We start from the raw sequence: 72,089 nt of genomic DNA on the forward strand, positions 1-72,089 counted from the left end.
GGGTCTTTTTAAAATTAAATTAAATATCTTATTACTTCCCAACACACATTTCCATCACAATTAATCTCATCCATGAACATAATTGTGTGTATTTAGTCAATATGTAAATTGGTATGTGGTCGAATTGTTTTGGGGCCAAACTTACATGTGCTTGAATTGGTAAATGTTGCCGAATTGGCATGGGGCCGCACCGCATTGGCACGGGACCGAATGGATAGGGGGCCAAATAGAATTGGGTCCAAACCGAATGGCATCCAGAAGTTTTACGAATAAGGGCAGCAGTCTACTTTCTGCATCGGAAAACAGGTCTGTCGGAAAACTAGCAAACAGGCAGAACTCTAGTCAAACGATTTCTATTGTTATACACTCAGTCATTTAAAGGAGTATTTCGTGATCCTAGTAGGCCTATCCTCTTTTTATGACACTTTTCAGTAGATATCCACGAAAAAAGCTTATTCCCAAAATTTCAATTGATTTGCGTTGCGAGTTATGCATGGTTATGTGTATTACACTGCTCCATAGACAATGTGTTGTAATTTCGTTCTGGTATACCAGAACGAAATTCAAATTTCAATATCTTTGCTAAATGAATTAAAGGAGTATTTCGTGATCCTAATATCCTCTTTTTTTCAGTAGATATCCACGCAAAAAGCTTATTCCCAAAATTTCAATTGATTCCTATTTTGCGTTTGCAAGTTATGCATGATTATGTGTATTACACTGCTCCATAGACAATACGTTGTAATTTCGTTCTGGTATAGGCCTACCAGAACGAAATTCAAATTTCACAATATCTTTGCTAAACGAATTAATATTCTGCAAGAAATATTTTGCACATAAACATTATGTAGCCAGAGGTTTCCAGTGGTATAAAAATCTCAACTTTTTTTTATAGAAAAGTGGGGGATGAGGCTGTGGATCACGAAATGCCCTTTTAATCTGCGAGAAATATTTTGCACAAAAACATTATGATCCAGTGGAAATGCCCTTTTAATGAGGCAATACAAACTATCGAATTTAGTGTTGAAATGAGCAAAATTTTGAGTTGCACTTTTCAATGTTAAATCGATTTTTTGGCCAAATAAAAAAGCAACAATTTGAATTTTTTTCAGTAAATGTCATGAAAAACTATAATGCTTGATACTATATTTTTTTCCAAATACTAGTGTTAAACTTAGGCGTGAAATTCAGTCATTTAGTATAAGATTTTCGCTTTGATAGGCTTCAACTTGGCACGCGAGATTTTTTTTTTTTTTCAACCTTTTACCTTTTCAAAGTAATATAGTTCGCTAATGAAGGATTTTCTCCAACTTTCTAACGCACTTCACCGTGATCTATAGCCTATCATAGTTTTGTCAGAATTTCGGGTTTGATTGCACCATTTTTCAATTCCGATTACCAATTTTGTCAAAATCTGAAATCAACTCGCGAATTATATACCCATGGATGGATGATTTTGCAAGCCACAATAGAAATGAAGATCTGAGTTGGACATTTTGGCAGTCGCAAGTGAAAAAAGGTGAAATCAAAACGGATATTCTGACTAAACTATAGTATATAGACCCACACGATGTGCCTTACAGAGATCAGAAATATCTTTCATTAGCGAATTATATTAGTTTGAAACGCTAAAACATGAATTCCGAGAAAAGCTTGCGGGCGAAGTTAAGGGATCTAGGAATGAGCGTTTATGGCGTTAATTCGACAGTATTTTTGTGGGACATGAGAGCACCTCAGACGTATCGAATTGCATTCTGAATACGAAGCATGTCTTTCTGATATCAAATAATTTTCATTTTTGAAATTCACAAATACAAATTTTATGACAAATTATTAAAATTTGATATTTTTCAAATTTTTGATATATAACAGTCCTCGAAATAAATTTTATAAATCTAATGATATATTCTTAAAGTGTATGTAGCTGGGAGGAAAAGCCGACGATCAATTGAAAATTTTGACCTTTTATATTGAAGATATGGAATTTTTTCCCAAAAGACCTTTTTTTTTGGTGTTTTGGGGAAAAAATCCATATCTTCAATACGAAAGGTCAAAATGTTCAATTGATTGTCGACTTTTCATCCCACCTACATACATTTTAAGTATAAATCATCAGATTTATAAAGTTTACTTCAAGTACTGTTAAATATCAAAATATCAATTTTTAATGATTTGCCATAAAATGTGTATTACATTGCGAATTTCAAAAATCAAAATTATTTGATATCATCAGGACATTCTTCGTATTCAGAATGCAATTCGATATGTCTGATGTGCTCTAATGTCTCACAATAGGCCTAAATACTGTCCAAACGTTCGTACCCCTTCCCTTAAGGCCTATGAAAATAATAAAAAACATATAGACCCACACGATGTGCCTTACAGAGGTGGGAAATATCGTTCTTTAGCAAACTATATTAGTTTGAAATGCTTACACAAAAATCTTACACTAAAAGACACGAATTCATGCCTGATTTTAACACCATGATTTTTTTAAATGTATATCCAAGCACTATGTTTTTAACTGACAAAAATGGACATCTCTGAATTGTGCTGTTTTCAACATATCGTTCGACTTTAGAAGCTGGTGACTAAAGTTTTTGACATTGGGGTGGGTTGGAAAATTTTCTTGAAGTCTAGTGAATTCAGCACCTTTTAGCGATATAATAAGTTTATGGTACAAATGTGCGCGAAGCGCGCAGAAATGTTTGAAACGCTAACACATGAATTCCGGAAAAAGCTCGCGGGCGAAGTTAAGGCCTATAGAAATCAAAAATCTTACACTAAAAGACACAATTTTATGCCTAATTTTAACACCATGATTAAAAAATAAAAAATGTACATCCAAGCACTTTGTTTTTAACTCCTTTATATTTGTCCGAGAAAATTAATTTCATAGCAAAAAGGTGTATCTCTAAATTGTGCTGATTTCAACATGTATCTATCGACTTTTAGCGCGACTATGCATAACAAAAGAAGCTGATGAACACCGTTCTGAGTGAATATGTAACATGGGAATAAGTGGTTCCGGATTTCTTTTGTGACTCAGGCACCAGCGATATGTTTTTTCAAAGAAAGTCTACTTATTTGATATGAAATGAAATTTTGCAATAGCAATTTCAAAATTAGGACTTGCTGTCAATAATATGAAGGAAATACGTGACAGAGGCAAGGTATGAAATACAAGTAGGGCCTAGTATTTGAAGTTACAATAACCTTTGATACCCGACCTGACCTTCCATCATGGAGCCTTGTGATAAGTCTTTATTTTCCACATCATCTACATTAACAACAACATTTAACAACACGCAAGAATATTATAAAAAACACGAAAATTGTCATTTGTATTATTGATTATTTATCTTTGTTAATTAATATATCTTTTAAATGCTGATAAATCGTGGTTGGCTGCCCATATATCTGTTAAATTCACTGTTTTATTAATATAATTCTACCACCCAGAGGGGATCACATACACAGCATAATTTCACACCACACGACTTAGGCTCGTTTTATCTTTTTCAGTTTCCGCAAGTCTATTGTTCAGATACGAGAACGCAAGGGATTCAGTAAGTTTACTGTAATCTAACTTCATTGTTAACTTTGATTGGTACAATCAGTTTATTTCAATGGAAGTAGATGCCTGTGTCAATAAAGGCTGGAGAGACAAGATTATGGAACACCGCTGTTAACACCGGTGTTTTTAATGGTCAAGCGCTCTCTTTAACTGTTAAATGGATTCACATTATTATGATAAAATGCCACTTGATCCGAATGAAAAACTCCACTTTTTCTGTAAAAACGTTGAAAATAAGCCCTTAAATCACAAAAGGTCCGCTTATGAGCATGTCGCACCCCAATGCACCTGTGCGAGGTCGCAGTGTCGCCCTTCCCTCGTATCAATGTCTATCTCCCTATTTTGCTTCCTCCTCTCGCCTAGGCGTAAGTGCATATACACCAAACACAAGTCAATTGAAGCCGTACAATTTACCGCGAATTTAGGACCGTAAAATTTAGACTCTTCTTTTGTCTAGATTAGCACCCAACCTCTCATCTCAAGGTTTTATGTCAAAAATTAACATAACTGACCAAAACGAAAACTGAAATTCACGAGCTTCAAATTATTAGTAACTAACAAAAGGCTAGAATAAAAGATTGGTCACACCTGGAAGGCTACCACTTCAGAATAACAATGACTTACAAAAACGGATACGGAAACAGAAACTGAAAAGATAAAACGACGGTTAGCTAGATTTCGGAGCTCTGCACTTCAAATTCACATAAATTTCAAAGTTTATACACTCAATATATTTAATATAATAGAATACTCATTTTTGTTATAACAAACTGGTACACGAAATATACTAGCTTATTACCTATACAAAAAGGGGATTTATACACATTCACTCAGCAATTTGACATGCCTGGTTTATCGAGCCATTCCCTGTCTGCATAACATGACTACCGCCCTCTATAAGTCAGGGCGCAAATTTGAATAACAATACGCTATTTACATATCAATGCGCCTCATGCTAATTTTTATTGCCGCTTCCAGGAGTTGTTCTATGGCTGCATGATATTAACTGAATGGAAGTTATCTCTTTGGGATCGTGGCAAATAACATAATCGCATAACAATTACTAATCCGTTGTTTATTCCTCTAGTATCACAATTCATAACATTGATCATTTGTTATGTATCACATGTTTTAAAAAGAGTTCAAATACCCCAGGCGTTATCTGTTGTTATGGTGGTCGTCAAGGACTGGCGTTATAATTAGCTAATTAAGCACAGCGCCGCCACTTTTCCTATGGGGATTTTGTACAGGTTTTTCATGAGATCATAAGAAAGTTTGTTTCGTTATTTTCCAGCAATGTTTTGATGTTGAAAAGTTGATTAAAACTGATTAAAGGTATTATAGATGATATTGAAGTAAATAAATAGGTTTCAAGTTAGTATTATTTACTAAAAATTCAACAATATTGTTACTGCGGAAAGACATTTCGTCGGGAAAGTATGTTAATGGCCGGCAATAATGATACTAAAAATGATGTTACTTTCACCATTCACTCCTTGCTCTTCAGGAACTTCTTCATTGTGTTCCACTTGACAGACTTTAGTAGCTTATTTAATCAGTTCTCGGGTTGACGACAAAGACCAAAATAAATCCTTCTTTAGTGATAAATGCGCACTTTTGCGTAATCCAGAGTTTAATTAGTCCAGTGGCCGAATGTATAGCACGTTCGCTATAACTGTATACTATTGAAATTGGACATTGTTCATTGAAATGAAGCTAGTATATGGACAATATAAGTGTGCTCTTTCTTTTATTTTCCACTAGTCACCAGCTAGAAGTTCACACAGCTCTTATGATACTATGCACTCAACCGTGTAGTGTAATCAAAGACTGCGTAGAGTCAATTTATTGCTTGCTTGGAAGCTCTTGGATGAAATTGTGTGCTCAGGTGTATCGAGGTGGAAACTGCATAGATGGGTAATAAGAGAATCGTTAGCCAAAGCTTTCCATTATGTTTGATTCGGAGAGGCAGGTGAGATCTTATTGGACCAGAAATCTAGTCAAATCGACTAGATGTTTTAAGAGTGCAATTTGGCTGATTTCAATTAGTGTTCAACTTTGTGAACACGTTGATGTGCTTTAATTCATAGATCACAGATCATTTCATGTCAGGAGTGTTAACACCGTAACCTTTTATACCAAATCCCAATAGGAGATTTACACTTTATCATGCAACAACTTTGATTATTATTTATCTCTTGATCTAATTTTAAATCTCCTCATACTCATACCAGGGGATTCCCTTCAAGGTTGAAGGTTTGTCCCGATGATGTCATACACTGATTTATAATAGATCTGGAAATTTCCCAGTATAAGAATAAACTTGTCTTATGTGAGTCATGTCTTTGTAAATAATTAAGGCAGTTGCCCTCTTGTATGATGATGTGATTCGTTCGGGTTTCACAAGGTGCTCATCATATGCTCTTGAAAAAGTATTCTAAGGGACGTGGATTTGGCAGTCCTTCACAGAAAATCACATGTTCGTGGGATGTTTAGCCAAAATTGAGTTTGTCTATACTTTTCTATATAGCTAGAATATCCTACCTTTAAAAAAAAAAAAATTTTGATGTCATAGCGACATTGCGAGGGGAATGCTCCCGGGGAATGCTCGTACATGACTGAATAGACGACACCCATAGCTATACATTTGTACCACATAAAGCAGTATGTGACTTTTAATATAGACAAATATAAGGTAATATTAAGTGAAAAAAAGACCAAATCTGAAAAGGGGTATCTTTGAAAGGACCTCGAACATAATATATTTATATATCCAAATATGGCAAATTAATGACCGTTTCTGCTGTTTTATGATAGTAAGCACGACCAAAATATATGTTAAAGGTGTTATGGAAGCCCCGGAAAAATATTTGTTTAGGGCCCATTTTGAAAATTCTTATATGAGTATGATATCCAGCGGTTATACACGTGCTCCCTGGAATATAAGGAATAAACATGGATTTTGTTTCATCTCCTTCGTATATAAATTCCATGGTGTTAGAGCATGCTGACCAGAGCATAATGTGGTGGATCCTGCATCTAATACTCAATGCAGTTGTCTAGCTGAATCTCAGCTGATTCTATGACTGGAAATTTACCATGTGCATAAACCTCATGTACTCGTACATCACGGTCCAAAAGTTTGACACGTTTTATGTTTGGTAAGGTTATTAACACATCGTAAACTGCGTGTAGCCACTGCTGGCTGGTTTCATCTGCATAGCATCTGCCAACTACGAGTGTTTGTAAGGACTGGTGATGACATAGTGACTTCAAACTTTCACCAGAATATGACCCACCTGTCAATACTAATGACGTCACCTTCTTTACATGCTTGCCGATAAGGGTTACTACAGAAGATGTTACCGATGGACTGTGTAATTCAAGGGACTCCACATTAACTAATCTTGGTATGATCTCTCCGAATGCTGCGACCTCAACGTCTACTAATCTCAAGGACAAAATTTTCAGGTTCTCCCATTTCGCAACGGAACTTGATAGAGTAAGCTCGCGGTTACCAAATTCATCAAATGGTCGATCAATTTTTAAACAAGTCAAATTAGCTAAAATTTCAAATGATTCAGTCAGGATATCGTCACCCGCACAAAAATGTGGTAAAAAACATGAATTCAATTCAATTTCTTTCAACTTGGTCATTTTAATCAACTGTTGCATACATGACGATGTTAGTTGAAATCTGCAAAGACATATTTTTTGTAAATTAGAACACTTATCAGCTATATAAGAAAATATTCTTTCATTACGCTGTCCAACGATCTCGGCCCGTTTGAAACCTTGGTGTGCCTTCTTCAGAGTCATCGACACGCCCATCATGCCCGGAGACACTAGGCCCAATCGTTTTAGTTTGGGCGGGAGATATATCTTTCTACCTATGTCATCATCAAGGGTAGTGTTAAACCATTCAACTTTGGAATTACTGAAGTCAAATGTTACTACATTCGGACAGATTTTCGGAAAGTATCGTCGCAGGCATTCCATGATTTCATCGTTTATTACATTGAGATAAATCTCCTGCAACGCCATTCTAGCAAATTGACATATGAATGTTAATACATCACTTGTTTTATTTGGGAATTGCCATCTATTGTGATCATCACACTCACGAAATGTAAACAAATCTTGGCCATGTTTTGCAACAAATCTTCTCAAGTGCCTCCTTTCTGAGTTTGCTTTCACGGGGCCTTTATCTTGGAAATCGATGACTGTCCAAGCGTGAGTATCTCTGATGATGTAGTACCATTTTCTGCATACCCTGCATAATGTTATGGATGAGATTTATATTCACGGATAAAATCTATTACAATAATCAGCAAATGAAAACATATTAAAAACTGATAATCGAAAGTAATGTGTAAAATGTTAAAAGCCAGATGTATCAGTTAAAGTGTTTGCCTAAGAGTATTCGCATTTGAATTTGTTGGAAAAACACTGTATTAAACTCGGCAAATATGCTTATATTTGAAACCTAAAATCAATTTGTATAAGAATGCAAAAATACCCCACATATTTAGTGAATAATTTAAAAAATACAAAAAATACATCCATGTGAACTTTATTTCTCAAAATGACAATTTTTGAAATACAGTGTTTTGCCAAAAAAGGGTCGCGGGCTTGTGGCACTGCCTTCATGTTTTTAGGCCCTGATGGGCTGGGGGACTGGGGGTCCATTACAAAAACATCAAGGCCGCAATCCAGGTAGGGCCGAGGCCAGAAACTCCAATACATAATAGTATCCAATATATAATGGCCCCGCAGGGCAAGAAAGCAAGGTGAATGCATAACCTTGAGTTATCGACAGCCTATTTAATCATTTAAACGTCCATTTACTTTTAGGGACAACCCTTGACCCTATTTTTGTATTTTTAGCCCTTAATTTCCTTAATTCTTCAGGTACTGCCCTCTATCGGCGGCTAATTAATATTTTAAGCTTGATCACTATTGTTTTGAGCGCTAACTGTTTCTTTGTAGCCCACCAGCGGGGCAACATTGAACAGTATTGTTTTTGAGCTGATAGCTTTTTACGGCCCCAAATTTTAAGTTACTAATTTTTATATTCTATAGTGTCAAAAATAAACTGATTATATACGGCAGTTTAGTTGGGAGACGGGAGTCCTGGTTGGTGGGATATTAAGGTAATGATTTCCATCGGGGTGTATGGATTTCAACAGGAATAACCTTTTGTTTAATATAAATGTACCTCATTGCCATAAGCCTGTCATAGAGTGACAAGAAATTGAAAATAATCAGCAACTCGTCGATGTTAAGAACATCAATTTCTGCCATTGTGATGACAAGATGACGATGCAAATCTGAAACAACTAAAGGCAAAGAAGAGATAAAGTTATAATCAAAAACACATGTACGTGTTCCACTCATATTACCATGAATATAAGTGTCAATTATTGGGCTGTAAATGTGGTCCAGGAAGCTGTTCCATGTCAGTTCATTTTGCTTTTGTGTCAGTTGGACAACTGCTTGGTTACTGATATGAGTATTGAGGCAATCATGTGCGCAATTTTGGTTAATTTTGATGGAAATGATTTTAAGATATGACCTTGTGAGAAAGTATAAGTTTCTTTTTTGGCTTAGTGTACATGTAGCTAATTTCTAGAAGTAGATAAATTATATTCTCATATCAAAGTTCTTATTTTGTCTTAAATACATGACCTTTGGTTTAACCACTAGCAGGTTATGTTAGCACATCTATGCTACTAATAAAGGTGCAGAAAAACCGAATTTTGATTTTCTTTCTTCCAATTTTCCGAATGAGCAAAGCACTGAATAAGCTACGAGCAAATTATAAACTCTTGAATGTAAATAGATAAATCCAAGGTGGTTGAAATCATCCAAAGGTAAAGTGCTCAACCAAAAAATGGGAGCTAAATAATTAATTAATTGGACTTGATACCGCTACATTGCTTTACAGAACTGTTTCGTAAGGCCACACGGCCTCACTCCTCAGAAGCACATAACCATAACTCTTGAATGTATGAATGTTTTGCTATGTTACTAGGCCTAAAGCGATCGAATTTGCTATAAAGAAGGACGGATTTTAGTATGGGCTGTAATAAATGCACACCCAAATGAAACCTCCACACTATGACAAACCTACCTACCAAAGCAGTATCTAAATTTGACACTTTCTACCAGTGTAGCAGTATCAGGTTCAAATGACGAGCCCATATATTTTGCAGTGAATGTGTTGAGGCAACGTACAATTTCCTTTTTACAATTGACAATAAAACAACATGGTACTTGCATTTGAAATGCGAGTTATAAATTATTGTTTTGTGCAATCCCTTTATATTTAACTTTACCCACCCGAATACATGCACTTCCTCTTTTAGTCGTCACTAAACATTCGCAAATATAAATTCCATTTTGTTGAGCTCATAAAACTTACCAACAAAACTTGATGAACAACTTGACCGATATATGACATGAATTCTAACACAACTACAGACGCAGAATGTAAAGACTGTAATTTTTGACAGACACTGGTCTTGGTTTACACTACTACATATAATTATTCGCCAGGAAGTGAATGATCTACGTACGTACATGCATCATTGAACCTGAAACAGAATCTGTTATTGGTATTGGTTTTACTTTGTTATGCATGGTTAGTATTCAATGGTAACTTTGAAGTTCAAGGGTTACACTTCCTGATGTGCCAATTTTCCAACATGAATCCCTTGGCAATATTAAACTTCAGGTTGATAATGTGCTCGACATTCTGAAAAATCTAGATGTTACTAACGCCGTAGGACCTGATGGCTTATCTCCGCCTGTCCTAAAGGAATGTGCTAACCAGATTCCATCTCCCCATTGTTATATTTTTAATATGTCAATTGATTCAGGTAATTTACCCAGTGATTGGTTGAAGGCCAACGTAATTCCAGTCTATAAAAATCTGATAAGCAAAAAGTTCGTCCAGCTAGTTCACTTTTATGTATATGCGGCAAGGTAATGGAAAGGGCCATTTATAATGTTATCTTCCCTGAAATAAAGTCCAAGTTATATCATCTTCAGCATGGTTTTATTAAGGGACGGTCAACTACTACTCAACTCCTTTCCGATTTTCATGAGGTCAGTGCTGCTATGGACAATGCTGGGCAAGTCGATATGAGTTATCTTGATTTTTCAAAAGCTTTCGACAGCGTCTCCCACAAACTTCTTTTACACAAAATACAATCATTTGGTATGCATTCCAACCTCCTAAACTGGTTTCGTGCTTACCTTACTGGACGGGAGCAGAGAATGGTTGTTGATGGGGTAAACTCTGACTGGCTCCCTGTCATTTCAGGTGTCCCACAAGGTTCGATCTTGGGACCTTTGCTTTTTGTTCTTTTTATTAATGACTTGCCCAGCGTTGCCAAACATGCAAATGTTGCTCTTTTTGCGGAATGATGATTCCAAGTGTTACAAAAACATTAGCAGTACTTCCGATTGTAAGCTACTGCAATCAGACTTGGATGCCTTGTATAATTGGAGTTTGATGTGGGACCTCAACTTTCATCCCTCAAAATGTCAGGTTATTACCATGTCCAGGCACTTAAATCAAGTTCAATTTGCTTATAAGATGAATGGTATTAACCTTGAGAAAATTGATGCCATTAAAGATCTTGGTGTTAATGTTTCATGCGAACAGTTGGCTTTAATGCACCAGTTAAAGTGACTAAGACTCTTTATGCTGCCCTTGGCATGAGTGACCCTTCAGTATGGTAGCTGTGTTTGGAGTGGGACTTCAAAACAAAATGTCCAGCTTATTGAAAGTGTCCAAAGACGGGCTACCAAATTCATTATGCGCTATCCTGACATGGACTATAAAGAGCGGTTAACCAGTCTTGATCTTCTTCCACTATCATCCAGAAGGGAACTCGGTGATCTTGGCTTTTTTCATAGATGCAAGTTGGGGCAATATGATTTAGATGTAGATAAGTTTGTTGTTTTTAAAAGTAAAAACCAACAGAACTATCCCACCACTAGGCTCTCTGCAGATCCTCTTATGTTATCTTTTCAGAGGTGTAAGACTGAATCCCACAAACAATCATACTTCAACGGCATTGCTCCCTTGTGGAACCAGCTGCCTCTGGAAACCAGATTATCCAATTCCATTTCTTCTTTCAAATATCAGGCTCTGGATTTTTTGAAGTCTCAATTTTATTCCAAATTTGTTCCTTCTGATACCTGCACTTGGGTTTCTACTTACCGATGCCCTAATTGTAGTCCCATTTGAGTAATAAATAAATAAATAAAATAATACATTATTGTATTGTGTCCTCAACCCGAATTGTTTTGTATTTACCTATAGATCAAATAAATGAATAAATAAATAAATAAATAAATAAATAAATAAATAAATAAAGTGTTGACTTATTTGAAAGATTTGTCGAAAACACAGGTAGTTGCAGATATAATTGAAGTCAATGTAAATAAAATGGCACGAAGAGGAAGTAATATCATACACCTTTAATATTATTCATAAATACCCCATGAGGCAATGTTCTAGTACGTTGTCTAATAATGATAATATAAAAATAGCTCAAATAATCTCAGATACTCTCCCTTGTGAGTTGTGTTTGTTCTGAAATGACCATCTTCACAAGGAGTACCTATGAACTGTATATTGTGTAACGTAGAGGGCGTATACAATCACGTCACATTTTTGTTTCAAGGTAAACTATAAAAAAAATCGCAATGGCATCATGGGTTCCCAAGACGTACGGGGAGGGGACACTCAACACAAATGACGATACGGGTACATGGGTATGCTCACCTAGAAAGTTTTTTGGACCACGCAACTCCGAAAGACCCCTGAATTTTACCTAAATAGAGGTCTGAAATACCCTTGATTTTGATCATTTCAGCTCCAAAAGACCCCTAATTTGCTCCTCCATCACATTTCTGGTTTTTTAAAAATAGAAAGCCAATAAAGACCCTTCATTTGGACTGTTCGCAGCTCCAAAAGACACTTTTGCCTGTTCCCTGGTCCTAAAAATACCCCCTGTTACTGGTACGCCGTCAGCTCCCAAACACCCACCACCCGCCATACCCACCAAAAAATCCTCACATAATTATTTGCTATTTCTTACTGTATAAGAGCTCTGTTGCAAAAGCCCTTATATACACCTCTGGCTGAAATTGAGTCATTGGCATAACATTATAGTGTAGGTAAAAATACATAATTTGGTGGTTGCTTGACCTTCATACAATCTTCCCTTCCTTTCAGGTTTGGGAAATCTTTAGGGAATTTCCGGAGATCTGAACTTAAACTTAAAATGAATATATGATTTTAGGAAAGTAATTTTTTGATGTATAATAGTAGCCTTGAATGTTCTTAATCTATTAAAAACAAAAGGACTTGGGGTCACTATGTTTGAAAAAAATCATTGTAATACGCAAAAGTTGTAGCTTCTGACATGCTCAAAAATGGCATTTTGCCGGATTTAATTAAAAATTCACAATTAAAAAAGTAAATAAGATATTTCAATTGTTCTTTCTGATTTTGAAAGTATTAACCAAGTTACATAAAGTAGTGCAAACAAATGGCCTCAAATTTGATTGCAAAGGTGGTCTCTAAAAATGGGGTAACTATATTGTATTGCAAAAACCCTTACATCCACAAAAGGCGCGATATAAAAGAAATAATATTGTACCAAACCTATTCTTTTAGTTTCTATTCATTAACACTTTATCCAAACTCATATTGAATGAAATCGAACAAGCAATACTTGCACAATTAAAAAAGCTGTTTTTTTTCTGAAAAGTCGAAAAGTGGATGTAAGGGCTTTTTCAACAAAGCTCTTCATATAGAGAAATCAGCACAGTAGCAACGACCTGTGAACAGTTGACATTCAGATGACATCATAGCCAATATTAAATATTCTGGTTAGTCTGTCTGGAACCTCCAGAACATCACACAATTATAAGCAGTCTCGAATTACTTACCCTTATTTTAGGCTAAAGACAGGTATGTAGTTAAAATATGGATGGCATTTGAATCGCTTAATAAGGGTTAGGGTTAGCATTATGGAGTATTTCCTCAGTTCTACAGTAAAATTTCACAATTTTGGTCTTGTTTCATAGATAGGGTAGCCGTGTTTTGACCAGAGGTCAAAAGGTCACATGGCCTTGAAAATTACTGCACATCAGATGTCACATGACCTTCTAACCCCTGGTCAAGTCAGAGCTGCTCTAAAATCGTATCTCATATATATTTTTGCTGTTCATATTTATGCAAAAATACCAAAACGATGGCAATTGTCAGGGGTAAAATTGGGTTGATCATGTTGATGCTCCTACCTTAATTGAGCAACTCTTAATACCATAGATATTTACCTACATACCTGTCTATAGAGAACAAAAATGGTAACAAAGTTGAGATTATTTACTACCTGGTGCAGTTTTGGTGGGTTTAAACAAACTACCCAAAGTGTTTAATATTGGCTATGATGTCATCTGAATGTCTATTTATACAGTAAGAAATAGCAAAGAGGTAAGAATTATATAGACCTGGGAATTTCTAGTACAAGAATACATGTCTTATGTCTTTGCAAACAATTACGAGAGTTTCCCTTTTGTGTGATCGAGATGTAGACTTCTTGGTAGTTATGTTAATATAATCAATTAGTCATCTCCTTTTTTTCAACACCAGATGTTCGTGGCATTTTTAGCCAAAATCCAATTTGTTTATATGTTCTTACTCTATCCTGCATCTAATACTCAATGCAGTTATCAAACTGAATCTCAGCTGATTTTATGACTGGAAATTTACCACGTGCATAAATCTCATGTAAATCACGGTCCAAAAGTTTGACACGTTTTATGTTTGGTAAGGTTACTAACACATCGTAAACTGCGTGTAGCCACTGCTGGCTGGTTTCAACTACACTTCTGCTTCTTGCAACTACGAGTGTTTGTAAGGACTCGTGATGACATAGTGACTTCAAACTTTCACCAGAATAAGAGGTAAAATATACCCCACCTGTCATGCCTGTCAATACTAATGACTTCAGCTTCTTTACATGCTTGCCGATAAGGGTTACTACAGAAGATGTTACCGATGGACTGTGTAATTCAAGGGACTCCACGTTCAGTAATCTTGGTACGATCTCTCCAAATGCTTCGTCCCGACTGGTTTCTAAGGACAAAACTCTCAGGTTCTCCCATTTCGCAACGGAACTTAGTAGAATAATCTCGCTAAATACATCATCACGATATCGATGATCAATTGTTAAACAAGTCAAACTAGTTAACCTCCCAACTGATTCAGTCAGGATATCGACACCGACAGAATGAACTCCTAAAAACACGAATTTAATTCGATTTCTCTCAACTTGGTCAATTTAGTCAAATGTTGCATACATGATGATGCTAGCTGAAATCTGCAAAGACATATTTTGCGTAAATTAGAACACTTATCAGCCACATAAGAAAATATTCTTTCATTACGCTCTTCAACGATCTGGAAAACATATTTTAAATCTCCTTGGTGTTCCATCATAGATAATAGAGTCTTCGGAGTCATCGGCACGCCTATACCGGGAGACACTAGGCCCAATCGTTTTAGTTTGGGCGGGAGATATATCCTTCTACCTATGTCATCATCAAGGGTAATATTAAATAATTCAACTTTGGAATTACTGAAGTCAAATGTTTCTACATTAGGACAGGTTTTCGGAAAGTTTTGTCGCAGGAATTCCATAATTTCATCGTTCATTACATTGAGATAAAGCTCATGCAACGTCATTCCAGAAAAGTGACGCAGGAATGTCAATATATCACTTGCTTTGTTTGGAAATTGCCATCTATTGTGATCATCACACCTACGAAATGTAAACAAATCTCGACCATGTTGTGCTACTAATCTTCTCAAGTGTATCCTCTCCGGGTTTTTCAGGGGGCCTTTATCTTGGAAATCGATGACTGTCCAAGCGTGAGTATCTCTGATGATGGAGTACCATTTTCTGCATACCCTGCATAAAGTTATCGATAAAATGAATGAAACAGGAACAAAATGAATTACAGTAACATTATAACAAATAATTGTGTCCGATTTGAGCGCGGACATATTGGAAACTGTTGCTATCAATTTCATAAGAATTGTACAATCAGCGCCCACTCCGAAATTGGGTGACCTTTGTCAGGCAGATGTGAAATATTACGTAACGCAAGGGGATTTGGCTTCAACGAATGGCTGCCTTGTGCTGTTGTGTGATTAGTTTATAATAATCATTGTTTCAAGTTCTTTCTTTTCCTTTCCACTCACTCATCATATCCCTCCCTCTCTTCCTCCCTCCATCATTTCTCCCTCCTTCTTTCTTTTCTTTTCTTTCTTGATTGTTTGCTTCGTTCTAGTTTCCTTGCTTACGTTTTTGTGCCAACTGCCTATCTCCTTAAAATAATGGACATTCGTGGGAAAGCATTTATAGACCTATTGTAACATGTAGACGTAGCGATTGTAGCATTAGAGAGTTTGCGGAATGAAGTTACTGGAACTTTAACGGCAACTTCAAAAATATTGATTGGATTTCTTGCTCAAATTCACTTCAACGCGAACGTCAGATTGGTTTCTGTACCAACAGAGTCTTGTTGCTTAAACTCGGGACATGTGTATCAATGTGCGTTCAAAAGAAGGGCATGTGTAAGAGCTTGTTACCAATTACATCCAAATGTCTCTCTTTTGTTTAGTCAAATGGTTATTAGTCCCACTTCAAGACAAAAGACTCTACCTTAAGAGCTTCGTTTGAGTAAACATGAATGAACTCGCGATACCAATCAACATGGATTATGTCGGGACCTACACCACAATTCGCCATACTGCATTTTAGAAACGCTGGCTGTTAGAATAAGAAAAATTTTAATTGTAATTATTGCACAGGTCACGGCGACCCTGTGACCTTTCCGGAAAAAGCCGAGTGGTAGGTTTTTCAAATAAATATTTTCTGTGTAAAACTGCACCATCAGATAGGTAATGGAATATATGAATATTAACTGTACATCTATCACAACAATTTTGATAACAAATTGCGTCACAATTGATATAGTATAGAAGGTAGAGAATTTATTTCAATCTTATATACGCCATTTTTTTTTTTTTTTTGAATTAGGTGAAAATTAATTCTGTAAAACTGTAATTTTTAATGTAATTTTCACATTAGACCCGACAAAAGATTACCGTTTTGTTGTTATGATAATCTAATCTTTTGATTTCGTAAATAAAATTAGGGTCTAATGTGGATTTAGGATGCAAACTGGAACAATCCAATGCCTTGTCAAAAGCATTTGCCTCAAAATGGAGTTCGGAGCACTTCGTAATACAACTTCCGCCACTGCGGGAAACCAAATGCACACCAGAGCACGTGGCCGATATCAAAATCGATTTTATGTATTGTGTATATAGGCCTATTCATAGGACCCTCCCTCGTATTAATTGTCTCTATGCGCTTGAGAATTCAACAATATAAATAATGGTAGCTTTATTATAATACACATTAATGTTTTATGCAGATGAAATTCCAAAATATGATGTAGTAGGCCTAATGATGTTGCGATTTATTAATATTATATGTTTAAATTTTCACGATGACACTATCAAGTCCTTCGTGGTCGAGCGGTCTAAGGCGCTGGTCATATGCATGGTATACGTGATAGCGGCGCAATGCAGCGTGGGTTCGAGCCCCGCCTCTGCCTAATTAAATTTCCTTCTTTTTTTAAATTTCATATTTAATATGTTAGGGAAATGTGGCTGGGAGAATGTATGTATGGCGAAGAGTGGTGTGGTCGGGACCCAGCGTTAATCTCCTTATCATATTATTTTGAAACTAGCTAGGCCCTATACGTTTCAATTAATATTCTTACGATAGTTATAGGCCTATATATATATAATATTATTTAATAAAGGCTCGTCAGCTTTGTCAATTCCATATTCCAATTTACTTCACAAAGCCTAATGAAATACATATTCTTTATTTCTTTCCCCTCCTTCTGAATCTCTCTTCCCCTCCTGTTTCCCCTTCCCTACATTCTCCTTATTTTCCCCTCCTTCTCCCCTCTATCTGTACTCGCTCTCTCAAACTTGACCCTCCTATAATTACCCACTCACACTCCTGTTTCCCCCTCCCCAGTGCTTTTGTCAGGGTTTTTCTGTTAGGAGGGCGTGGGCCGATTCTCAAAGGGAAACGTTTTTACAAAATGGGCTTAAAATGGCAGAAAAAGGCCTAAAAGCGTAAAATATCACGGCGGCCAGCATCCAAAAGGGAAGGGTCAAGAAGGAAGAGAAGATGTCCCACGGGGAGCCCCCCTTGGCTACCAGCAAAGCACGTCCCTGTCCACTTCCAATGCCCTCCCTCTCCTCCTCCCTCTCTCTCTCTCTAATACCAGGTACAACCTATGACATGTTATGTATAAAAATGTTATGCACCTGCTTTACTCTTCCAGAAGTATCGTACACTGCTGGCTCAAGTAAAACCAGACCATTTTACGGGAACTTAATCCCCTTGGCGTTGAAGTCAAGCCAAAAACTTGGTTCCGCAAGCTGATTTGGTGTACGTCATGAGCACACACAAAATTATATATCAAGTGTGACGTTTGGAACAAAATTTATTTTGATTTAATTCAATCAGTAATTTTCAGCACCATGTAACATGTTTTTTACCCAAACCAAATTAGATTTCCAATAATTGGTCTATTAACTAAACACATCCAAAAAAGAAAGTCTCCGGTAGTTCCATCCCCATTTAATCAGATTCTGATGAGTTTATGGCAAAATGATTTATATAATCATTTTCTATACACTCTCCTTCGAAGATTGATACCAAAGTTGATATCAAAAGTTTAATCATCGTGAGCATAGAAACATTTGTTTGGAAATTCGTGCAATTTTAAAAATGACATAGGGAATTGTATCACGTAGCAGAGCTAGCGTGAGTGCCTAGAATTACGTCGCCTGAATAGGCCGGCAGGTTAAAGGTTTGTCCATGCATGTCAAAATGCAAATCAAATACCCCGCTCTTTCAATTGTGCGCAGGCAAGTGTGCAATGATTCCTGTACGGGCATGCTTCAGGCCACATAATAAGCTGATACCATGCATTGATTTTTGCGTGGTCAATTCGTAATTTGTCATTTTTAAAATTGCACGAATTTCCGAACAACGGCTCCTTTGCTCATGATGATTAAACTTTTGATATCAAATTTGGTACCAATCTTCGCAGGAAAGTGTATAAACAATTAGTATATAAATTATTTTGCCATAAACTCATCCGAATCTGATTAAATGGGGGATGGAACTACTGGAGACTTTCTTTTTTGGCTGTGTTTAGATAATACATAAGTGGTAATTATGTAGTCTATGAGGAAATAGGCAAACTATTGTTCTAAAGTATGACGTATTTCATCATAATTTACGGCACACTATAGATTCTCGCGTTAACTTTAACTTCAAGCGGCTTTAATGGCAGAGTGGTTTTGAATACATAATCCTCTATAATCCTCTAGACGTTAAAGTTAAAGTTAGAGTAACTTCATTCCGCAAGGTCTCTATTGACTTTAAATTTACCTCATTGCCATAAGTTTGTCACAGAATGACAAGAAATTGAAAATAATCAGCAAAACATCGATGTTGAGAACATCAATTTCTGCCATTGTGATGATACACAAGATGAGTATGTAGATCTGAAACAATCAAAGGCAAAGTAAAGAGAAAAAAGTTACAATCGAAATTTATGTATACATAACCATTATAGAATAGCAATGTAATACTTGCAACAAAAGCAGAATAGCTTAATTAAGTCCTAGTGTTTCATTAACTTATTCGGGCCCGCGCCCGACCTTAATCTCTCGCACAGGAGGTGGCGTCGCCCATAAACCCCATTTGAAATTCACACTCCTTGTGTGGAATATTATTAGGCTTATGTCTGCCATAGGGAATTAATGGATTTCAACTGGAATAGCCTAAATTATTTTCAAGTGGATGCATTGTGGCAATATACAGTTTCCATTCTACAATACAATACAATAAAACAACATGGTACTTGCATTTGAAATGCGAGTTATATTGTTTTGTGCAATCCCTTTCATATTCAAATATAACTTTACCCACTCGAATACATATTGTACTTCCTCGTTTAGGCGCAAATTAATAACGTTCGCAAACATAATAAATTCGCTTTTGTTGATCTCAACTTACCAACAAAACTTGATGAAGAACTTGACCGATATATGGTATGAAATGTAACTCAACTATACGATAGACACAGAATTATAAAGACTGTAATATTTAACAGAAACCAGGCCTTCGTTTACAGGAGTATAATTATTCACCAGGAACTTAACAATCTACGTACATGTACACTACGATCTACGTACATGTAGCATTGAACCACATATCCTGGAAGAGAATAATGTGATTGACGTACTGTATTATTAACGGCAATTGCTTAGTTATGCATGATTGGTATTCAATGGTAACGTTGAAGTTCAAGGGTTACATTATTGTATTGTGTCCTTAACCCGAATTGTTTTGTATTTACCTATCGAATAAATAAATAAATAAATAAATAAATAAATAAATAAATAAATAAATAAATAAATAAATAAGTAGATAAATAAATAAATAAATAAATAAATAAATAAACAAATAAATAAATAAATAAATAAATAAATAAATAAAATGTTATGTTGACTTACTTGAAAGGTTTGTCGAAAACACAGATTGTTGCAGATATAATTGAAGTCAATGTAAATAAAATGTTGACTTACTTGAAAGATTTGTCGAAAACACAGGTTGTTGCAAATATAATTGAAGTCAATGTAAATAAAATGGCACGAAGAGGAAGTAATACATACACCTTTAATATTATTCATAAATACCACATGAGGCAATGTTCTAGTACGTTGTCGAATAATGATAATATACAAATAGTACTACAATTTAAATTTTCCAAGCAAGTTTTTCGAATTAAATAGTTCAAATACGCTCAGATACTCTCTGTTGTGAGTTGTGTTTGTTCTGAAATGATATCTCCTCAAGGAATACATATGAACTGTACTGTGTGTAACGTAGAGGGCGTATACAATCACGTCACAATTTTGTTTCAAGGTAAACTATAAACAAATCGCAATAGCATCATTATTATGTTCCCAAGACGTCCGGGGGGGCACTCAGCACAATTGACGATACAGGTATGCTCACCCGGAAAGACCCTTGTTGTTTTTTGGACCATGCAGCTCCAAACGACCCTTGACTTTGATCATTTCAGCTCTAAAGACTCCTAATTTGCTCAATCATCATCATCTGGGATTTTTTCAGGTGAATTTTAATTCTATAAACTGTACATTTGTGTGCAATTGAGGGCGCTATTTACATATACTTTAAATTTAAATTAGCCAAATTCGCGGTGCCCCACTACACGCCACTATGGAATACAGCCGACGAATTTAGACCATTAATGTTTGTCCATTTATGTGGAAGTCAATATTGACGTCGTTTTGAGACTAAACTACTACCAATCCAGTATGCCAGTGTCTGTGACGGATGTACTCAGATACTATTGTACTTAATATGTGTTATATATCTGACTCACGGAACCTCCACGCCATGACAAACCTACCAACGAAGTGTCTACGAAGTGTACCCCCTATGGAAGACACGACCTTAATCTCCCACACAGGAGTTGAAGATATTAAATGGAGTCGCCCATTTAGGTAACCCCATTTGATATTCACACTCTTTGTGTGGAATATTAGGGTTATATATTCCATAGGGGGTTAATGGATTTCAACTGGAATAACCCAAATTATTTTCCAGTGAATGCATTGTGGCAATATACAATGTCCTTTTTAGGTAAATAATTATTTTTCCCTGCAATGAATCACGTCCTAATACTTCCTTTTTTGAGCGACGGGCGATTGGTATTTCACCAATAGGGTAGCTCGCTTTTCCGAACGCAAGAAAAGGAGCCATATCTGATTGGCTAGAAACCGATCGCTAGATCGCTCAGTGATATAGTACAAACTCAGATGTAAAGACTTCAATATTGACGCAGATAAAGAAAGTTGTATAGTGGTTCACTATGCTGCATTGTATTATAGACTTGTGATTTCATATTCTATAGCCAGAGAAATAAGTGGTGTACGGCAAGTGGGTCTGAGCTGAATGGGCTATGCTTGTTCTTTTCATATAATTATATTCTCAAACAGTTGAATATATCATATTATTATGGCACGATTTAAAAACATTTCGGTGAAAATGCAGTTAAATGTATGTGTTAAAAGAAAACGGCAATCGCAGCTGAGTGTATTGAACTTCCAGTTAGTGTATTGAAACATAACCTGAATTTTACCTGACAACAAATCGAATTACTAGCATGCGCAGATCGTAAAAACGTGTATGAATGGAAACGCTGCGGTATCTCATATCGGTCAAGTGATATGCTTAGCCTGAACCGCTCGGCCTATCTCGAACAAAATCGCCATGCGTAGCTGTTGAAGAACGAGTAGATTCGCCGTACTATCACGGCAATTTTTGCCACGAAGATATAGGGATGATGACGCTGTGTGGTACTTGCATTTGAAATGCGAGTTATATTGTTTTGTGCAATCCCTTCATATTTAAATATAACTTTACCCGCTCGAATACATGTACTTCCTCTTTAGGCGCCACTTAATAACATTCGCAAACATAAATTCCATTTTGTTGAGCTTGTAAAACTTACCAACAAAACTTGATGAAGAACTTGACCGATATATGGTATGAAATCTAACTCAACTTTACGATAGACACAGAATGTAAAGACTGTGACATTTAACAGACACCAGACCTTCGTTTACAGTAGTAAATTATCCACCAGGAACTTAACGATATATACATGTATATTACGATCTACGTACATGTAGCATTGAACCACATATCCTGGAACAGAATCTGTGATTGAACGCACTGTATTAATATTATTAATTGCTTAGTCATGTTAGTTATGCTTAGTTATTACTTAGTTATGCATGATTGGTATTCAATGGTAACTTTGAAGTTCAAAGGTTACACTGTTGTATTGTGTCCTTGACACGAATTGCTTTGTATGCACCTATAGAGAAGATAAATAAATAAATAAGTAAATCAATCAATCAATCAATCAATCAATCAATCAATCAATCAATCAATCAATTAAATAAATAAATAAATAAATAAATAAATAAATAAATAAATAAATAAATAAATAAATAAATAAATAAATAAATTAATAATATTAATTATTTAATAAATAAATGAAATGTTGACTTACTTGAAAGATTTGTCGAAAACACAGGTTGTTGCATATATAATTGAAGTCAATGTAAATAAAATGGCACGAAGAGGAAGTAATTCCATACACCTTTAATAATATACATAAATTCCCTATGAGGCAATGTTCTAGTAATAGCACTACAATTTAAATTTTCCAAGCAAGTCTTTCGAATTAAATAGCTCAAATAAGCTCAGATACTAACTCTTGTGAGTTGTGTTTGTTTCAAGGTCAACTATAAAAAATCGGAATGGCATCATATATGTTCCCAAGACGTCGGGGGGGCACTCAGCACAATTGACGATACAGGTATGCTCACCCGGAAAGACCCTTGTTGTTTTTTGGACCATGCAGCTCCAAACAACCCTTGACTTTGATCATTTCAGCTCTAAAGACTCCTAATTTGCTCAATCATCATCATCTGGGATTTTTTCAGGTGATTTTTTCAGGTGATATCTCCTTTTACCGGTACGCCGTCAGCTCCCAAAGACCCACAACCTCAAAATTCCGGGGGACCATACCCACCAACAATATATGATGTGCCACCCCAAGACATTTTGATATAAGCCAAAACCTAGTCGATAATTTCTTTTGTTTTAAAGTTTGGAATGCAGACTGATTAGTGTCACTCCCAACCGAAGTGCAAACATAAACCCTAACTATTGCTCAGTACAGACACTAGGAAAAACAATCAGACGGACCAGTGTATACTATAAATAATTTACAAGTTATTTATTCAATAATAATAATAATAATAATTCGTTGAGTTTCTTTTCTCCATCAATAATAATAATAATAAAAACAATACAGAGTTATACAAGAAAACTTGTTACCGGATTATATAACCTTATGATAATGATCTAATTAAATCACAATGACTCCCTAATACAATGACATGGATTACTTAATTAATTCATGAACATTCCAAACATACTGTTGTTCCAAAAATTCAAATCCCAATTATTTTCAAAGTACAAATAGGATCTTTGCTGAATAATCAACTATAAAATATTACAAGTCCAAACGTGAATTTTGATGAAAAATCAATCTTAGGAATATTCTAAGTCCAAACGTGAATTTTGATGAAAAATTGTAAACACCAAGATTATTTTTAAAGTACTTCCTTAGCATACTACATTTTTAACAATGTTGATAAAAAAAACCAAACTTAATTTACTTGTGCACATTTGCGATAATTAGCGATGGATTTCGTAGATCACTGAAGTTATTTCTGCGAGTTATATTTTGCAAAGTTCCATACCTGTGGTGAAGAATCTTTTATAATTTATAAATAACATGCTGTGTCTATGTAGGCGAATACAGCGTATGAAAATGCATTGAAGCGATGACTTGAATAATCGTTGTAATTACGGCGAAATACAGTTCATAAAATTCGACCCAGTTGTAGCGAAGAGTTCTGATATGAAATGTTGAGTTGACCTAGTTGACCCTCATGTAGACTTGACTTTGATACTTTGACCCCATTTGTTTCCGGTTTTCCAAACTCAGGATATTTACAGCAACAGAACGGTGGACTACAGATTGAAAAATACAAGACCGAAAACATACTAAATTTCTCTAGGCCTTCTTTTGATTACATATTTTTATAAATTTAAAACATAAACATGGACTGAAAAGTTTTCTGATAAAACTTTCAGAATTATGCCAATATTTTCCCGGCAATTTATCAACTTTTCTTTAAACATAAACATGATCAAAATCACATTTATAACATTTTTACAACCTTTCAAAATCAATTGCACTTTTGTTGTGCTACTTTTTGATGCTTAATTTTGTTTCAAAAGGCGACCTTTAATTTCTCAACAATTCCTTTTTAGAAATTATTTTTTTACACGGATGTTTGGTCAATTTCCTTTTGTTATGACCATCCAAAATTGATTTGACTCTTAAAATAAACTTCATTCTTTTTGCAGTTAACCTCCAAAATTATTTCACACCCTTAATTTGCATCTAATTTGCATATTTATAAGTTTCATGCTACTCTTGCATTTTTATGTGACAAAAATGTCTGAAAACCACACTTTACATAATATCAATTCTCATAAAATTAAATTTTACTTACATTGGATCCAAACAGAAAATATGTTGACTTGAACGACTTCCCCTCACACGGTGGTCAACTCCTTGGTACTGCCATCATCAAACACAGACGCAAGACCTCTAGACAGCACCCCTTGAGCTCGCAACCACTTAAAGGAGTATTTCGTGATCCTAGCATCCTCTTTTTATGACATTTTTCAGTACATATCCACGAAAAAAGCATATTCCCAAAATTTCAGTTGATTCCGATTTTGCGTTTGCGAGTTATGCATGATTATGTGTATTATGTTGCCACACTGCTCCATAGACAATAGGGCCTACGTTGTAATTTCGTTCTGGTGCACCAGAACGAAATTCAAATTTCATGATATCTTTGCTAAACGAATTAATCTGCAAGAAATATTTTGTACATAAACATTATGTAGCCAGAGTATTCCAGTGATATAAAAATCTCAACTTTTTTGAGAAAAGTGGGGATGAGGCTGTGGATCACGAAGTGCCCCTTTAAATTACACCATTACAGATCTGTACACTGAAATGTAAGATTTTAATTTGTTTTGATCTAGAAAGACCAGGCCAAAAATACCTTTTACCCAAGGACATTTAACAATATTCAGCAAAACACACTGTTTGAATAAGTCAACAAACAAATAATGAAACATTTAATGATTGGTATCCCCTGGTGTGACTGCAATGTATAATAACAGATCATGAGATAATAAATTTATGTTTAATTAAATATGTTGTATAAGTGGAAATCCCTTATTGGGATTTGATATAAAATGTTAGGATGTTTTATCTGCCAATCTGCTATGGGCTCTTCCATTTCAAATCCACACATCCATTATGGAAGACATGATGCTTTTTCTCCCATATAGGGGTGAAGATGTCAAACGGAGTCCCACGTTCAGGTAACCCCATTTGAAATTCATACTCTTTGTGGGTGTGTATGTGTGTGTGTGTGGGGGGGGGGGGGGGGGGGCAGGGATGTTGGGGTGTATGGACTCCAATTTTCATTTTCTGAAGAAGTGATTAGTATTAATCTATGATATCATACACTGATTATAAAGACCTGGGAATTTTCCAGTACAAGAATAAACATGTCTTATGTCTTTGCAAACAATTACGAGAGTTTCCCTCTTGTGTGATCGGGATGTGGACTTCACTCTTGGTATTTAGGTTAATAGTCAATTAGTCATCTTCTTTTCAATACCAGACAATCCTATGAATATCGCATGTTCGTGAGATTTTAAACCAACATCCAATTTGTCTTTACTCTCTTACCCCACCCTGCATCTAATACTCAATGCAGTTATCTAGCTGAATCTCAGCTGATTTTATGACTGGAAATTTACCATGTGCATAAATCTCATGTACATCACGGTCCAAAAGTTTGACACGTTTTATGTTTGGTAAGGTTACTAACACATCGTAAACTGCGTGTAGCCACTGCTGGCTGGTTTCAACTGCACAGCTTCTGCTTACTACGAGTGTTTGTAAGGACTCATGGTGAAATAGTGACTTTAAACTTTCACCAGAATAATAGCTAGCATATGATGTCCCACCTAATACTAATGACTTCACCTTCTTTACATGCTTGCCGATAAGGGTTACTACAGAAGATGTTACCGGTGGACTGTGTAATTCAAGGGACTCCACGTTCAGTAATCTTGGTATGATCTCTTCGAGTGCTCCGTTCGAAAAGGCTGACGATCTCAAGGACAAAACTTGCAAGTTGTCCCAATACGCAAAGGAGCTTGATAGAGTATTAATTTCGGTATATAAACCAAGACCATCAAGATCAAGTTTTAAGCAAGTTAAACTTGTTAACCTCCCAACCGATACAGTCAGGATATCGTCATCACTCGGCACAAAATATGGCACAAAACATGAATTCAATTCGATTTCTCTCAACTTGGTCAATTTAGTCAAATGTTGCATACATGTCGATGTTAGCCCAAATCTGCAAAGACATATTTTTGTAAATCAGGACAATTGTCAACTACATAAGAAAGGATCCTTTCGCTACTCTGTCCCTCGTGGACCATACCAAACCCTGGAGACATTAGTCCCAGTTGTTTTAGTTTGGGTGGGAGATATATCCTTTCCCCTATGTCATCATCAGGCCCAATGTTAAACAATTTATCTGTAGGATTACTAAAGTCAAATGTAACTAGATTAGAACAGTTTCGTCGAAGGAATTCCATGATTTCATCGTTCATTACATTGAGGTAAATCTCCTGCAACGCCATTCCAGCAAAGTGACGTAGGAATGTCAATATGTCACTTGCTTTGTTTGGAAATTGCCATCTATTGTGATCATCACACTCACGAAATGTAAACAAATCCTGGCCATGTTTTGCTACAAATCTTCTCAAGTGTCTCCTCTCCGGGTTTGCCTTCATAAGTCTTTGATCTCGGAAATCTATGACTGTCCAAGCGTGAGTATCTCTGATGATTGTGTACCATTTCCTGCATACCCTGCATAATGTTATGATAAAATGAATGAAACAAAATTATCAAGGGAAAAATAAATTACAATTACAGTATAACAAATAAAAAAGGAATCAATATTATTTATGAATAGCCACCTGACAACATATTAATATAATGTTGGATACTTAATTGTAAGCACTACCACTGCACTAATTTATCAGAGCTTCTGCACCCCAACAGAGTATTGAGCAATGCATCAGAATGATGTGTTATTCCTCCATCAACATAGGAGCAGACTCAATGCCCATGTATCTGAACTACAGCAACCCCATAATTCTTTGCTTGCATTCATTCATCTCACATGTTCATGAATATTTTGCCGTGCATGATCTATTTAATTGTGTATCTTCATCAAGCACTTTTGTGTTGTTTACCTGTGGAGATACGATCGGCGAGGGTTCGAGCCTTGGGCTTGCCTTTACAGGTGAACTTGAAATTCTCTTCCCTCCCAAAAAGTTCCTATATGGTCAGGAATCCTTCAATTAAGGGGGTATTACACCCCTGGCGTAAATTTGTGACTATTTGTGCATTTTTCTCAAAAAATAATAACACACTGGTAATAAAAGTTATGTATGTTATTGGAGCAAGGAATCCAATTACTACACTGAAATTTCAGTGACTCAAGACAAGCGGTTCGATACATGTTAAAATCAGCACAATTTAGAGATACACCTTTTTGCTATGAAATTAATTTTCTCGGTCAAATATAAAGCAATTTTTTTTCTTCAGTAATGTCAGTTAAAAACTTGGTGCTTGGATATACATTTTTTTAAAATCCTGGTGTTAAAATTAAGCATCAAATTGTGTCTTTTAGTGTGATATTTTTGATTTTTATAGGCCTTGAGTTCGCCCGCGAGCTTTTTACGGAATTCATTTTTTAGCGTATCAAACTAATATAGTTTGCTAAAGAAAGATATTTCCCACCTCTGTAAGGCACATCGTGTGGGTCTATATATTATAGTTTTGTCAGAATTTCCGTTTTTATTTTACCATTTTCCCTTCATGCTCCGAAAATGTCAAACTCAGTACTTTTATCTCGTGAGCAACCAGCAGAAATAGTCGATATTTCCATTGAAAAGCAAATATTGCCCGACCAGCGATTTAGTAGCCCAAATCCCCAATTGGGTTTTCTGGTAAATGAGGTGAATTTTAAAAATTTGCTCCCGTCATGCCGTGATAGCCTGCAATTTCAATTTATATGGATTCGATGATTATGAAAACCATTTTGTCTGTCTGTTTGTTTGTTTACCTAGGTCATGTAGGTTAGTCCGTATTAAGAGACGCACGCTTGAGGTCCATGGGAAAATCCACGGTCCGAACCTAGAAAAATTAGCGTGTTATTATACGGGATTGCCATTTTCATTACACCCTTCAGACTTGTGTTCGGGTTTGTTTTTAATTTGACATGTAGGCGTATACCTAAATGTATAGCTATGCTATATATTATTATGTAATATCATGTACATGTAGGCCTATGGGGTGGGGGTGCAGAGGTGTGTGAGGTGGGTAATGGGGGTGTATGTAGGGAAACTTTGGGGTGGTACTCAACACACTTTAACCATGACTTCCAATGCAAGGCTTATTGTTGCCACAAATGTTTGTTTTCCTTAAGGTTATTTAATAGGTTTTTATTAACTTCCATGTTTAACCTGGTATTGTTTTGGCTGCTTCATTAGGGCCTATGACTTTTGGTGGGTTTCCAAAAGCAGTTTCAAACAAACACAAACAAAAGGCACCATACCCAGTCACCTTCATGACAATTGAAACACTACGTCAAGTATTAACATCCAAGTTATTCTGTTTTTAGGCAAGCAATTTTAAATAATTGTTGAACAGGTTTTGTTTAAAAACAAAACCTGTTTAAGTTAACAATGAAAATGAATGGTTCTTATAAGGCACAATCTCTGATGAGGAACTCAAAGCGCGTAAAGCACGAAAGTTACAAACAAACATAAAAACAATCAATTTATAAAGATTGGTTTTAAGCTGGCGTTTAAATAACGAAAGTCTGGGGCGTTACGAAGGTTATTTGGAAGTGTGTTCCAAACAGTTTGCTTGATCATAAAACATACAGCGTAATATTATGTTTTGTAAAAAGAAAGTTTTGTTTAAAATATTGCCCAATTGCATGTAAGATTGTCGGGCAAAGTTGTTTTGAGGAGAAGCAAATTTCAACACATTGGTCCGATGATCACGGTGATGATGAAATCAAATAATTAATCACTCACGTGATGAAAGATCCTCATCGTGCTATAAACATGATCAGTCAGTGGCGTAGCTGCCGGGGCAGGGGGCAATTGCCCCTGGCAAAATTTGCCTATTTGGGCCCCCTGCCCCTAGTGCAAGGAAAAAGAGGAAAAGGAGGAGAAAGAAGAAAAAGAGAGGAGAGGGGGAGAGAGGGAGAAGAGGGGCAGAGAGATGGAGAATCCATACGATATGCAATACCATACGATTATATTCAATAAGCCTGGCAAAAATTGTCTATTTGGGCCCCCGCCCCCTAAGTGCAGAGAAATTTGGTGGATTTGGGCCCCCGCCCCATACAGGCTTGCCCCCTTGGAAAAAATCCCAGCTACGCCGCTGTGATCAGTAGGAGCGCTATTAGGCCTGGGAATTTCGTTGCTATATTGAAGTTCTGGCAACACTGTAGCCATGTCGGTATTCCTATTAAACCCAGGGATATCGATCCACAATGCTAGTAATTAGCCTTAGATTTCACGCGTTGATTTTGAAAATTTTTCAGGCGGGAGTAAAAAATGGTGAAATCAAAACGGAAATTCTGACAAAACTATGATATATCGCTCACGGTGATGTGCGTTAGAAAGTTGGGAAAAAATCCTTTATTAGCGAACTATATTACTTTGAAAAGCTAAAAGGTTGATCCAAAAAAAGGCTCGCGGGCAGAGTTTAAGCCTATCAAAATCGAAAATCTTACACGAAATGACTGAATTTCACGCCTAAGTTTAACACTAGCATTTGAAAAAAATACAGTATCAAGCACTACAATTTGACCTGACATTTACTGAAAAAATGAAAATGATTGCTTTTTATTTGGCCGAGAAAATTAATTTTACATTGAAAAGGTGTAACTCAAAATTTAGCTCATTTCAACACCAAATTCGATCGTTTGTATTGCCTCATTAAATGACTGAGTGAGCCTTGCATAACATAAGAATCGGTTGTCCAGGTTGCTAACTGATGTAGCGGGGTAGGGGGATGGATTTCAACATTTTTGTACGGGGATGTGCCGTGCAGACTTTCGGATGCTGACTTTCTCTATACCTAGTTTTTGCTTTTTGCTATTTTAGTAGGCCCCTATACCAATTTTCAACAAACCAATTGGGCCAATTGGGAGCATTGGTCTTCACTGAAAACCCACCCATCAATATACCAAAATTGCTGAATACCCCAAAACCGTGACACATCCCCGTATACCTTTAACCTTTAACACCCTGTGCATGTACCGCGTACAAATACACCTGTTTAGTTTTAAAAGGCCCATCGTTATATTGTTGGTTCTGTTGATAAACATTGGGCTATTCCAATTTGAAATCTATACACCCCCTATGGAAGACATGGCCTAATCTCCCACACAGGTGTAGATTTCAAATGGAGCCACTCATTCAGGTAATCTCACATAAAATTCTCACTCCAAGATTAAGGTTAGCAACTATTTTAAACTGTTGCGATTTGGTAGTTCACAGCATCTTGCGAATGGTAGTAAGCTTTGGCAAAATTTGCATTGATCATTTCATAGCGAGTGTGTAGAAGAATTCAAATATCACAGATATGCCCTTGTAGATCCTGTGGCTCTTGAGTTATGTTGTAAAGAGGGCTGAAACAACAACACTTTTGTATAACGTACATAAACTTATTCATAACAATAAATCAAGGAAGTTGCAATGTATATGATTTGTAGAATGAACTTTTGCAAAACATTAAAGTGTTATTTTTCAATAATATATTGATTTTGATAATTAAAATCGATTTTTTGGCTGCTTCGACCAGCAATAGATCGTGTAGCCTTAAGGTCATGTCTTCTCTTAATAGAGGTGTATGGATTTCAATGGGAATAGCCTTTAAAATACCTCATTGCCATAAGCTTGTCATAGAGCGACAACAAATTCTCGCTATTCACAATAAGGGCGCCGCCAGCGGTTTGCGATGTAATCGTGATGTATCATGGGAAAAGGTCGACATCCAAGTCCGCGCAATATGAATATTACCATGCTATTACATAGGAACACGTGACAATATTTTTTAGTTTGTCAATATAACGGTGTTACACGCGAATCGTTACTCAATAATACTTAATAATGTGCTTTGAAATGTGCACAATTAATTTTTTCTCTATCGATTTGCGTGTAATACTGTTATATTGACAAAATAAAAAATATTGTCACGTGTTCCTATGTAATTGCATGGTAATATTCGTATTGCGCGGACTTGGATGTCGACCTTTTCCCATGATACATCACGATTACATCGCAAACCGCTGGCGGCGCCCTTATTGTGAATAGCGAGAATTGAAAATAATCAGCAACTCCTCGAGGTTAAGAACATCAATTTCTGCCATTGTGATAATACACAAGATGACTATGTAGACCTGAAACAGCCAAAGGCAAAGAAAACATAAAACGTTATAATCGAAAAGTCTGCACATGTAACCACTCCTTACTATGAATAATTATTATTCATATAGTCACAGCGCCGAAGTCATTTTTAATAGTAGAAAAATCTGAACAGCTTTAGTTCCGGAGCGGAGCTTTAGTCCTGATGGTCTTTCACCAATTTAGTCCGCGCCCGTTATGTTAGTCCATCGCTGCTAGTGCAGAGTATTGGTCATCTTTAATATTAAGGTTACGGAAAGAAACGTATAAAAACGTATAAAAGACGTTCAAAGTTGTTCTCTAAAACCAAGTTTTCTCAGCAATTAAATATCGCAGTGAGAGAAATATTAGTGCGTTGTTACTTTATTCAGAGCCAATCTGAATTATGTTATTTGCAAAAGCCGACGATCAGACAGAAATTATAAAAGGAGCACGACCAGATATCAGCGTTAATTAATTAAGCTTAAAACGCATTGAAAACGTCAAAATGCAGTCACAAAATTTATAATATGTGAGCGTACACCACGAATGAGCCGTAAAGTCGGCAAATTATATTCTGATTTACAGTGTAAAATGTGCGTGAAGGTCGTATTCATAGGTACCTCAATTTGGTTCTAAATGTATCTCATTTTGATAGCGCCAGTCAAACACCTTTTTAACCAATCAATAATCTTATTGTTGAAGAGGTAAATAAGCTTCTACCTATGTCTATAGAATTTTCAAATAGCTCTAGTCTTTGTTTGCTTTGGCTAAATCCTGTTCAAGTGGTGGGTTACAGAGCATTGTATTTTGTCTAGGTATGTATAACCAGCAATGTGGAAAAAGAGACACATGTAGAACCGAAAAAGGTACCATTTTCTTGAAGGAGCAAAGTTCAACAAACCATAACCCCGCTTCTGGATATCATTTGAAGTCTAATGATATACCATTTTAAAGCTTATGATATATATTTTTCAAAACACGAAATAAAACAAAATTGACCAGGGCCGACTTTACGTCTCATTCCTGGTGTAAGGTCACATATTGCTAAATCACCAAAACAAATTGTAACGTAGGTATACAGAAAAGAGTTGTATTAACAATATCAAAGTATGTGCCCAAAGATTTGTCTTTGGCATGTCGCTTTCTTGAAATATCACCAAAATATCAAATTTGGGAAAAAACGCCCCAAAAACATTTAAAATTTAAAACATACACATACATGAGCCTTCCAAAATAAATGCATATTCGCACTCAGTGGCCCGGTCATTTGCCTTGCGCTGTGATTTGGGATTCCTCGTCGCTTCCTCTCTGCAGTTACCTGTACTTTAAGTTTTCCCTTACCCTAGCCCTTAAGCTACAAACAAATGATAAACTCTTGAATGTTTTATTATATTACTAGGGGCATAAATTAGGGGTTCTTTCATAGGATTGAGGGCATGATCGCTGTTTTTATGCATACCCAACCGTCTGAACATTGTTAGTAATCCAATACAAATGAAAATAATAAGGTTTACAAGTTTAAATAACATTTCTATACCGTTTTCCTTCAACAATTGGGAGAAAAGGAGTAGGCCTACTTGCAGGAAGCAGCTCAGCTCATGAGGTCAACGGCCAGGAGTCAACGCGTTCATCTTTTGCGCTCCGCGTGAGACGGGCACGGTGACATGCGCGTGTACGCAACACTAGCAAATCGTGGATAGTGTTAATTGGGTTCCAACGCTGCGTGACGCAGCTTGTATATGCCATGCGTACTGGTCATAAACGGAATTTATGACCAGCAAAAAACGGCCCTAATCCAATCAGAAACGTCGTTATATCGTGAGTATGTATGAAGTGATTGTTTATACTTTCCAGTGAATGTACTGTGGCAACACACAATTTCCTCCTTACAATAATAACAACATGGTACTTGCCTTTGAAATGCGAGTTATATTGTTTTGTGCAATCCCTTCAATATAACTTTACTTTTAGGCGTCACTATAAACATTCGCAATCATAAATTCACTTTCGTTGATCTCATAAAACTTATGAATAACTTGACCGATATATGATATGAAATCTAACACAACTATAGACGCAGAATGTAAAGACTGTAATCTCTCACAGACACTGGCCTTCGCTTACACTAGTATAATTATTCGCCAGGAAGTGAATGATCTACGTACGTACATGTAGCATTGAACCTGGAAGAGAATCTGCGATTGAACGTATTGTATGGGTATTATTAACGCCAATTACTTTGTTATGCATGGTTAGTATTCAATGGTAACATCTAAGTTCAATGGTTACATTATTGTATTGTGTCCTCAAATTGTTTTGTATTTACTTATAGAATAAATAAATAAATAAATAAATAAATAAATAAATAAATAAATAAATGTATAAATAAATAAATAAATAAATAAATAAATAAATAAATAAATAAATACATTAATTAATAAATAAATTAATTAATATAAATAAATAAATAAATAAATAAATAAATAAATAAATAAATAAATAAATAAATAAATAAATAAATAAAATGTTGACTCACTGGATAGATTTGACGAAAACACAGGTAGTTGCCGATATAAGTAAAGTCAATGTAAATAAAATGGTACGACGAGGAAGTAATACTATACACCTTTAATATTATTCACAAATACCCTATGAGGCAATGTTCTAGTACGTTGTCTAATAATGATAATATACAAATAGTATTACAATTTAAATTTTCCAAGCAAGACTTTCGAATTAAATAGTTTAAATAATTTAAATCAGACACTATAATTTAAATCAGATACTATAATTTAAATCAGATACTATAATTTAAATCAGATACTCTCTCTTGTGAGTTGTGTTTGTTCTGAAATTATATCTCCTCAAAGAGTACCCATAAACGGTACTGTGTGTAACGTAAGAGGGCGTATACAATGACGTCACATTTTTGTTTCACGGTAAGCTATAAAAAATCGCAATGGCATCATGGGTTACCAAGACGGGGAGGGGACACTCAACACAAATGACGATACGGGTATGCTCACCTGGAAAGACCCTTGTTTTTGGACCACACAGCTCAGAAAGACTCCTGAATTTTACCTGAATAGAGGTCTGAAAAAGACCCTTGGTTCTGATCATTTCAGCTCTAAAATGCCCCTAATTTGCTCATTCATCACATTTCTGGGGTTTTTTCAGGCGATTTCAAACAGAGAGCCAATAAAGACCCTTCATTTGGACTGTTCGTTGCTCCAAAAGACCCCATTTTACCTGTTCCCAGCTCCAAAATACCCCCCTTTTACCGGTATGCTGTCAGCTCCCAAAGACCCACCACCTCAAAACTCCGGGGGACCATACCCAACGACAATTTATGATATGCCTCTCCCAAGACATTTTGATATCAGCCAAAAACTAATCGATAATTTCTCTTGATTTAATGTTTGGGTGTGGCGAAAAACACCTTTTTCTCGGATCGACTTGGAACTCTTGGAGAATTTTACTGGGGTACATACTACTATTGTGTTGAAATATCAGTAAGATCAAAGCTTGTTTCACCCAGGCAGTAGATTTTCACAAAATCCCTACATGTTTGCTATTTCTTATTGTATCTATATGAAGAGCTCTGTTGCAAAACCCTTACACCAACCTCTGGTTTAAATTGAGTTATTGGCATGGCATTATATAGTCATGATAGTGGGGAAAATACATAATTTGGTGGTTGTTTGACCTTTATACCATCTCCCTTCCGGAAATATCGTATATTTCAGGTTTGGGAAATCTTACGGAATTTCCTGAACTTAAAAAAATAAATAAGAAGAAGGCTTGAAAATTGTACCAATCCTATTATTTTAGTTTCTATTCAATAACACTTTACCCAAGCCCAAATTGAATAAAATCGAACAAGTAATACTTGCACAATTAAAAAAAGCGTTTTTTCTCCAAAAGTCGAAAAGTAGATGTAAGGGCTTTGGCAACAAAGCTCTTCATAATTATAGAGAAATCAGTAGCAACAGCCTGTGAAAAGTAGGCATCCAGATGACATCATAGCCAATATTAAACATTCTGGTTAGTTTGTCTGGACCTCTAGAACATCACAAAATTACAAATATGGATGATATTTGAATTGCTAAATTAAGGGTATACGAGGTATTGTTGGTCGAAGCCGCCAAAAAGTGTTGTTGTTTCAGCCCTCTTTACAACATAACTTACGAACCACAGGACCTACAAATATATATCTGTGATATTTGAATTCTTATACACGCTCGCTATGAATTGAGCAATGCAATTTTTGCTAAAGCTCACTACCATTCGCAAGATGCTGTGAACTACTTTTTTCTGCTGCTTCGACCAACAATACAGGTTTAGGGTTAGCATTATGGAGTATTTCCTCAGTTCTACTCAGTCAAATTTCACAATTATGGTATTGTGTCATAGATAGGGTAGCCATACATTGACCAGAGCTCAAAAGGTCACTTTGGAAATTACTGCAAATTAGATGTCACATGACCCTCTAACCCCTGGTCAAGTCAGAGCTGCTCTAAAATCGGATCTCATATATTTTTTTGCTGTGAATATCTATGCAAAAATACCAAAACGATGGCAATTGTCAGGGGTAAAATTGGGTTGATCAAGTTGATGCTCCTACTCCTTAATTGAGCAACTCTTAATACCATAGATATTTACCTACATACCTGTCTATCGAGAACAAAAATTGTAACAAAGTTGAGTTTATTTACTACCTGGTGCAGTTTTGGTGGGTTTAAACAAACTACCCAAAGTGTTTAATATTGGCTATGATGTCATCTGAATGTCTATTTATACAGTAAGAAATAGTAAATGGATAAGGATTATATAGACCTGGGAATTTTCCAGTACAAGAATACCTGTCTTATGTCTTTGCAAACAATTAAGAGAGTTTCCCCCCTTGTGTGATCGAGATGTGGACTTCACTCCTGGTAGTTAGGTTAATATAGTCATCTCCTTTTCAATGCATGTTCGTGGCATTTTTAGCCAAAATCCAATTTGTTTATAATGTTCTTACTCTATCCTGCATCTAATACTCAATGCAGTTATCTAACTGAATCTCAGCTGATTTTATGTCTGGAAATTTACCATGTGCATAAATCTCATGTACACTACGGTCCAAAAGTTTGACACGTTTTATGTTTGGTAAGGTTACTAACACATCGTAAACTGCGTGTAGCCACTGCTTGCTGGTTTCAACTGCACCGCTTCTGCTAACTACGAGTGTTTGTAAGGACTCATGATGACATAGTGACTTCAAACTTTCACCAGAATAAGAGCTAGAATATGTCCCACCTGTCAATACTAATGACTTCACCTTCTTTACATGCTTGCCGATAAGGGTTACTACAGAAGATGTTACCGATGGACTGTGTAATTCAAGGGACTCCACGTTCAGTAATCTTGGTATGATCTCTCCGAATGCTTCGTACCAAATGGTTTCTAATCTCAAGAACAAAACTTTCAGGTTCTCCCATTTCGCAACGGAACTTGGTAGAGTAAACTCGCTGTTACTAAATGCCTCAAGATATCGATGATCAATTGTTAAACAAGTCAAACTAGTTAACATCCCAACTGATTCAGTCAGGATATCGTCACCGACAGAACAAAGTCCTAAAAAACATGAATTCAATTCGATTTCTCTCAACTTGGTCAATTTAGTCAAATGTTGCATACATGATGGTGTTAGCTGAAACCTGCAAAGACATATTTTGCGTAAATTAGAACACTTATCAGCCACATAAGAAAATATTCTTTCATTACGCTCTTCAACGATCTGGAAAGTCAATTTTAATTCTCCTTGATGCTCTATCATAGATGGTGTCATCAAAGTCATCGGCACGCCTATACCTGGAGACACTACGCCCAATTGTTCTAGTTTGGGCGGGAGATATATCCTTCTACCTATGTCATCATCAAGGGTAATATTAAACAATTCAACTTTGGAATTACTGAAGTCAAATGTTACTACATTAGGACAGATTTTCGGAAAGTTTCGTCGCAGGAATTCCATAATTTCATCGTTCATTACATTGAGATAAATCTCCTGCAACGCCATTCCAGAAAAATGACGTAGGAATGTCAATATATCACTTGTTTTGTTTGGGAATTGCCATCTATTGTGTTCATCACACTCACGAAATGTAAACAAATCTTGACCATGTTTTGCTACAAATCTTCTCAAGTGCCTCCTTTCTGGATTTGCTTTCACGGGGCCTTTATCTCGGAAATCTATGACTGTCCAGACGTGAGTATCTCTGATGATTGAGTGCCATTTTCTGCATACCCTGCATATGTTATGGATGAAATTTATATTCACGGATAAAATTTATTACAATAATAAAATGAAAACAGATTAAAAACAACTGATAATAAAATATAAAAAAATGTAGATATTTATATAACGCTTTATGCCGTAAACAGCCTCAAAGCGCTTTACGTTTATTCCGCCGTTATTATAATATGTCGGAACCACGTTTGCAGCCTACAAGTGGCGCAGGGTTCATCAGTACAACGACTGTGACGACCCTAACAGCTTCCCATTGCACCTGGGTGGGGTGAGGCAAGCGAGGCAAAGCGCCTTGCCCAAGGGCGCAACACGGTGGTAGGACGGGGAATCGAACCCACGCACATCGAGCAAGGTCTCAGATTATGAGTCCAAGGCCGTAACCACTGAGCCACAGTGCCCTCAAATAATCGAAAGTAATTTGTAAAATGTTAAAAGCCACATGTTGTATCAGTTACAGTGTTTGCCAAAGAGTATTCGCATTTGAATTTGTTGGAAAAACACTGTGTTGAACTCGACAAATATGTTATATATTCGAAATAATTGTACAGTGTGGGCCAAAAACAACTTTACCCAATTTCAGAGGGTGGTTGCTCGATATTGATATTGTTACATATTCTAAATGTGTATCTTTCTAAAAGTAGCCTATATGATGAAGAAATGAAAGCAAAAGAAACTAAATTAACAAAATTATGCTAGTTTTACTTCCGAGGGTCAAAAATCATTTTGTCCACACGTAATTCAATGGGATGTGTCCGATTGCTAAGAGTAAGGCATGGTGCGTTAGGCATACAAGTAATTGGTAAACACGTTTGGCTTGTCTTCGAAAAGTGATAATTGTTTTACATGCATGAACGAAATACAATCGATTTTAATACTTGTCATGTACTCGAACCTCAATTCTGTCATTGACCAACAATTAGCATAACAATTACACAATTACAAAGGTTTCACCTGGCGCAATTTTTGAATTTTAAATAGGCCTTCGTGCATTTTGTGACTGCGTGGCTTATTTCTAGATATGTTTGCAAGGTGTCAAGATAAGGCAATTCACAACACAAGAGAGGAATTTTATGGCAGAGGTATACAGAAAGCTTTTTAGAAGTGCAGCGTCAATTTCGAATTTGTTTCCCGAACGTAAGAGTCCCGCCAAAACCTACCATAACTTTACATACGTACAACTTCCACAACTTCGGAAGTGTGATGAGTAGATGTAAAGCACGGAGCGGACGTCCAAGAACATAAAGAACTGGCAGATCAGCTGCCAATATTGCAGCTGTTCAAAGGGAACTTGCAGCTAACCCCAGATTCAGTTCTCGATGCAACAATTTGCCGAACATATCACGTAGGCCTACGACATTCAGTCAAATAGTAAAACATGACATCAATTGGCATCCTCACAAGATAACAAAGCGTCATGGACTTCAGCCAGGAGATTCAGATAGAAGATTGATATTTCCAACTGACTTGTAAATAGGCCCCAGCGCTTCCTTAGAGAATTTGTGGTCGTGGATGAAGCGAACTTTGGGATGAATGGCACACAAAATGTGGCCACACAAAATGTGAGAGAATATGCCCCCAGAGGTAACCATGGTAACCCTCCAAGAAACTTTGTGCTTGACATTCCCAATGACCGTCGCAAGTTGACAGCCAGTAGGCCTTCGCGTGGACAAAGTTAATTTTGACCCTTTGATTTAAAACTAGCGTCACGTTTTTATTTTAATACATTTTTGAATAGTTTTTTCACCACATACTCTTAAGAATATGTGTTTTACGAATATGTAAAAATAATTTGAAGCAGACTTTTCAATTTTGAGATATGAACCTTTTAAATTGGGTAAAGTTGTTTTTGGCCCACACTGTATAAGTGAACCTAAAATCAATTTGTAGAAGGATACAAAAATACCCCGCATATTTTAGTGAATAATTTTAAAAAAATACAAAAAATGCATCCATGTGAACTTTATTTCTCAAAATGACAATTTTTGAAATATACTGTTTTGCCAAAAAGAGTTCCCGGACTTGTGGCCTTGACTTCATGTTTTTTAGGCCTTGATGTGCTGGGGGTCCATTATGATCAACAAAAAACATCAAGGCCACAATCTAGGTAGGGCCGAGGCCAGAAACTCCCACTTGATGACTTGCAACTAATGTAGTATCCAATATATAATGGCCCCGCAGGGGTAAGAAAGCAAAGTGAATGCATAACCTTGAGTTATCGACAGCCTATTTAAGCATTTAAAGGTCCATTTAATTTTATGGACAGCCCGTCACCCTACTTTTGTATTTTTACCACTTAATTTACTTAATTCTTTAGGCCCTGCCCTCTATCGGTGGCTAATGTATAGTTTAAGCTTGATCGCTATTGTTTTTAAGCGCTAATTGTTTCTTTGTAGCCCATCAGCGGGACAACATGGAACAATATTTAAGTTACTAGTTTTTATATTCTATAGTGTCAAAAATATCATTTGTAAACTGATTATATACGGCAGTTTAGTTGGGAGGCGGGAGTCCTGGTTGGTGGAATATTAAGGTAATGCTTTCCATCGGGGGTGTATGGATTTCAACAGGAATAACCTTTTGTTTAATATAAATTAATGTACCTCATTGCCATAAGCTTGTCATAGAGTGACAAAAAATTGAAAATAATCAGCAAAACATCGATGTTGAGAACATCAATTTCTGCCATTATGATGACAAGATGACGATGCAAATCTGAAACAACTAAAGGCAAAGAAGAGATAAAGTTATAATCAAAAACACATGTACGTGTATCCACTCATTACCATGAATATAAGTGTCAATTATTGGGCTGTAAATGTGGTCCAGGAAGCTGTTCCATGTCAGTGCATGTTGCTTTTGTGTCAGTTGGACAACTGCTTGGTTACTGGCATGTGTTTAGAGTAGAGTATTGAGGCAATCCTGTGTGCAATTTTAGTTAACTTTGATGGACAGGATTTTAAAATATGATCTTGTATTAGTTTCTTTTTTGGATTCATTCATTCATTCATTCATTCATTCATTCATACATTCATTCATTCATTCATTCATTCATTCATTCATTCATTCATTTATTAGTGTAGATGTAGCTAATTTCTGTACTGAAGTAGATAAATTATATTCACATATTAAATTTCTTATTTTGCCTCAAATACGTGGCTTTTGGTTTAACCACTAGCAGGTTATGTTAACACATCTGTGACGTGTCATGTCAAAAGGAGACACTTTTGGGCAGGTTATAAATTTTGAGGTTTTTACATATCTGAAATATAGAGATATTTTGCTCCACAACATCGTTTTCCCCAATGAAATCGGACATTCCTAAGCGAAGATATTAAGTTCGTAAGTTATGGTATTATAAAATTGGAAATTGAGATATCGGCCATTAAAAATATTATTGACAATGTTGAAAGTAGGAATTACCTTGAAAAATGTCTCTAAAAATACAAGATGCCAGTTATATTCCGGTCTGAAACTATCAGACAATATTTTAAACATTAATAACATCACAAATTCGCAACAAACCCAATTATTGTGAAAAATCTCCCTCGGGCAGATTTTTGGCTATTTCTCCATTTACGATCCTGCCCAAAAGTGTCTCCTTTTGACATGACACGTCACATCTATGCTACTAATAAAGGTAAAGAAAAACCGAATTTTGATTTTTTTTTTTCCAATTTTCCGATTGAACATATCACTGAATAAGGGACCGTTCACAAACTTTTGTTAGGGGGACTGATGCAAAAGGGGGCCCTGAAATTTTGTGACCCTCCTAAGGGGGGGCCTGAAAAGAATGGCCACAAATTTTACTGGGAAAATTGAGTTTATATGCTTTTCTATGGGGTTTACCCATAATTTTTTTTTGCATCAGGCCCCTCCTTACAAGTGTTTGTGAACGGTCCCTAAGCTACGAGCAAATTATAAACTCTTGAATGTATGAATGTTTTGTTACGTTACTTGGCCTAAAGTGATCAAATTTGTTATAAAGAAGGACGGATTTTAGTATGGATTGTTATAATGTCAGACACAAGAGAAACCTCAACGCTATGACAAACCTACCAAAGCAGTGTCTAAATTAGACACTTTCTGCCAGTTTTAGGAGTATCAGGTTCAAATGACGAGCCCACATTTGCAGTGAATGTGTTGAGGCAACGTACAATTTCCTTTTTACAATTGACAATAAAACAACATGTTACTTACATTGGAAGTGCGAGTTATATTGTTTTGTGCAATCCCTTTATATAGAATATAACTTCTCCCACTAAAATACATGTATTATCATCTTTTAGATGTGACTATTCGTAAACATATTTCAATTTGGTTAATCTCATGAAACTTACCAAAAAATAAACTTGATGAATGACTGCTATGGTATAAAATGGAACTCAACTGTATGATTGCAGCATATACGCCATGATATACTGCGTGATAATTTACGTGGAAGCTGTGTAAGGGACGCACCATTAGATACTCAGGGGGGGGTAGGAAGTTGGGGTCGGGGGAAGAAATTTTTTTTCGCCGCCGAAGGCGGCGAAGTTTTTTTTTTTTTGCCGCCAAAGGCGGCAAGTTTTTTTTTTTTTTAATTTCATGCATTTATACACAGTTAGGTGGGGGAATTTTTTTTTTTTTTAGTGTTGGTGGAGAAATTTTGATTTTTTGCTCATGTAGTGGGGGAAGTTTTTTTTTTTTTTTTATTTTCCTTTTTTCCCCTGAGTATCAAATGGTGCGTCCCTAAATATGAGTCATTTCCTCAATCTACACATGATTGGTTTTCAATGGTAAGTTCAAGTTCAAAGGTTACACTATTGCATTATTATTATTTCCTCGACCCTAATCATGCCGATGTATGTACTAAAAATGAAACTGTTTTGAGTGTAGTACAGCCCGGGGGGGACTCAACTTTAGAAGTGACGGGTGCGGGTATGTGCCTACCGGCGGCGCGAAGTAGGGGCATATCGGGTACAAAACGTTATTTTAAAAAAGGGGGTCATTAGGTACGAACAAAATGAAAAAGGGGGTCATTGAGTATAAGATTTCAAATAATGGGTCATCATGTAGAAATTTTTGAAGAAATGGAGCAAAATTCTATTTTCTTGTTCCAAATTTTCCAAATTTCCAAAATAAATTTGTTGAAACAAGACAATTTGAAAGTTTCGGCATTATTTTGTGACATTTTGATGATGCTATTGTAGAAAAAGGGGTCATTGGGTAGCCGCAACCAAAAAAGGGGGTCATTGGGTAGTCGCAACTAAAAAAAAGGGGGTCATCGGGTATGACTTTTTAAAAAGGGGGCCATCGGGTATAGTCGACTTCAAAGGAGGGGGCGTATTGACAGGCACATACCATCACTTCCAAAGTTGAGCACCCACCCCGGGAGTACAGCCTTAGCTCCATCCAAAATGTTGTACAATTGTGCACTTTATAGTGATAAAATCATTCCACACAAAGAGTTTTCACACATGAAGTAAAGTACCTGGTTCAAAGTTTATTTTAAGAAAAGAAAAAGTGCACCAAAAATTATTATTTTTAAACTAAAAAGGTGTAAATGACACTTGAGATAAAAAAAAACCCAGAAAAATGCTAAATTGTATATTCATTTGGCGGCCATCTTGCATTTTAGGAGTGTCGGATTTCAAAATCGGGACGCAAACGTACAATCAAGAGATTTAATATTTTTAAATAAAGAAAGAAAAAATACGCTCGTAGTAGAGAGGCCACTTTGTGGCTACATATGGTCTCGTGCATCAGTTTTGGATAAAGGTGCCAGCCGGGGTAGAATTAATCGTTAGAATCTCCTCTATCTGTTTAACCCACCTGGCAATTTTGAAAAGTGACGTGAACTGAGATATTTTGATTTAAAAATGTGTTTTTTGTGACTTTTCCCCCCATTTTTTACCCAAAAATTTCAAATATTAAAGTAACCATAACTTCAAAAGAAAATTGACTGGAACCTGAATTTTTGCGCTGAATAATAGATCGAGGGCAGATGAATATTTTAAATCTGTGAACAAATATATTCCATCATACTATATCGAAGCATAATTTGGATTAAAACATGCTTTTTCATGATTATTATCATTTTTTTACCATTTGCAGCCCAATTTTTACGCTATTTTTTTTTGTTAACAGATATTGAATACACGTGTGACATGTATTCTCCACAGGAATTAAATTCATACTATATTTACTTTCAAAGTTATATCCGTTTTAATAATTGGCATTTTTGGTAAAAGAAAAGGAAACAATCACAAAAACAGCATTTTTCAACCCAAATATCTCAGCTCACGTCATTTTTCAGAAATATCAGCCGGGTTAATCAGAAAGATGGTTAATTTTAACCCGGCTGGCACCATTGTCTAAATATGATGCACGAAACCCTTAACTAGAGACCGATGTGGCCTCTCTACTAAAAAAGCAGCAGAAAGAAAGTATGGAATTAGATCCTTTTTATAAAGTTTTTTTATATAGCTGTTTTTTCATTTTTTTTTAATAAAAGGTCATGAACCCGATAACGCCAAAAATGCGATTTCTTACATTGAGCTAAAATGTGACGGTGCAACAAAACAAAAGCAAATATCAAACAACTAATTCCATACTATTCTTTACAAATATTCTTTACAAATTCTTTACAAATAACAAAACACACAAGTTTTTATGCAAATTAGATGACAATTTATTACATGCCCCATGTAAAAGAAGCAGTCACTTGATTTATTACAATATGTTGTGAAGAATTAGAAAGTAAGAAATGAATATTTATTATGTTTACTGGCTCTTAGACCATAATTCAAATATCAAAATTAACAAATGTACACAAGTTTTAACTCACGAACTTGGTCAGTGTGATGATTTCGTTGCAGTTCGTCTCGGGTTTTTGTTGTTGAAAATGGTGTTATATTTGGATCATATATCTGGGCTTCATACACTGGTTCAGACTTTCGTTCTACGATATGAAAGGTGTGTGCAGGAGCTGAATCCACGATGAATGAAGTCGAAGTTCCAGTCGGATCAAGAAGCTTCCACAATCAAGAAACCGACCATAGAAATGGTGCATGATATGCAACAAAGTTTTGGACAAGAATATTTATTCGTCTATGCATTCATTTCGGCATGGATAAAAGAACTCCTCTGAAATGACCCGACTTGTTTGTGTCCTTGGTCACAACAGTTAAAGAAGTGTCACCAAATTCTTACACGGTGTATGCATACAACATTGTGGTAACGACTTGTCGTCATACCTTAAGGGGTACTACACCCCTGTGGTAAATTGTGACTATTTTTGCATTTTTCTCAAAAATAATAACACACTGGTAACAAAAGTTATGTATATTATTGGGGCAAGGAATCAATTACTACACTGAAATTTCAGTGATTCAAGACAAGCAGGTTCAGTATATATGACAGGAAATGAGGTACATCCTTGCGGTACCTTATTTCTTATCATAAATAACAAACCGCTTGTCTTGGGTCACTGAAATTCCAGTGTAGTAATTGGATTCCTTGCCCTATAATATACATAAATTTTGTTACCACTGTGTTATTAGTTTTTGAGAAAAATGCAAAAATGGACACAAATTTATCGAGGGGTGTAGTACCCCCTTAAAAATATTAATACATCAACATATTTCTTTAAACCAACAAGTGAAGATGAAATCCTAAAATAATTAAAAATCTGATTTGATTAAAAGTGTTGCAGATTTCATATCCAATTGTCAATAAAATTTAACATGGCTTTGTCAAGTGGAGATGTACCTGATGATCTTAAAATAGCTAAAGTAGTTCCCATCTACAAAAAAGAAAACCCTCAAATATTTGGCAATTATAGACCCGTGTCTGTTCTTACTTGTTTATCAAAAATTCTTAAGCGTTTAGTATGTAATCGCACTTATGATTTTTTATCCAAGCAGAATATTTTGTATAAAAACAATATGGTTTTGGCACTACCCAGCAAACACAAAAACGTTTTAAAAACGTTTTTAATAAGTTATATTTTGGCTTTTGGTTTACATTAAAACGTTTTAATAACATTAAAATGTCGGGTTATATAAGGTCATGAAAACGTTTTAAAACGTTTTGTATGAAAACACACTACAACAATATTTTTTAAATGTTTTCAAAAATGTTATTGTAAACTATTTTGCAAACATCTTTTGCCAAATATTTTGTCAACACTTAAATAACATTATGTTAAAATATTTGCACCCAGCAAACACAGAAATGTTCTTAAAATGTTTTTTCAAAACGTTTTAATAACATTTAAATGTCGGGTTATATAAAGGTCATGAAAACGTTTTCAAAACGTTATTGCAAATATTTTGGGCAAACATTTTTCGCAAAATATTTTTCAACCTCAAAATAACATTCTGTTTAGAATGTTTTGTATAAAGTTTTCAAAAATGTTTTTGGAATGTTATTAAAACGTTTTTATACCCTTTATATAACCCGACATTTAAACGTTTTCTGTAAAACATTTTTGTCTGCTGAGCACTCGATTATCAAAAAAAGATTTTCAATGTTATGAAAACGTATTATACCCTTAATATACCCTTTATATAACCCGACATTTAAACGTTTTCTGACAACCTTTTATAACCTTTTGCGAATGATGTCAAAAACGTTTTGTGTTTGCTGGGTAACCATTCCACATACATGGCTGTATTAGATTTTCTAAATGATATCAGCAGGGCTATTGATAATGGAATGTACACCAAAGGTATTTTATGGACTTATCCAAAGCCTTTGATACTATTGATCATAATATATTGTTATGTAAATTTTATCATTACGGATTCAGAAGTATTTCCCAAGAATGGTTTAGAAATTACCTTTCTAACAGAAAACAATACGTTTCCTATAGCAGAGTATCATCGCAAACAGAATATCAAGTGTGGTGTACCTCAAGGATCCATCCTTGGGCCATTTCTATTTATTTTATATATGAATGATATCTGTGACATGTCTAAGATACACAAATAATATATTATTTGCTGATGATACATATGTTTTCTGTTCTCACAAAGATATTGCTACACTATGTTCTACGATAAATAATGAACTAAAGGAAGTATGCAACTGGTTCAAAGTAAAAAAAACAATCTCTAAATGCAAACAAAGACGAACTTAATGTTCTTGGGTACACGTTTTCAAACTAGAAATATTGATGATTATGCTGTTTTCCTTGATGGTTGCAAACTTACTCGCAATAAAGAAGCCAATATTTTAGGTATCACGATTGATGAAAATTTTGCATGGAAGAATCAAATTAATAAGTTGTGTAAATTGTGTGCTAGAAATATTGGTGTTCTCAACAAAGTTAAACATTTTCTACATGCATGCATTCTTTTCCTGCACAGAGAATATATATAAATTTTATAATCATATTGATATTTTCCTTTTCGTCATAGTTCATAATGATACAGTATATTCGTGTGGCTTGATTGTGGATTAGCCTGCGATGTTTGGAAAACCTGGCTCAAACAAATCAATTAAATAGATCGCTTAACAGACAATAATAATGTTGACAATAATACTCTTCAGCCACCAAAATGTATACACAACAAATAGTTTTTTGAGTAATATGGGGTGAAGTGTTAAGGTACTAGGCTGAGTTTAAGCTTCTTAAGGGTATACGAGGTATTGTTGGTCGAAGCTGCCAAAAACAAAATCAATTTTCATTATCTGAATCAATATATTATTGAAAAATAACACTTTGGTGTTTTCCAAAGTTCATTCTACAAATGATATACTTTGAAAACTTGCTTAATTTATTGTTGTTAATGAGTTACGTACGTTTTACAAAAGTGTTGTTGTTTCAGCCCTCTTTACAACATAACTCAAGAACCACAGGACCTACAAAAATATTTCTGTGATATTTGAATTCTTCTACACGCTCGCTACGAATTGAGCTGTGCAATTTTTGCTAAAGCTCACTACCATTCGCAAGATGATGCGAACTACTTTTTGTTTTGGCTGCTTCGACCAACAATACATCGTATACCCTTAAGGCGCTATTCCCCTTCAGATACGAATGCTTTTGGATCAGCCGCAATGAATGAACCCTTTTACCTTGAGAATGAGTGGTAAAAAGATCAGTGCTATCCTCAATACTCATACAAGAGAACTTCGTATGTTATATATTTTAAGTATTTCTTGTGACATATATGGCAACCCAAATGTACAAATAAAATACAAAGAAAGGTTTTTTTTTCGAAAAGACTGTCTCGCCTATAATTGGGGTTGATAATCCAAAAATCAAGGTTTTTCGACAAAGATTCTTAATCACACAATCAAAAAATTGGTTTTCTCAAAATATTCCGCCGATAAACCTAAAGTTTGCTTCGCTTATAATAATTGGAGATTAATCGTGTATTGATAAAGAATGGCGTGTACGCAGTTAGGCGGAACACTTACGCTAGTTGCGCGTTGCCTAATGCGTGGCTGAGTTGCTCAATATGTGAATTTACGCCAGTGTAAGTTGGGACTTTCTTGATGTGCGCAGTAAAAAAAACCCTAATAATTGTCACCAATTATTATCCGAACAAACTTTTATAGTTTTTCAATTAATTGTACATTATCATGACTTGTTTAGACGTTAGATAATTGCGCGTGCTTCAAATATAGTCCCATTGATTTCAGTTTACATGCACTACAATCATATTTGGCAGATGAATAGTGCTTTAAGTGCTTATTAATCTAGGCTATGGAGGTATTTTAACAGTAGCCTCATTCTAGTAGAAAAAGGTCATTGAACTTTCCACAGAGGGTCAAGTTCAAAATTACTCAGACCTGTTCAAAACCTGCACCATCGTGATCCACTGTTAATAAGAATTCAGAAAAAGTATACTTTGACCTATCTATGATGTACGGTTAGGCGACGAAAAAAGAAAACCCTATTCTACGGGCCCGACCGACCCAGATTTTGAACAAATTGGGAGAAAAATTTTTCCTGTACAAATGAATGCCGACCCAAATTTCGGAAATTTCAGGATTTTTTTTTTTTTGTATTTTCTCAAATTGCAAATTATTTAAAGTTTTGGTGATTTTTGGGTAATTTTCAACAAAAAAAAGAAAGAAAAAAAAGCCGACCGACCGACCCTACTTGAAAGGTCTGTCCGCCCGTAGAACAGGGTTTCTTTTTTTCGTCGCCTTATGGAGTTATGGGCAAAAGAGCCCCCGCGAAAATAAAATTTGCTCTGATTTTGATGAAACTGGTCTCAAATAATTTGTCTTGCTTCCAGAAATCAGAAAAAGGATAGTTTTAACTATCTTTGGTGCTTTCTTATCCAGGTAACACAACAATTTGTCAAAGGTCAAATTGATTCAATAGAACTCAACTAGGTATTGTCGATTATTTATTATGGAAAGGCCAATACTTTGGGGGCATTTTCAACAAAATCGGAGCATTTTTCAATTTTGCTGCAAGTGGTGCAAAAATTAGACCTATGACGTCACAATGTTACCTTTTTGCTCATAACTCCATAACTGTAAATCGTAGATAGGTCAAACTATACATTTTCTGCATCTTTATGATTAGAGGAACACATTGCTTGTGTTTTAACCAAGTCCGAGCAATTTCGAACTTGACCTCTGTGTTAAAGTTCAACAACCTATTCCCACCAAATAAGGGTGCTGTTGAAAGGCCTCCATGAGCCTATAATGAGAAGCGCTATCTATAAGTACTGTATCTCTGCAAATTTGGCAGTTTTCAACCAAATAAAGTGCATTGCATTTCTTGTATATTCCTTGATCTCCCGTATAAATTTGGCGGTATTTGGATCCAAACTGACGGAGTCTTTCGATCTTCATACCTACATACATAAAAATTCAAAGAACAGACTTTCCAGAATAGGTAGTCGTTACTCTGAGTTTCCTGCCTAGAAGGCAATCGTCAGACAACACGATGAAGTGCTTTGGGTTGACTACCATCTCTTGTGAATGTGAATGAATACACATTCCATGGCCAAAGTCTATCCCAGAGTCAGTCTGTATCGGAGCTAGTCAGAAAGTGCTCAACGGAGAGCGTATAAAAATTCAAAGAACAGACCTTTCAGAATTGGTAGTCGGGGAGGGGGGGGGGCTGAAGAAAATTAAATTTTGCCGCCCCTACAGCCCGAAAAGGTTGACCCAATTTTTATTTTTTCGGTGGTTTGAAAAGTGAAGAGCAAAAAAAAAAGCAACCAATTTTTGATTTTGTTTTTCAAAATTTTTTTTCAATTTTTTCCGCCCTTTTTCTTTACTAATTCTTTTTCCCGCCCTTCTTCTTCCGCCGCCCCTTTCTTTACCCCAGCCTGCGCCCCAAAGCCCCCCCTGAATACTCGCAAGCGTATGACTCACACATCCAAACCATACGCGCCATTTTATAAGATGAACAGGGATAACAGGCAGCATCATTTCATGCACATCAAATGAAAACATCCTTTGGCTAATTTTAATTAAAAAGTTCCTTGTGCATGAAGGCATATTAAAACACAAGACAACGCAAAAATGTACAACCTTTCCATTTTTCAGCAGCCAAACCAAATTTCAGTAGAGTCAGTGATCGGTAAAGTAATATTAGATTTGTTAAATAGATGTTTGCTACAAATCTTGGCATATTTTATTTTCGGTAATGTCAGTAGCATATTATAGAAGGGGTAAAAGGACATTGTATGCGAGTACTCAATGGTGAGTGTTTCTAGTGTTTGATGATAACGTAGTGATTTAAACATGATAACATCGTCTGACAATGACAATACTAATGTTTTCATCTTCTTAAGATAATTTACAATTAAGGTAACCACATGTGATGTGATAGGTGACTCATCAAACGGGGCCCGGGGAACAGGTCCTGATAAATGAAGTTTCTCTACATTCAATAGACCAGGGATCATCATTTCAAATGCTTCTTCTGAAAACCATACCCCTTGTAAAGATAGCACCTTCAGGTGCTCCCATTTGCCAATGCAGGTTAAAAAATCAACCATATCAAACGGTTTTAAAGCATGAATTTTGAAGCAAATTAATTTGGTTAAACATCCGATTGAGTCAATCAGAATTTCATCAGGCGTTTCATACCCCACTGCATCTTCATAGCAATGCATCAACTCGATTTCTCGTAAACTGTCTATTTTGGCTATGTTTTTCATGCCTGTTGAAGTAAGCTGAAGTCCGTAAAGACTAATTTGTCGTAGACTAGAACAATTACCAGCAACCACAGATAATATTCGTTCTTGGCTCTCCCGTTGTTCATGTGAACCTGTCAGATTGTAGCATGGGTCAAGGTTCAGGCACAGTCGTGTAAGTTCTGGGGAGACGTGTAACATTATATTAGTACCAAGCAAAGAACCCCTCAAAGGCCATGTAGGGCATGCCCATTCAACAAATTCCAACGCAATAATATTCGGACAGGTTGTTCGAAGGAATTCCATAATATCACTGGTCATTACGGTCAGGAATAGCTTTTGCATCGCTGCACCTGCAAATAACTTTAGGAATGCCAAGATATCTCTTGGATTTCTCGGGAATTTCCATCTTATTTCAATCTCATTACCAAGATACGTAAACCCATCTTGTCCAAGTTTTACTATATATCGCTTACAGGTACTCTTCCTATGTCCAATCACAGGGCCCTGCTCATTCAAATCAATGACTTTCCAGGCGTGAGTGTCTTTGATGATAGTATGCCATTTCTTGCATACCCTGCAAATAAAGACAAGTGGATAAACCAAACACATGTTAACATAAGTGAGCAAAAACAAATAAGTACAGACCCCTCTACAGGCGTCTAGAACAACTACCCCAGCAACTACCCCCACCCAGCACATTCTTTCAAAAACAAACAAACAAAGGAAAGAGTGGTTTGTTTGTTGAAATCCTATTGGGGTGAGAATTCTTTTCGTAAAAAGGAAATTAGTAGAATGTTTTGGTAAATATATAAGCGCCCCTCATCTCAACCATATTTTTTGCTCCCAGTGTCAAAAATCATCCCCTCCAAATTTAAATTCAATCGAAGGTCGGAAAGGGGCCCACAGTGAGCTTAAAGTTCGGACAGAGGCAACCAGCAAGGGGCTGTGCAATAATTATGAGCCCTGGGGAGGGTAAAATTGGGGGGGGCAAGAAATTTTTGGCGAGCCGAAAGGGGGGGGCAAGCAATTTTGGCAAACCGAGAGGGGGGCAAGCAATTTTGGCACGCATTCATGGGGCGCCTTTATAATAAAATGCTACAAAACAGTACAGAAACGCTTAAATATGCAAATTTTCCTGCTCGCTGCGCTCGCAACATACATCTAGACCATTAAAGGTTTGCAATTTGGGATCCCAAAATTTGGCATGTTCAAGGGGGGGAAGAATTTTGGCGGGCCGAGGGGGGGGGCAAGCGATTTTGGCGAGCCGTTTGGAAATTTTTCCCCCGGCGGCTCGTAATTATTGCACAGCCCCTAAAAGTCCGGCCGGCATAAAAAAATGAGTCTTTTAACCTGATGAGTGTCTGCGGCGTATGCGTAGTGGGAAAAAACGTACCAATTTATCGTATTTTTATACTTAGCCTGAATCCTTCGGCCCCTCTCTCGAAATTATCCAACTAGGCTGAACACACTCAGTATGCGTGGCTGTTGAAGAACTAGTGGATTCGAACTAGTATCATGGCAAGTTATCGGGTGATTACGCTGTGCGGCTTTAGCGTTCTAAAAGTCCGAATTTACCAAAAATATTTGAGGTTCAGTTCTCCCTGGTTGAAGGTATACGGGAATGTGCCACGGTTTGGGGTACCCTATCAGCGATTTTGATATATCGATGGGTGGGTTTTCAATGGAGACCAATGCGCCCATGGGAAAAAGTGCCCCTAAAAGCAACTCATTAGGGCAAATTTGGATGTTTTTGGCTGTTACTTGTGAAAAATTGTTATACTGATGGGTGGCAAAAATAGCAAAAGGTAGGTATAGAGAAAGTCAAAATCCAAAAGTCTGCATGGCACATCACTGTACTCCAGGGGTCATCTTTTGTGTTGGTATCAAAAGAACTAAAATGCATTACTTTATACATTCATTCCAATTTAATTATTTATTTACATATTTACCTCATTGTCATAAGCTTGTCATAGAGAGATAGGAAATTGAAAATAATCAACAACACGTCGACTTCCAGTATATCAATATCAGCCATTCTGAAAATAAACAAGATTATAATTTACACACATATTGCTTTGAAGTACATATCATTAGATTTATATAAAGTTTACTTCGAGGAATGTTAAATATCAAAAATTTTAAAATATCAAATTTTAATAAACTGTCATAAAATTTGTATTATATCGCGAATTCTACTCAAATCAAAATTATTTTGATATCGGAAGGACATGCCTCGTATTCAGAATGCAATTCGATATGTCTGGTGTACTCTCAGCTCCCACAAAAAATACGTGAAAACGTCGCTAATCGTTAATATCCCATTCTTTAAGGGCTGGGATATGAACGTTTGGACAGTATTTATTGTGGGACATTAGAACACATCAGACATATCGAATTGCATTCTGAATACGAAGAATGTCATTCTGATATCAAATAATTTTGATTTTTGAAATTCGCAATTTAATACACATTTTATGGCAAATCATTAAAATTGATATTTTTGATATTTAACAGTACTTGAAGTAAACTTTATAAATCTGATGATTTATATAAAGTGTATGTAGTGGGATGAAAAGCCGACGATCAATTGAAAATTTTGACCTTTCGTATTGAAGATATGGATTTTTGTCCCAAAACACCAAAAAAAATTAGGTCTTTTTGGGAAAAAATCCATATCTTCAATATGAAAGGTCAAAATTTTCAATTGATCGTCGGCTTTTCCTCCTGCTACATACATTTTAAGAATATGTCATTAGATTTATATAATTTACTTCGAGGACTGTTATATATCAAAATTTGAAAAATATCAAATTTTTATAATTTGTCATAAAATTTGTATTATATTGTGATTTTCAAAAATGAAAATTATTTGATATCAGAAAGACATGCTTTGTATTCAGAATGCCATTCGATAGGTCTGAGGTGCTCTCATGTCCCACAAAAAATACTGTCGAAACGCAATAAACGCTCATTCTAGATCCCTTAATGTCAAATTGAACATGAAGATTTCAATATTTTGTTCTGACCAGCAAGGTTCTAAATGGCTTACAGTTGCAAGTTGTTATTTCAGTGGTAAATTTATAGATTAAAAGATTGCCAGGTTACCAACAGATGTAACCCTTGGTCTTCCACTTCTTGTGACCCTGTTAGTCACAGAAAATAGAACTTGTCGTGTTTCAATAATGGATTACGTATACAATGACTACGGATGTGAATAATGACAATTCTTTATTAACTATCACATGTTTTGACATTGAATAAAGTCCGGCAATTCCCGCAGAGCTGGCATAGTATTTGCTCGCGGGCAACTCAACCCAAACCTCCACGTGGTGTCGGATGGGTAACGCAAACTTGGGCTCTGGTGAACAGGCTTGGATGCGAGGAAGTCAAGCTAGCGGATGATCATGTAAAGTTTTGACCCCGTTCTAGCCCTTCCTCGGCTGACTCAGCCTGGTGTGGCTCTGAAGAGATACCGTTTGGTTTTTTACCACGTCTACAAAGAAATAAATTTGGATTCATCGTACGAGAGTATACAGCAAGAACATACAACGAGCTAGGCATGAAGAAGATAGGAAATAACAAGATGCAGTGAAGCAGATAATTATGTATTGTGACTGAATGAAGATAAACAGGTGCAACTTGACAAAGGAGTGAGTACTGGCGCAAATAACCGCAGTAGTTGAAAGCGCCATACAAATCTACAAAAAAAAAAAAAAAAGACATTGAATAATCCAATGAGAGCCGAACACATATCCTTCCATGGAAACTGAATACAAGACGATCTGACTGCAACTTTCAAATCTTGGGTTACTTTGATTTAAATGTACGATGCAAGGCCAATATTGGGACCATTGCAACAAATGAGGTGTCATAATACGCAAAAATAAATGCTTTGGACAAATTTGGCATAAAATAACCCATTTTGTAATAATGATCATTGATCATTCATGGGGTAGTTACTTTTTATTTGTTTATATCTGAACACTTTTAATTTACGCAAATCGTTAATCCGCTACAGACTCCGAGTATTCGACGTATAATATTTGATGTAACATATCTACGTTATTTAATCTAGTCCCATTCTATTTCCAGTAATGTTTAACATCTAACGAATGTTTGATGACGTAAAATCGATAATATGTTACGTATAATTCCTGGTAGAAATATATTATCGATTTTAAGTCATCAAGATCTTTTAGAAAATAGAAATAGAATGGGACTAGATTAAATAAGGTAGATATGTTACATCAAATATTATACGTCAAATAAAAAATCTGTAGAGTCACTAAGACTTTTCCCATTCAAAATACTTCCGCTTGCAGTCGGCTCTCAGTCCTGCATGTAAAATAAAACCAGAGTATTCCTGTTTAGACGTATAGAACCTAACAATAAATAAATACATAAATCAATCATAATTAAATAAATACATACATAAATAATAAAATGTTGACTTACTTGAATGATTTGTCGAAACGTTACACGCAGCAGGTAGTTGCAGAGTAGTAAAATGTAATCAAAATGTTCTACGTGGAAGTTAAAGCTTTAAGTGCAATATCATTTGTTATGCACGATTGCTTTAATTCTATGCTATCATTTAAGTTCAAGGGTTACACTATTAGTTAGGAGGGCAGTCTACCAAAAATACTCTTAAAGTATTAGTAAGGAGGCCAGCCTACCAAAAATACTCTTAAAGTATTAGTAAGGAGGCCAGCCTGCCAAAAAGACTCCTGCACTATTAGTTAGGAGGCCAGTCTACCAAAAAGACTCTTAAAGTATTAGTAAGGAGGCCAGCCTGCCAAAAAAGACTCTTACACTATTAGTAAGGAGGGCAGCCTACCAAAAATACTCTTACACTATTAGTAAGGAGGCCAGCCTGCCAAAAAAGACTCTTACACTATTAGTAAGGAGGGCAGCCTACCAAAAATACTCTTACGCTATTAGTAAGGAGGCCAGCCTGCCAAAAAAGACTCTTACACTATTAGTAAGGAGGGCAGCCTACCAAAAATACTCTTACACTATTAGTAAGGAGGCCAGCCTGCCAAAAAAGACTCTTACACTAATAGTTAGGAGGGCAGCCTACCAAAACTACTCTTGCACTATTAGTTAGGAGGCCAGTCAACAAAGCAAAAAGACTCTTGCACTATTAGTTAGGAGGCCAGTCTACCAAAAAGACTCTTGCACTATTGGTTAGGAGGCCAGCATGCCAAAAAATTAATACTCTTACACTATTAGTTGGAGGCCAGCCTACCAAAAAGACTCATGCACTATTAGTTAGGAGGCTAGCCTATTGCACTATTAGTTAGGAGGCCAGTCTACAAAGAGACTCATGCACTATTAGTTAGGAGGCTAGCCTATTGCACTATTAGTTATGAGGCCAGTCTACAAAGAGACTCTTGCACTATTAGTTAGGAGGCCAGCCTGCCAAAAATACTCTTGTACTATTCATGCATGCTATTGGTTAGGAGGCCAGCCTGCCAAAATATTCTGACTTGCACTATTAGTTAGGAGGCCAGACTACAAAAAATACTCTTACTCTATTATTTGGAGGCCAGCTTACAAAAAGACTCTTGCACTATTAGTTAGGAGGCTAGCCTACAAAAAGACTCTTGCACTATTAGCTAGGAGGGCAGTCTGCCAAAAAGACTCTTAAAACATTGAGGTCTACATAGAGAATAACAAAAGATTTGAAAGGTGTTTTGGTCACATTTCACAGTTGATCACATTTTTGTTTGACCTACTCTCAACCCGTTTGTGGCTTTTTCTTTAGACCCCCTATACATGCCAACCATGGCTCTTCAACTGTATTGTATATCGAGGGCTTAAAGCCAGAACCAGCTAAGTCCATTTGTGTCTACAATTACATGTACACCACATTTCGCCATAATACATTCTAGAAACGCTTGGAGAATAAGAAAAATTTTAATGCTAATTTATTGCACATTCTAGGGAAGCGTGGTTTCCTTTTCAAAATAACCGAGTGAGAGGGTTTTCAAGAAAATATTTTTCCTGTCAAAACTGAAGCATCCTCTGTATAAAAGAAAATATGAATATTAACTGCACATCATTTATAACGATTCGTGATACCCAATTATGGCGCATTTGATGTCGTTTAAGAGCCAGAGAATTTTATTTCAATTTTATATACGCCAAAATATTTTTTAATTGAGCAAGAATAAGGATAGAAAAAACGTTGAAAATCCTATGTGAATATTGCATTAGACCCAACCAAAGATTACTGTTTCGTTTTTATGGTAATCTAATCTTTTATTTCCTGAAAAAACATTTTGGGTCTAATGTCGAATATTCACATACTTGATCAAAACATCGAACGTGTATACAAGAAAATGGTAGGTTTTCCTCTATAGTATTTTACTGACCATGGAAATGTACTGAGACACAAGCACGTGTCAAAATCGATATAATGTATTGTCCATATAGACGCCCAGTTATCATATTTTTGTTGGATTTTTTTGTATAAAACACGTAGTTAACAACAATTGAGCGCTAATAATACACATAAATGTTTTTAGGCAAATAAAATTCCAAAATATGGTACGTTTTCTGCCTTTGCTTGTCACGTGGTTCAAGTTTCAAGTCAGTTTCAAGTGAATTCCAACAAGACAAGTGGGCGAGTGGTCTAAGGCGCTGGGTTCATAGTATAGTGTGTCCAAAGCAGTCCGCCGCCGTGAGTTCGAACCCCGCCTCCGCCAAACTTTAATGAATTAAAATTAAAATTTTACTTTTTAATAAATTTCATATTGGGGAAATGTGACTGGCAGAATTTATTTATGGCGTGGAGTGGTGTGAATTACATGTTACTCATTTCGGCATCAAATGGGCGGTTAGTTCTGCCCTGCACAATAAATGCAAATAATTTTGGTTATATGCATGGTCACTTAAGGGATCTAGAATGAGCGTTTATGGCGTTTCAACAGTATTTTTTGTGGGACATGAGAGCACCTCAGACCTATCGAATTGCATTCTGAATACGAAGCATGTCTTTCTGATATCAAATAATTTTCTTTTTTGAAATTCACGATATAATACAAATTTTATGACAAATTATAAAAATTTGATATTTTCAAATTTTGATATATAACAGTCCTCGAAATAAACTTTATAAATCTAATGATATATTCTTAAAGTGTATGTAGCTGGGAGGAAAAGCCGACGATCAATTGAAAATTTTGACCTTTTATATTGAAGATATGGATTTTTTCCCAAAAGAGCTTTTTTTTTTGGTGTTTTGGAAAAAAAAAATCCATATCTTCAATACGGAAGGTCAAAATTTGTGGGACATGAGAGCACCTCAAACCTATCGAATTGCATTCTGAATACGAAGCATGTCTTTCTGATATCAAATAATTTTCTTTTTTTGAAATTCACGATATAATACAAATTTTATGACAAATTATAAAAATTTGATATTTTTCAAATCGTTGATATATAACAGTCCTCGAAATAAACTTTATAAATCTGATGATATTTCTTAAAGTGTATGTAGCTGGGAGGAAAAGCCGACGATCAATTGAAAATTTTGACCTTTTATATTGAAGATATGGATTTTTTTCCCAAAAGAGCTTTTTTTTTGGTGTTTTGGAAAAAAAAAATCCATATCTTCAATACGGAAGGTCAAAATTTGTGGGACATGAGAGCACCTCAAACCTATCGAATTGCATTCTGAATACGAAGCATGTCTTTCTGATATCAAATAATTTTCTTTTTTTGAAATTCACGATATAATACAAATTTTATGACAAATTATAAAAATTTGATATTTTTCAATTTGTTGATATATAACAGTCCTCGAAATAAACTTTATAAATCTAATGATATATTCTTAAAGTGTATGTAGCTGGGAGGAAAAGCCGACGATCAATTGAAAATTTTGACCTTTTATATTGAAGATATGGATTTTTTTCCCAAAAAGACCTATTTTTTTTTGGTTTTTTGTTAAAAAAATCCATATCTTCAATACGGAAGGTCAAAATTTTCAATTGATCGTCGGCTTTTCATCCCACCTACATACACTTTAAGTATAAATCATCAGATTTATATAGTTTACTTCAAGTACCGTTAAATATCAAAAATATCAATTTTTAAAGATTTGCCGTAAAATGTGTATTACATTGCGAATTTCAAAAAATCAAAATTATTTGATATCAGAAGGACATTCTTCGTATTCAGAATGCAATTGATATGTCTGATGTGCTCTAATGTCCCACAATAAATACTGTCCAAACGTTCATACCCCTTCCTTTAAACAATTAGTTAGACGAAAGTGACCATGTATATACCCCAGGTCATTTGCATTTATGCTGGTGGTCAGAATTAACCGTCTATTATTTTGTTGCCGAAATGAGTACATGTAATTTTGGACATGGTTCTGCTTTTAAGGGTAGACGCGGTATTGTTGGTCGAAGCAGCCAAATTATCGATTTGCAATATCTAAATCAATATATTATTGAAGAATAACACTTTGATGTTTTGCAAAAGTTCACTCTACAAAGCATACACTTTGAAAACTTGCATGCTTTATGAGTAAATGAGTTATGTATGTTTTGCAAAAGTGTTGTTGTTCCTGCTCTCTTTATAACATAATTCAAGAACCGCAAGAACTGCAAAAATATTCTGGGAAATTTGAATTATTCTACACACTCGCTATGAAATGATCAATGCAATTTTTCCCAAAGCTCACTACCATTCGCAAGACGATGTACCAAATCGCAACAGTTTAAAATAGTTTCTATTCTAACCTTAACCCCTCAATAAAAACTGTAGCTCACATGCCTGAATAATATTGGAAAAGAGAACAAAATGACATTAGCAAATAAAAGATAAGATTCCGTCAATGCATGTGACAGTAAGGTTACTAAAACTGTACGAGAATCCTGACCTTATTGGTTCCTTGTGTAACATTTATTTGGTACGTTGCGATCACATACATTCATTGAGTACAAACAATGAAGAGTATTTCATAAGAGTACATACATAAATTAGGAATCTCATCCCAGCAAACACAAAACATTTGACAGAAAACGTTTAAATGTCTGTTTGTATGATTATAAGGTATATAATATAAAGAGTATATAAAGAGTACAAAACGTTCATAATAACATACAAAAACATTTTTGAATACTTTCTCCATAAATTACAACAAGTGTTGACAAAATAGTTTACGAATAATAATTATATGTTTGCCAAAAATATTTTATAATAACGCTTTTACAATAGGTAAATTTCATTGTAATGCTTTTTATTTAAAACTGTGAAAAAACCCCGTTTTCATGAGTTTTGTAATAGCCTGATATTTAAATGTTATCAAACACGGTTTGACCAAAACCAAAACACGTTTATAACGCACACGTTTTAAAAACATTTTTGTGTTTGCTGGGATGTAATTTTCCGGGCAAAAATTAGTGTAGTGAGGTTACCTCATTTGTAAATCACACTCCCTGTGTAGGAGGTTAAGTTATGTCTTCCATAGGGGTGTATGGATTTCAACTGGAATAGCTCCTATGTACTAGTAACCAGCCGGAACACTGGTATAACAATTGAAATGGGAGTTATGTTCGAGGAGGACAGTTCTAAGATAGCTTTCTGTTATTTTTGAGAATAGAGTTGCCACGGTCAAAAAATAGATTTTCTTTATACTTTCATATTTGATGGACCTGGACCTCAAACTAACACACATGGGATAAATTTCGGAAAAATATCCCTGTTGCCATGGTAACAGGCAAATTTCAATTTTAGGCCTATTTTCACAATTTTTGCATTTTTCAGCAGTCAAATTGTCATGTTTTGAAGCCAGTGTTACTAATATACACAATATATATATAATTTTTTCTATATAAGGTATGAATAGGTCAAACCTTAGAGGCCACAATGAAAGTATAAAAATAATCACCAGATGTCAGGGTGGGTTATACCATTTATTTGAAATAGGGGTGTTTTTCAATTTTTTCAAAGTATGAAAATATACCAACTTTGTATAGCTCATAAACCATATGGTAGTGTTCCGATTTCAACATCGACCACAGCATGTTGAGATGATACATTGGTCTTATGAAAAAGTTACATTTGAGCTTGGGAAAACACATCTGTATATACAGTGTTGCCAGACATTTTCCTATTTTTCGAAATTCAACACAAATCTCACCTTAAGTTAAATGGTGTGAAAATGAAACATCATCCTTTCAAGGAACATTTATTAGAAAGAGTTTTTATTCATATCAAATTTGATCAGTTATAATGGTTAGTGTTGTTCTAAACCACATGGGTGTTGCCATAATTGGGGTATAATTATGATTTGTGGATATTTTCAACTTTTTACAAGTCATAAAAATACCAAAATGTATTTCTATAATAAAGAAAGAAACATCGACCTCATCATGTTGAGATGATACATTGGCCTTATGAAAAAGTTATTTTGATCGGGGGGGGGGTAAAACATCAGTTTATACAGTGTTGCCAGATAAACCACATGGGTGTTGCCATAATTGGGGTTTAATTGTGAGGTGTGGATATTTTCAACTTTTTACAAGTCATAAAAATACCAAAATGCATTTCTATAATAAAGAAAGAAACACCGACCTCGTCATGTTGAGATGATACATTGGCCTTATGAAAAAGTTACTTTGATCGGGGGGGGTGTAAAACATCAATATACAGTGTTGCCAGATATTTTCCTATTTTTTCAAAATTCAACAGTTAAAAGATATGAAAATGAAACTTCACCTTCATACGGAACATATCTTTTTAGAAAGAAAGTTAATTTCATATTTAATTTGATCATCTGGGATGATCAGTGTTATTCTAAGCCATATGGGTGTTGCCGTAGCTGGCGTTTAATATGACAATTTAGATATTTCCAACTTTTTACAAATCTTAAAAATAGTACACATCCTTAAAATTATTTTGGAATGGTTAAAAATTACCCTAAGAACACTTAGTATGTGAATTTAATATTTGAAAATATTTCCTTCTATACAGTATTGCCAGTTATTATCACATATATTCAAATTTCTCACTTTAGGATTTATATTGTTTAAATCGCTGCCATGAATAAACCACATGGATGATGCCACTATAAATGGAGTTAATAGTGAAATGTGGATACATTTTCAATTTTAAAATGACACCTTATTAAAGTTATAGCTATAGTATTCCAATTTTTCACAAAAAACACCCAAAAAGCACACAAATGTGTCCTAATTTGGCGCTTTTATGGGCACTTTTGCCTTAATGCACCCAATTTGGCGTATTGTCTCCACTGCAAACCCACCAATCGACATACCAAAATTGCTAAGGTACCCCCCAAACCGTGGCACATCCCCGTATACCTTTAACCAGGGAGAACCCCCTCCGGGGTCATGTCATAGGTATACTGTGCCCAGTAGTCCTCTTTTTCTACTTGAAACGGATATTTCCTCAGACAAATTTTATCAACATTTGGTGATTTTTTATTTTGCTTTAACCCTGCAAGTATCTGCAAAAGTGTTCATATAAATCTCCTTCAGTCTTGAAAGCTTAATTTTAGTTAGCTGCTTCCTTTTTACAAGCTCATACAAATTCATGTCATCAATGAGCAGGGGATGCTTGAATGACAGAGAATTAGCAACAATATCATGCAACATTTCAATGGTCATTTCTTCTTCAGCATGACTTTAAATGTCATACTTTTGACTCTCCTGCGAGCTCCTCTCGGGAAAAGTAACTGGACATTAATTTGTCTTGCTGTGAAAAGGTTCTGTGCATTATTGTCTTTGACTATTCTCATATCTTTCGAGACATTTGCTGGATCTATATAGTTTTGTGCCCATTTCTTCCCCATATCTTTTTTGCAAGTATAGTTGGGATGTGTGCTTTAATAATAATTAATATGGGGTAGGCGTAATTCAAACATTATCTTACTCTTATATGCATCTTTTTGCAATGTAACAATCTTATGTTATTTTAATTTATTTTAGACTAGCTAGTATGTGTATATTGGTAAAAAAAATTATGGCTTTTATGTATATTTTAAAGTATACATGTTTGAAGTTTTCTGTGTTGTATTTTAAGGGGTTGGGGTTGGTCATCCACCTTTGCACAGTATTTTGTCGGACCTGAGAGCACATCAGACATACCAAATTGCATTTTGAATACGAGGAATGTCCTTCTGATATAAAATAATTTTGATTTTTGTTTTTTAAATTCGCGATACAATAAAAATTTTAGGGTAAATTATGTATATTGATTTTTTTAAATTTTTTGACATATTACAGTCCTCAAAGTTAACTTAATAAATCTAATGATGTGTACTTAAAGTGTATGTAGCTGGGATGAAAAGCCGACCACTAATCAATTAATTAATGTTAATTGAAAAATTTGACCTTTCATAGTGAAGATATAGATTTTTTCCCAAAAGACCTACATTTTTAGGTGTTTTGGTGAAAAAATCTATATCTTCAATACGAAATGTCAAATTTTCATATGGGAGGCTTTTCATTCCAGCTACATACACTTTAAGTACATATCACTAGATTTATACAATTTACTTTTGAGATCTGTTAAATTTCAAAAATATCAATTTTTAATCATTTGCCATAAAATTTGTATTATATCGCAAATTTCAATATATGTCTCATGTGCTCTCAGGTCCACAAAAATATGTGAAAACGTCGCTATTTGAACCCTTATGACTTATAAAAATACCCACATCTCACTATTAAACCCTAATTATGGCAACACCCATGTGGTTTGGAACAACACTGACCATTTATACAACTGATCAAATTTTATATGAAAGTAAATTTCATTTTAATAAACTTTCCTTGTGAAGGTGAAGTTTCATTTTCGCATAATTTAACTTAAGGTGAGACTTGTGTTAAATTTCGAAAAAATAGGAAAATATCTGGCAACACTGTATAAACATATGTATCATTTCAACATGGTGAAGTTGATGTTTCACTTTCACATATTTTTTAAGGAATGCATACCATGGTATTTTGGTATTTTTAAAACTTGTAAAAAGTTCAAAATAACCACATCTCGCTATTTAACCCTAATTATGGCAACACCCATGTGGTTTGGAACAACACTGACCATTTATACAACTGATCAAATTTAATATGAAAGTAAATTTATTTCTAATAAACGTTCATTTTCAACCTAAGGTGAAACTAGTGCTGAATTTCGAAAAAATAGGAAAATATCTGGCAACACTGTATAAACAGATGTCTTTCCCCAAGCTCAAAGTAAATTTTTCATAAGACCGATGTATCATCTCAACATGATGAGGTCGATGTTTCATTTTCACACCTTTATTTTTGGAATGCATGCCATTGTATTTTGGCATTTTTAAGACTGAAAAATAGCTGAAAAAGCTGAAAAAAGCTGAAAAAGCTCAACATACGTTGAATTTTGAATATATGTAATAATATCTGGCAATACTGTATAGAAGGAAATATTTTCCGAACTCAAATTTAAAATTTAAATTCACATACTAAGTGTTCTTAGGTTAATTTTTAACCTTAATATTGCGTTCAACTTCATTCCACAATAATTTTAAGGATGCGTACTATTTTTAAGACTTGTAAAAAACTGGAAATATCTAAATTGCCATATTAAACGCCAGCTATGGCAACACCCATATGGCTTAGAATAACACTGACCATCCCAGATGATCAAATTGAATATGAAATTAACTTTCTTTCTAAAAAAAGATGTGTTCCGTATGAAGGTGAAGTTTCATTTTCATTAACTTAGGGCAAGACTTGTGTTGAATTTTGAAAAAATAGGAAAATATCTGGCAACACTGTATAAACTGATGTTTTACCCCTCCCCCCTGATCAAAATAACTTTTTCATTAGGCCAATGTATCATCTCCACATGACGAGGTCGATGTTGTTTCTTTCTTTATTATAGAAATGCATTTTGGTATTTTTATGACTTGTAAAAAGTTGAAAATATCCACAAATCACAATTAAACCCCAATTATGACAACACCCATGTGGTTTAGAACAACACTGACCATTATAACTGATCAAATTTGATATGAATAAAAACTCTCTTTCTAATAAATGTTACTTGAAAGGATGATGTTTCATTTTCACACCATTTAACTTAAGGTGAGATTTGTGTTGAATTTCGAAAAATAGGAAAATGTCTGGCAACACTGTATATACAGATGTGTTTTCCCCAAGCTCAAATGTAACTTTTCATAAGACCAATGTATCATCTCAACATGCTGTGGTCGATGTTGAAATCGGAGCACTACCATATGGTTTATGAGCTATACAAAGTTGGTATATTTTCATACTTTGAAAAAATTGAAAAACACCCCTATTTCAAATAAATGGTATAACCCACCCTGACATCTGGTGATTATTTTTATACTTTCAATGCGGCATCTAAGGTTTGACCTATTCATACCTTTTAAAGAAAAAAGTATATATATATTGTGTATATTAGTAACACTGGCTTCAAAACTTGACAAATTGACTGCTGAAAAATGCAAAAATTGTGAAAATAGGCCTAAAATGAAAATTTGGCTGTTACCATGGCAACGGGGATATTTTCCCCAAATTTATTTCATGTGTGTTTGTTTCAGGTCAAGGTGCATCAAATATGAAAGTTTAAAGGAAATCCATTTTTTGACCGTGGCAAACATTTAAAAAAAATTCTCCAAAATAACAGATAATGCCTCTTAAGATGACAGAGGGACGCGTCTGTAGATCGATTCCACAACCATTTATACCTATCACCTGTTTTATTGTATTATAATGCGAATTGTCTTGTGGCTGAAATCTAGAAACACCGAACTACATCGGGGCTGAAATCTACAAAGACACTATACAGGGTGACAAACTGACGCTTATTGTCAAAAATGTAGGTGGACTCCATACATTTTATCCACACTAGTTAACTCAATTCAAGTTTTCGAAAAAATCCAAGACAAAAAAAAAAGATTTTATAGAGTAACAGTACCGGGTTTACCTTTTGGTAAAAAATACCAAAACTGTTATCAAGCTTGATTACAGGTGCTACAATCTACATAATACCACAACATTATGTTTGAAACAAAAGCAGTGGCGTAGATTTCTTTTTGACATTGGGGATCCAGCAGCTTTTGGCGACAGAATAAGTATATGGTATAAATGCACGCGAAAATTGTTGCCATTTTGAAGCTAAAACTGATGAAATATTGTACAAAAGTGGAATAAATTTGTACTTTGGGGGCTAAAATGGCCAAATATGAGGTTAATTTGGTCAGAAACCCACATAAGGCGTCAACATTGTGGGATGATTGTATGGACCATCCCCCTGGAAAATTATTGGGGGAATTTATCCCCCCATCTCCCCGGGATCAACGCCTATGAATAAAAGAGATCGTCTTGAAGGTAGACATGTGACATCATAGGTCAAATCATCTACAGCTATCCTGCAAACGCAAAACTTTACAGAAGACGTTTTAATGTCGGTCATATAAAGAGTATAGAAGTTTTAATACAATTTTTGAAACCGTGACGTAAAACATTCTAACAAAACGTTATTTAAGTTTTGACTAAATATTTTGCAAAAATGTTTGCCCAAATATATTGTACCATTTTGACAATATTTTTATAATATTGTTGTAGTGTCTCCTCATATAAATGTTTTATATACTAGTAACCAGACACTTACATGTTATTAAAACGTTAAGAATAAAACCAAAACGCGTGTTTATAACGTTTTAAGAACATTTTTGTGTTTGCTGTCCAGGTGTATTACCATCCATCGCAATTTGATCATTATCATCCATTTTATTATTGTTCATTATGTTCTATCATAATTACAGTCGACCATTCTCCGCCGATGATTGCTATTGAGAACACGTCACTTAATGTAGAATGTACATTCTGCCATAAAATGAACCAAACACCTTCAAATAATCAAACATCTCTCGCAAACCTGAAACTGAAGAACAGGAACACAGTTAGTTGGCTGCAGTGTAATGTCGGACAGTAAAGGGGCTTTGTAATATTTATGTGTACCCCGGACGGTGAATTCTCTAAATGGTCTACCAAAATCCCCCAATGGCCGTGCTAGAAATATTTACCCTCCCCTTGACGTGCCAAATAATCTTTGCCCCCCCCCCCCACGTGCCAAAAAAACCTTTGCCCCACCCCCACCTTTACACATGCAAGAAATTTGTATTTGAACTTGTTCCTAACGTTTTCTTACACCTTTTAGGGCGTGATATAGATATATGTGCCAACAATCGCTATCACTTGCTCCCCTCTCGACCTGCCAAATTCCCCCTTTCGACCCCCCTTTTGGCCTACCAAAAAATATTTTTCCCCTTATAATTCACCACCCCACCGATACACATAATTACTGCATCATCCCTATAACGGTAACTCAATTTTAAAAACGTTTATCAGGAATACTTTGCTACAGTTATATATTTAATGCATGAAGAAGCAAGATCAGAAAAATGAATAACAAACAATTAAGGACATTTCTAACAACTTTAAATCATGAAATTAAAGGAATACTCTACTCATATTGTTTGGAAAAACTAAATTGAATTATACACAAATAGCGCCCTCAATTTTCACACAAATATATACTTGAAAGAATATAAAGCAGAAGGTGGTATAAATAAGAAAGGAAATCGATATTAGATTGAAATTTATGTGACTTTTTTAAGAATCTGTTATTTAAATAAAAACATAAAACATCGTATACTTGTGATAAGCCAAGTTTTGTTAAAACGTTCCGTTTTATTTCATTTTGTTTCTTTATTTTCTAAATTATAGAATTAAAAATGAGAAGCACAATAATTGCAATTCCTTCCATGAACCTAGCATGCTGCCCTCAGTTTAGGATTTATATTTTCAACTGAAAAACTAAAGGCGCAAGCATAGAGTGTTAAGCCAAGCAAAATACCACGTGTATGGAACCAAAAGATTGGAAGATTTGAATCAGGTATTCGTTTTGAATTTGTTTGAATGATGTTCTTAGCACAAGGTACCAGAGCTGTATTTTGATAGAAGGAACAAATTTTAATCCTTACTCAGAGTAGTCATCGCACTTACACGTTTCAAAGAGTTTGCTTAAAATAATGATTACCATGTTTGAAAAATAATAAGAAAAAGTATATTTATGTTGTTTCGACATCGTAATTTTTGTTTGAGATGGCTATTGAGCTATTCATGGTATCCATTTGGAAGACATGATCTTATCTCCAACACAAGGGGTGTGGTTATCAAAAGGAGTCACCCATTCAAGTAACCCTATTTGCAATTCACACTCCCTGTGTGGAAGATTAAATTCACGTCTTCTATATGAGGTGTATGTGCGTCAAAATCCCGGGGAGGCCGGGCCCGGTCGCCGGGGAAAGGGACAGGGGGGAATATGTCCCCTTCACATTTTGGGATAGGGGAACATAATATCAAATGCTCCCCTCTCCACGTTTCGGCAAGTACTTCCTTAGGCTAAATAAATTAGGCTGTAAAAATACAGGCAAGATTGGGTATTTTACCTTGATTTTAGTATGAAATTGTAAATTTTTTCGCGCTCCGCAAATTTGCTTATCTCCCTGTTTGGCTGGCCAAAATCATATCCCCAACTGTACTCTCCCCCGGGGCTCATAACTATTGCACAGCTCCTTATAGCTTCAAACAAAATAAAGAAAGTTTACTGTTTCTGAAATATTTGGTAATATAATCTTATTTTCGCCACAATACGGGCCAGTGTTGCGCCAAGCCCTCGATTTTGTCCTGATCTTTATTCAAGAGGAATGGTCAAAGGCTGACAGAGTGTCAGTAAAATTGTCTTTCAAATGCTAAGGTAATCTTGAAAGCAAACGAAAGACGTCGAAGTGAGGTAAATGGAGAGGTTCCATTCTTGCGTCTAACGCCCATTCATTCGCCCGTTCTGTTGTTGGTGCGTATCGAAACAGGCTTTACACACCTACTCACCGATTGTGCATTCGGCGTTCAGCATCTATAGTCGATGCCTTGTGATTAAATAAAGTTTTTCAGGCTTTTTCTACAAAGTGTCTAATGATAGGATTTGTCTTTCGTACTTAACGCGGTAGGTAAAGGCCTATAAACGTCATTAAAATGTCAATTCTACGTGGCCTAACAATATGCATATATAGGAACCTTCACATCACTAAAGGTAAATACCACTAATTACAGGTGGGCAGTGATATTAAAAAGGATTGGACTATTTTCTTGCAGGCCATTCTAAAAAACGTGCTTTAAAGTCACTAAAAATACCAAGCTATATAGTCAAAAATGTGCACAAATGCAGAAATGACAAGAGCTTATTTCCAAACCGTGTTTTAAGTCTACAAACACATGTTTCTGATTTACCTGTGCGATATTGCAATGGGTTGTGATGCTATAGGTATAGTAATTTCAGTTGGATGCTCATTACAAAGCAAACAGTGGATAGATGCACAGTAACTATACTGTGTGAGGCCTTTGTTTCCCATATGAGAACAATAGTCTGCATATTGTTATGCAGAATTGTTTTGGTAAATAATGGCTTGTTGATGGTACAACTCATTGTTGCTAATGTCAAACTTGTCAAAGTAACTGTGATTGTATGAGACACATGAGGTTGTGGAAATAAGCTCTTCATTTTACAAGTTTAATGAAAAATCGATTTTCATACCCTACTTGTATTTTTCTCTTTGGTCCCAAAAAAGCCACACTGTATTACACTTCAGTGGTTTTAAACAAGAAAGGTGTCAAGTCATCATATTATGTGATGCGATCAAGCACAATCAGTCTGAAGTAGGTCCAGGTCAATTTTGGGATTCTTACATTTTCATTTTTAGCGTATTCAAATCTCCACATTAATAAAAACCCCATGGCAATACGACCTTTGGTTCCAAAGTTCCAAAGTTACAACAATTTGAACACCGGTACATTAAAAAGAAAGAAACGGAGAAAATCAAGTTTAAAGATAGAGTACTTTAATTGAGTCATTTTAGCATACCTAAAATACATGCAAATCCATAGTCAACCCAGCAACGATTTTTGCAAAAAAAGTCAATTTTGATTTTTCCACTCCTACACACATTATTTGGCCCATATCTTAAAAATGTTGAAATTTTGGTTATTTGGGGATTCAACCTTTTACTTGTAATTGATAATATTGTCTTTTTGCTGTATAGTTCAATGTGTGCGAAAACCGTGTAATAGAAAATTGGTGGTATTTAACCTGAGTATCGCAGTCTATAAAATCAGCTAAGGCCGAGGCTGTTGAGGATGGAACAAATTATAATGCCGTAATGCGTTCACATACCGTGTCCATGTCAGACAACAAACTAATCATGTCAACTACTTTCATAGTCGGCTAGAACTTCAGTCGGTCTACTTTGAAGTACAAAGTACAGACGCGGACGCACACATTTTGCCGACTTTGAAGGCACGCATACCTGCAGCAGAGACTCAGCACTGCGCACTGTTTACGCGCTGTATACTCGCGTGGTGTCACTTTGTACTTAAGAGTGGACAAACTGTTGCTAATGCGTGTTAAGAATATTATTTGCTTTAATATTGATATCTTAGGTGTATTGAATAAGAATATGAGCATTCCCAGAAATTCAGGGGCAAATTTTACACAGGAGTTAAAATTCAAACTTTTTCCGATTTGGTTCAACTTATTCCAAAATATTCCTCAGTTCGCAAGGATTCAGAAAATATATAATTGACCTAGCAAAAACGAAATGTTTTATAGAAAATGTCGGGTTATGTAAAGGGTATTTTAACACGTTTTAACAACATTCAGAACAGAAAACATTTTTTTGAAAACGTGATGCAAAACATTCTAACATAATGTTATTTAACTGTTGACAAAATGTTCTGCAAAAACGTTTGCCCAAAATATTTTACAACATTTTAAATACGTATATAGTAAAATTGTACAAAATAATACATGCGTACTGAGATGCGTCTAATGTACGAGCCCCGACGAGGGGAGTCATTAGACGTATCAACATTTCAGTGCAAGTGCATTATTTTGAACAATTTCTCGAGCAAGAAGTGATATGCATTTATTAACCTACTTCATAGACGAGAAAAAATTCCATGATTTTTGCTATTTTTTGTAACAAAATATGTTGAAAAATACAAGCAAATATAAATGCATCAACCCGCAAGAAAAATGAACGCGCCCGAAAGAAGTGCGCGTAGTACGTGGAGTGCTCGCCCGTGCATTTAGACACAATCAATGCATGGTTTCCATTTTCTAACGCTTACTCTGATTGGTTATCGCTATCTAAGAGTGTACGAAATGTTATTAAAACGTTTTGATACGACTAATCAGTCTGGAATTATTGTCGAAAATGTCAAAGGTTGGAATTTGGGATCTAATACGGATCAAACACATTGTAATAATACGGTAATTCAGAAAAGAAATAGTTTGCACTACCCAACGACGTTTCGTTACCATGGTAACAAAAGAACGGAGTTCCTGCTTGCTGAGTCCAATTGATGTTGACGTATTTCCCCACATTACCTAGGTAACGAAATGTCGTACACAGTGAAAACTATTTTTTTGCTAATAACTCCAGACTGATTGGTCGTATGTAGGTCAAACGATTATTTTCTGAATTCTTGTGACCTGAAGAATATTTTGGTATTAGCTTTAACCAAATCGAAGCAATTTTGATTTTGACCCCT

General features: G+C 35.5%; 3 protein-coding genes and 1 long non-coding RNA gene across 6 annotated transcripts; all 4 read right to left on the reverse strand.

The window, feature by feature from the left end:
* Positions 1-6,569: 6,569 nt before the first annotated feature.
* On the reverse strand, positions 6,570-10,115 carry LOC140170402 (uncharacterized). Its single transcript, XM_072193776.1, has 3 exons — positions 10,002-10,115; positions 8,796-8,916; positions 6,570-7,850 (listed from the first exon to the last, which is right to left on the reverse strand). Exons 2-3 carry the CDS (start codon positions 8,879-8,881, stop codon positions 6,617-6,619), a joined length of 1,320 nt encoding a protein of 439 aa, XP_072049877.1. The 5' UTR covers positions 8,882-8,916; positions 10,002-10,115; the 3' UTR covers positions 6,570-6,616.
* Positions 10,116-12,386: 2,271 nt separating this feature from the next.
* LOC140170403 (uncharacterized) lies at positions 12,387-22,669 on the reverse strand. Of its 3 annotated transcripts, none has more exons than XR_011861540.1 (3): positions 22,316-22,669; positions 19,159-19,274; positions 12,387-15,576 (listed from the first exon to the last, which is right to left on the reverse strand). It is a non-coding gene; the product is annotated as an uncharacterized lncRNA (long non-coding RNA). The 3 variants fall into 3 exon arrangements; XR_011861539.1 differs by lacking the exon at positions 22,316-22,669 and adding an exon at positions 20,361-21,397; XR_011861538.1 differs by lacking the exon at positions 22,316-22,669 and adding an exon at positions 19,789-20,020.
* Positions 22,670-34,996: 12,327 nt separating this feature from the next.
* LOC140170401 (uncharacterized) lies at positions 34,997-42,732 on the reverse strand. Its single transcript, XM_072193775.1, has 3 exons — positions 42,661-42,732; positions 40,924-41,044; positions 34,997-38,321 (listed from the first exon to the last, which is right to left on the reverse strand). The coding sequence occupies exons 2-3, from the start codon at positions 41,007-41,009 to the stop codon at positions 37,064-37,066; spliced, it is 1,344 nt and encodes a 447-aa protein (XP_072049876.1). The 5' UTR covers positions 41,010-41,044; positions 42,661-42,732; the 3' UTR covers positions 34,997-37,063.
* A 7,894-nt stretch (positions 42,733-50,626) lies between these two features.
* Positions 50,627-55,944, reverse strand: LOC140169104 (uncharacterized). Its single transcript, XM_072192372.1, has 3 exons — positions 55,879-55,944; positions 53,373-53,459; positions 50,627-51,997 (listed from the first exon to the last, which is right to left on the reverse strand). The coding sequence occupies exons 2-3, from the start codon at positions 53,456-53,458 to the stop codon at positions 50,824-50,826; spliced, it is 1,260 nt and encodes a 419-aa protein (XP_072048473.1). The 5' UTR covers position 53,459; positions 55,879-55,944; the 3' UTR covers positions 50,627-50,823.
* Positions 55,945-72,089: the final 16,145 nt, after the last annotated feature.

The sequence above is a fragment of the Amphiura filiformis genome, chromosome 14, assembly GCF_039555335.1.
Source record: "Amphiura filiformis chromosome 14, Afil_fr2py, whole genome shotgun sequence".
Classification (NCBI taxonomy): Eukaryota; Metazoa; Echinodermata; class Ophiuroidea; order Amphilepidida; family Amphiuridae; genus Amphiura; species Amphiura filiformis.

What these genes read in the sequence shown, in the direction of transcription:
- LOC140170402 (XM_072193776.1), bottom strand. Translation starts at nt 8,881, where the DNA reads ATGGCAGAAATTGATGTTCTTAACATCGACGAGTTGCTGATTATTTTC. An exon ending in GACAGGCTTATGGCAATGAG is followed by an intron (nt 7,851 to 8,795) that starts GTACATTTATAT and finishes AACATTATGCAG; the next exon opens with GGTATGCAGAAAATGGTACT.
- LOC140170401 (XM_072193775.1), bottom strand. Translation starts at nt 41,009, where the DNA reads ATGGCAGAAATTGATGTTCTCAACATCGATGTTTTGCTGATTATTTTC. An exon ending in GACAAGCTTATGGCAATGAG is followed by an intron (nt 38,322 to 40,923) that starts GTACATTAATTT and finishes TAACATATGCAG; the next exon opens with GGTATGCAGAAAATGGCACT.
- LOC140169104 (XM_072192372.1), bottom strand. Translation starts at nt 53,458, where the DNA reads ATGGCTGATATTGATATACTGGAAGTCGACGTGTTGTTGATTATTTTC. An exon ending in GACAAGCTTATGACAATGAG is followed by an intron (nt 51,998 to 53,372) that starts GTAAATATGTAA and finishes CTTTATTTGCAG; the next exon opens with GGTATGCAAGAAATGGCATA.